The 72089-nt window shown below is 36.6% G+C and overlaps 3 protein-coding genes across 5 annotated transcripts; all 3 read right to left on the bottom strand.

Moving 5' to 3' along the window:
• Positions 1-4275: 4275 nt before the first annotated feature.
• pla2g4f.2 (phospholipase A2, group IVF, tandem duplicate 2) lies at positions 4276-17730 on the bottom strand. Of its 2 annotated transcripts, XM_065297400.2 has the most exons (21): positions 17713-17730; positions 17443-17574; positions 16753-16822; positions 15255-15391; positions 14916-15047; positions 13832-13872; positions 13142-13184; positions 12559-12610; positions 11870-12015; positions 11133-11246; positions 10966-11000; positions 10707-10845; positions 10489-10625; positions 10180-10405; positions 9898-10015; positions 6484-6621; positions 6257-6364; positions 5951-6130; positions 5669-5838; positions 5081-5267; positions 4276-4904 (listed from the first exon to the last, which is right to left on the bottom strand). In XM_065297400.2, the coding sequence occupies exons 2-21, from the start codon at positions 17449-17451 to the stop codon at positions 4621-4623; spliced, it is 2466 nt and encodes an 821-aa protein (XP_065153472.1). In that variant the 5' UTR covers positions 17452-17574; positions 17713-17730; the 3' UTR covers positions 4276-4620. The 2 variants fall into 2 exon arrangements, with proteins under 2 accessions (XP_065153472.1, XP_073668431.1); XM_073812330.1 differs by lacking the exon at positions 17713-17730 and having other exon boundaries at positions 17443-17674.
• Positions 17731-19329: 1599 nt separating this feature from the next.
• On the bottom strand, positions 19330-31838 carry LOC135727175 (cytosolic phospholipase A2 delta-like). The gene is made up of 20 exons (XM_065244923.2): positions 31776-31838; positions 30900-30969; positions 30592-30728; positions 30130-30261; positions 27538-27578; positions 27293-27335; positions 26575-26626; positions 25450-25568; positions 25193-25306; positions 25052-25086; positions 24787-24925; positions 24565-24701; positions 24205-24427; positions 23297-23414; positions 22909-23046; positions 22651-22758; positions 22306-22485; positions 22029-22198; positions 20380-20566; positions 19330-19705 (listed from the first exon to the last, which is right to left on the bottom strand). Exons 1-20 carry the CDS (start codon positions 31782-31784, stop codon positions 19500-19502), a joined length of 2358 nt encoding a protein of 785 aa, XP_065100995.2. The 5' UTR covers positions 31785-31838; the 3' UTR covers positions 19330-19499.
• Positions 31839-34166: 2328 nt separating this feature from the next.
• Positions 34167-56093, bottom strand: LOC135787449 (cytosolic phospholipase A2 zeta-like). Of its 2 annotated transcripts, none has more exons than XM_073812331.1 (21): positions 56017-56093; positions 49146-49186; positions 48932-49004; positions 48047-48183; positions 47263-47394; positions 45849-45889; positions 45675-45717; positions 42862-42919; positions 42520-42659; positions 41675-41785; positions 41547-41581; positions 41307-41445; positions 40603-40739; positions 40198-40420; positions 39873-39990; positions 39300-39437; positions 39011-39118; positions 38070-38249; positions 36618-36787; positions 36316-36502; positions 34167-36206 (listed from the first exon to the last, which is right to left on the bottom strand). In XM_073812331.1, exons 2-21 carry the CDS (start codon positions 49152-49154, stop codon positions 35998-36000), a joined length of 2388 nt encoding a protein of 795 aa, XP_073668432.1. In that variant the 5' UTR covers positions 49155-49186; positions 56017-56093; the 3' UTR covers positions 34167-35997. The 2 variants fall into 2 exon arrangements, with proteins under 2 accessions (XP_073668432.1, XP_065153471.1); XM_065297399.2 differs by lacking the exon at positions 56017-56093 and adding an exon at positions 55459-55510.
• Between the last annotated feature and the right edge of the window lie 15996 nt (positions 56094-72089).

Genomic DNA, 72089 nt, shown 5'->3' with positions numbered 1-72089 from the left:
GGCTCTTAGGTTTTTAAACTTCTTGCACCATGGGGGTGAGAGCCTATTCTGCAGAATATATAAAATTCAGACAAAGAAAATTCTGTCGACAGTGTGTCTGTGTGATCCTTGACTTTGACTCTTAGTGAGTATTATTTGATGCGGCTAAAATTCCACGACAATACCTTGTTAGATATTCTTGAATTTGGCTGCGCAGTTTTGAGTGGCTCCCCAACGTGTCAGACTCCTTCTAATACATAAAAGAAGTAAGGACCAAGAACTTGTGGGGAAAAGAGTTTTAAAGAGGGGTTTTGGACATTTTGACTTAATTATAAGCGTATGTGACCATCAAAGCCTAAAAGATCACAGCTCTGCATGTTCATGTTTGTTCCCGCTGAGATATTATGGACAGCAGACTTTCTTTTGTGTCCCAGGAACTTATTTTAAGGACTACAAAAAATTAATTGTAATACATTATGATATTGCAGATCCTTGCATATGAGACAGCAGGTGCACCAAGCAGGTTTCACGAGGACTTTTCATGTGTGTATCGTCTTGAAAATAATGCATTATAACTTACCATTAAACTTAGTAGAGATAATGGTTTTATGTGTACTCAGAAGATGTGATTCACTGTTATCTGTGGGGTGCAGGGCTGTTATGATAACGGGATACAGCGGGATACAGCTATGAGAGGGATTGTTCATTCCTGTTAGTAAATTAAAACCAAAAATATTCACCAAGTTGTCTACTCTATTTATAATAACAAAGATATTACATTTAAAGGAATAGTCTACCCTTTTGCCATATTAAACTATGTTATTACCTCAAACTAGATAAATTAATACATACCTATCTTTTTTCAATGCGTGCACTGTACAGCGCGTCGTGAATGTGTTAGCATTTAGCCTAGCCCCGTTCATTCCTATGGTACCAAAAAAAAGTTTTATTTTGTGGCACCATACTTACTGGGATAACTCCTCATGTAACAGTCTTTAAATAGGGAAAACCAGTAGCGTAACAAGCCAACACCGGGCCCCTAAGCAGGATTATCAAGGCGGGCCCTTTACAACAGCACGTGATGACGCAATGTCCACAAGCAGGCTACAATGAATGGGACAGGACAGGATCATAGAGACATGAGATGACTGACAAAATCAGAAATATCCTACGCGCACCACAACAAAAACATAACATCGGTGACAGCGCACCATAACACATAAAAAAAACACTGCTGGTGACAGCACACTATAACATTTTCTTACTCATTGCTATGACTACACACACATACACCTAGGTCTAAATACATATAAAAGATGCTCACTTACATTATAGGCTATAGCGTTACATTATAACCACATTATAATTTGTAGAGACATTTTCCGGGCTTTAGTTCTGGATGGGATGCACACAGCAGCTCTAAACTTCAGGCAAAACACAGCTCAATCATTACATACGTAGGATCGATCCATACTGTTTAAAATCATGTGTTTACTTACTGCTGCACTTTGTGCTTTGCTTTAGGTGTCTGGTGTAGTGTTTGGGTATTTAAAGCGTTATCGTTTCTTGTCTGTGCTAAGAAACAAAAAGAAACAAACCAGCCGATTTCAAATGTGCACAGAAACTCCGGGCTGTGATTGGTTGGGCTCTATCGCTAGCGGTGATTTCATTGGGCGATGACTTGTTCGACTTCATGCGCTGCAAGAATTGATAGCCGGGTTACGTCAAACTACTGCGAGAGTGATTCGCGAAACCATACGGAGGAGTTTGCTTTTAAATCGCTCTCGCGGAACGTCATCCGGCTGCCTAGTGAAAACCCGTGAGAAAGCCTGGGAACAGCGGATAGCAACAAAGATGTGATAGGGCCCGCCGACTGTCAATCAAATTCTTCCAGTCGGGCGGGCCCCTGATTGGTCCGGGCCCGTAAGCAACGCTTACCCTGCTTACCGATAGTTACGCCCCTGGGGAAAACACGGAAGTGTTTGGTGGCTTCCCTGTTTGGTACCATAGGAATGAATGGGTCTTTGCTAACACATTCAGTACACGCTGCAGTGCACGCATTGAAAAAAGATAGATATGTATTAATTCGTCTAAGTTGAGGTAATAACATAGTTTAATATGGCAAAAGGGTAGACTATTCCTTTAATGTGTTTTTATGAGACATTTTTCATTTCTGGAAATATTTAATACAGAATATGACAAATAATGCAGGATACCAACAATTCGACATTTTGTTGATTTTACGCTCTTCCGCGATCGCGAACAACTGGAGGGACTGACTGGCAGGCGACATCTAACTCCACATTGTAAAATCAGTATTTTGTCTCTGGTAATCACTCAATTTAACTAATAAATGTGACCATTTAGTGCATTAGATATGCTGTAGTCACTGCCAAGACGGACACAAATATGGTGGCGGGCATGGCGGAAGTGACGTCTTTGGTACCCATGAATACAGAAGATTAGTCTACCTGAGGAATAGTGCTTCTTCACACTGATCAGTTTCTATGGACCATACATCTGTATGTGGCATTTGGTTCACACATTCAATGTATCTTTACGGGAGCGATCCCAGAACATTTATAGGATGTGTTTGTGTTCACACAGAATCCGGTCTGCCAATTTTACAGAAATTTTCTGGGTGCTGTTTGAACGAGGTTTTTGATTACACATGAAAGAAATATACACAAAATCCTTCAACCTCAATCTAATTCTGATCTATTTTTAAACTAAAAACTGTGTCTTGGTTTAGTAGCTAAGGACCGCTTTGGTCCTACATTAGAATCAAACATTAGAATGCATTTCAATTACACAGTCACATACTGTACAGTAAGCCACAAACCGGTAACAAAAAAAACTTTTTAACACTGTGCTTGTCTGTGTTACAGTAAGTAATATAGCAGAAGTTCTAGATATTTTGCAAAGCTAACAGTAAGATGAGGATTGAAAGTTCATGTAAATCCATTCATCTTCTCCAACGCTATCTCACAAGAATTCGTATGTATTTTACAAGTTGGACAATTCGTATTAATTCATACGACCACATTCATAAGTTTTTGTACAATTTGCTTTGACCCCTCCGGGGTTGGGGTTAGGTGCGGGGTTAGGTTTTGTTGTTGTTCTTTTTATAAGAATCGTACGTTTTTGCATGATTAACTTTATTAGAATTAGTAGACCCGTACAAAATGTACAAATTCTCATGAGATCAGGCTGGTCTCTCACAAAAAGTTGATTTGATGTTCTGATCTGCTTGCAAAACTTTGATTTTGTTGTTGTTTTTCTCAACAAACTATTTGCTTTTTTTATATTTTGTCACATTTATTTTGAAATAGTTTATTTTCTTGTTTAAAGGCTCTTTCGTATGTGAGATATCCAAAATCTGCTTGTTCAAAGCTTCTTTGATCTACATTTCTCACAGCAAATGAAGCTCTTGGCTTTACTGTGTAGTTTGTTTTGTCCCAAGTTGTTTGTTGAAAGAAATGTCTGTTTTGTTTGTCTTTTTTGCTGTATTTGATTTGAATAAAGCTAACGGATTACAGACGGATTACACAAAATACTGTTTTTTCTAAGACTTGTCATTTTTGTATTGCAATATTTCCCAGTAAACTAGCAAGTCACTTTGTGGGGGAGGTTTTTATGAAAGAATGGTTGTGAAAATAGAAAATCCCCACCTTCTTCGTGTTTCTTTGTTATCTGTCCAAAAATAGCTCAGCTGGAAAAGAGTTGCAAAAAATGGATCATGCTTATGATGAAGCACGGTATTTTCATCCTAAATCATCAGTCTGGCTTTACATGAGAGCTCTGTTTTGTCAACCAAATCTTTTCGAAATGGCAGAACGGTAACCGACATTCTCAAAGAATTAATCATTCAACTTAAGTCAAAATGTGTGTAATAGAAACCTAATGACTCACAAGAGCTTCCAGTGTACAGTATATTTCAAGAAACAAATTGAATGATTTAGTTATAATGTTGATACTGGAGTTGTTTGTGTGTTTGTGTGGGTTTGCAAATGTGGTTTACGGGGACATGAATAGTGTATAATGACATGTTAACTATGCTATTACCATGGTTTATGGGGACACAGGAAGAACATACTAAATGGTAGTTTTTCATAGATTAAAGACTGGCAACAGGTTTTTGTGACATTGGGGTTAGGGATTGGGGTAAGAGGTTAGGGGAATAGAATATAACAGTTTGGACAGTATAAAATGCATTGCGTCTATGGAAAGTCCTCATAAACCATGTATGGCTGACTGTGTGTGCATGCATGTGTGTAATAAAACATTCAAATACAGTACATTGGAGAAAGCGGTCACACAAAGTGACCATCTATAAAAGATACAAAACACATGGATTTGGTGACTTACACACACAATTCAGAAATTGAAAAAAAAACCATATGAGAAAGAAACTTTCGTGTCTGCTAAGCACTCTTTGTCCAATGCATGCATCAGAACTTTTCACAAGTTTATAGCAGATCGTCTTCTGACAGTGAGAGAAAAAGATAAAAACACAGATTGTTTGGCCCTGTGTAACTAAATAGCTGTTACAATTTACCCTGCGTTACAGTAGTTTGTGTCCCGCTCACCCCTACAGTATGAATTACCATAAGCATCCCAGCCCCTATATATAAAAGGTTTTTAACACTTAGCTGCAGATCTTCCCTTAATGAAGCTGGCATCACAAGACTGTGTCATTTGTGTCTGTACAGGAGTTCCCTCCATGTTTTTCTTAACTACTTTGTTTAATGTGTTCATAATTATATCTTTGTTGTTTAAAATGTTGTAAGTGGTGAGGTTGGACAACTTCTGAAAGTCTTCAGGTGAGTAAGTCAGTCTGGGCGTAGCAAATGGACAAGTGAGGCTGGTATAGTCAATATCAAAATCACCTTCCTTCATCTCGATCTTTCCTTCTCTCTTCACACCTATCACACAAATAGAGACAAAGAAACGTTTTGTTTTGATGTCGAAAGAGATTCCCCCTTGTATTTTTATTTAATTGAGTCTATTTTAGGTCTTCATGCTAATAAAAAAAAAGTTACTGTGAAAAATAATATTGTGAAAATACAGTAGGTGTGTCCAAAGTGTCGGCAGTGCTTACCAGGAGCCTTGAACTGTTTGAATGTGATGTTGATCAAGGGAAAGTGAATCACTATTGGAGCCTCTGGATTTTCTTTATCCTCAAACACATAAACTTCCTTCATCGGCTCTGACTCCAACTTTTTGAAATTGATTTTCGGAAACGGAATCTTGCGGTCAATGCAGTACTCATGAGTTTGTTTCAGTGGCTATTGGACACATAGAGCACACAAACATTACAACACATGATTCATTCACAGAAATATATAGTTCCTGATGATGCATCACTTTTTAAGAGGAACCAAATCTTTCCCTGCATATGAGTACTAGTTAGGTAGAGTATTGCGTTTGCTGTGCAAAATGTCATGGGTTTGATTCCAGGAAACACATCCTGATGCAATGTATACATTGTAATTCACTGTAAGTTGCTTTGAATAAAGCATCTGCCAAATGCATAAATATAAATGTAAAGCAAAATAGAAATTAAAACTAAACTCAAACTAATAATTGCTGAACTTGTAAAAATGTAAATAAATAAAAAATACTTTTCATATTTTCATTTTAGCCTGTACATTTCTTAATATCTAATAGTCCATCAGATCTTCCTCACCTTGAAGTGGTTCACATCCCAAGCGTAGTTCAAAGACAGAATAACATCTGCACGTCTCTTAGGGCGTAGTACAGGAGGAAATCCTGACTTGATCACAACAGCAGAGTCTATCAGTTCAAGTTTAGAGTCTGCTGGTGTCAGAGAATTCGGGAAAGCATCTGGATGGTCTTCTGTAGACCCCGTACAGAGTTCACATTATAAAAATGCTATTTACAGTTTTCCAACGCTATATTTCGCACATGGCAATACTATTTATACAAAAAACATAAATCATGCTCTGACCATTCCATGTGTTGAAGTCACTGTTCTCAGTGTAGTTCTTGTGCAGGTAGAAACCTCTCAGAAAGTTGTACGCTTGGCTAATAATGGGGCGGCTGGTAAGAAAGTTGCTTACTCTTTTTGCCAGTTCAGTCATAGGACTGACGTAACGCGTATCCAGCGTTGATGCTTTATCGTCTATGTCTAAAGTTGAATGAATAGTAAATAGTAACATGAAACAGATAATCTTCCATCATACAATTGTAATCGTGTTTGAGCAAAAATGTGTGGAGGTTCAGCTAACTTATCTACGCTCATTGTTTCCCTCACCTGTGTTTGTCACTTCTTCTCCAAGTTGGTCGGCCCAGGATGGAGTGACTCCAGTGGCACAAGTCCATATCTGAGTCAGACTCAGAGAGAAAACACTGCTCCATATTCCTGCAAACAAACACCCATGTCAAATCCATCATACTGAGCTTCAATCATTACTCTTGGCTTCAAATAAACATTAAAGTAATTTGGTGTTTAAAACCATTAGAGACTTGAAATCTATATACCCAATAGAGAGTAGATCCCAGTTTCAGGCAGTTTCCTGACCAGGTGACCAAGATAATATTCACTCCCAAAGTTCTGTGCAGGTATGAAGGCACCATACTTCAGAAATCCAACCTCGTATGGAGTAAATTCACACCATTCTGAAAACGACAGAAAAGACGGTCATCTTGAGTTGTTCTTAATGTCTTAAAGCCTGACCAAAGATTTGACCTGTGCTGTACTTTCATTCTTTATTCTACATCCTTAACGGTATAGCTTTCTTGACAGAAATGCATATACAAAACTATATTATTATCAGTGGTGTATGAAGACTTAAACAGTATAATGAACGACATTGTTTTATTATCTTACAATGAGCCGTTTTTATCTACATACACAGCGGGTCTCCTAACATGAAGGGTGCTCATCAGCGCCCCCTTTGCACCCTTCGGCAAAGCCCGCACTGCTGCAGGCTTCACACACTTTACCAACCCAGAAGTCCTTGCGAAAGATCAATCAGACAAATCAAACAATTGGTGGGAAGAGTTCATACTGAAGGGCAACTTTTCTCCCTATTTCTGGCATGATGCTCGAGTTTGGCCCGGTCCCAAATGGCGCACTTAATGTGGACTTTCGGTCTTTTGGCCTTAAATTGCGCATGCTCGCTTAGTCTACGATTCTGTCGGGTGTCCCATCTGTAATTTTTATGCTCTGAAGTGTGCTCATCAGCGCCCCCTTTGCACCCTTGATGCGGTCTTTGGCGACGCCCGCACTGCTGCAGACTTCATGTACCTTACAACACAGACTACGTTTACATGCTGTAAATATTCGGGTTATGGTCAGGTTAAGGTCGGGTTTCGGGTTTCTGAAACATTCGGAATAACCCGTTTACATGCGTGAGCAGAGAGAGTTACCCCTGTATACATGGAATTAGCAATATCCCGATGTAAACTGTGATTAAAAGGTAAATGCGGTGATTTTGCGTGGCTCACTATTGCGCAATGCGGTTTTACCGCCTTCATTTACTAAAATAAAATTATTATTTAAATCCAGAACAAGCTGCACCGATGTAGAAGCAGGGTAAGCTAAGTTACATGTCTTTCCTTTTATGAGAAAAAGATTAACAAGCTATACTAGCCTTCAGCTAAATATATTTTTGAAAAACAAAAATTAATTGAAGAACGATTTTCTAACAAGAAGGTTTTTTAAGTGCATATTTACAGAGCATCGGTAAATACAGAACACAACAGTGTCTTAAAGAAATTAAAATTAGACAGTATTCATGCACCTGTAAATGTACAAAACGAATGCAATAGCTTACAAAAGGCAATGAATATTTATTTATGGCATTTTCAATAATATATTAGTAGATAAATTAACATCTATAAAGTATGAAAACGAATAAATCATTATTTTGGCTAAATTAAGCTGGATGGATAATTTTTATAATTGTCATCCTTTCAGAACAAGCTTATATGCTATCTATAATAACTTACATTATATCCTGAGTGTTACTTGGCCGAAAATATGTAGAAATGCATGCAAGTAAAAAAGTACAGAACAAAAATGTTTACCTCACGCGGATAGAACGAAAAGCCGTTAATTAAGCGGACTGAGAACGTGCAGAAACAGTCGAGTCGGCAGATGATCACCAATGTTTATAATGTTTCACGCAGGTACTGTTGATGATAAACTTTCATATCTAAATGTCAGGTATAAGTATTCAGTCAGTTAATAATAAAGCCACCGGCGTTATTGCAACATCCTATCCACGGAGCGGACGCTGTATACAAAGAAAAAACCTAAGGTTTTTATTTTAAGTGGTTTTAATGCTGGTAAGCAATCAGTTATATGCCGCTTTGTATTTGTGTTGATCAGTTAAATTAAAGTAATTTTAATCTTAGAAACTGCATCAAGATGCAGACGACGCTACAGTTATTCTGTCATCTTTAACTTTTTCACACATTCACTGTATTTAACGAAATATGAATAGCATAGTATTACATTTTGAATTCAAATTCACACAAAAAAAAAACAAGTTACTCTAATAACTATTGACAATCTATTTGGCCTTTATTATACATGTATGCTTTGAAAAACAAGAATAGCTATATATTAATTTAACGTGAAAAACGCGGATGTTGCAACTGGTTTCCTCCTCGCTCTAAAAGTGTGGCGCATCTCTCTCACCATGCTTAGCCTACTGTACCTCTATTCCCTGCGGGGTTTTTGGCGCATACAAGAAGTTCCTCTACTCAAAAGACCAAGATTCCTTGCGAATAGAACATGCGCAGTACACAAATCAATGTTCCTTTTGATGGGAATATCCCGATGCGCGTTTACATGCCCAAAATTTCAGGTTAGAAAAGAGGTAACCCAGGGGTAATATTCGGGATTTTAAAAACAGGAATATGAGCATATTCGGGTTTTTGCCGGTGTTTACATGGACGTGCGCGACCGGGTTATTGCTAATATTCCGGATTTGAACGGGTTATTGGCTGCATGTAAACGCAGTCACAGAAGTCCTTGCGAAAGAGCAATCAGACCAATCAGACAACAGAAGGGAGGAGTTCACACTAATGGGAAATTCTCTTCCTATTTCCGGCGTGATGCTTGAATCTGTCCCAAAATACAACTCCGGTGTGCCCTCGTGGACACGCGTCAAGGGTCCCTAATGTCTGCACTACATAATGTCATCAAAGTGTGTACACTGAGGAAGGTCACTATTCCGGAGTGTGCCATTTGGGACAGAGCCATTGTCTCAGACGACAACATGTTTGCCCTGTGATGGCTACCGTAACTTCTCATTGCATTCTGAATTTGAGGTTGGTTGCAATTCGCAATCTGACCACTAGATGCTGCTAAAACCCACACTGTACGTTTAAAGGGATAGTTCACACACACAAAAAAAGAAAATTCTGACATGATTTACTAGCCCTTAAATTGTTTCCAACTTGTAAACATTTTTTTTGTTCTGCTGAACAGAAAGGAAGCTATTTGTAATCAAGCAGGAAGCAGGAACACCACTGACTTCCGTAGTAAGAAAAATATTATGGAAGTCTAAACTGTTTGGTTTCAAACATTGCTCAAATATCTTCCTTTGTGTTGAGCAGAAAAATAGAAATATATGCAAGTTTAAAACAACTTAAGGGTGAGTAAATGATAACAGAATTTTCAATTTTTTGTGTGTGAACTTTAGGATCGGCAGGCGACAAATTAACCCAACCAATCAAAATTCTGTATCACAGTTTAATATAAATGCCTTTATAGAAATGTTAGTGTTTGAGCGTGGTATACTTGTTAAATTGCTCATAAAAATTGGGTATATTTTACAATAACACTTAGAATAATGTAACACTTACAAAATCGTATAACACAAACGCTTTGCATGCTCTTTCAGTTTTTAAAGACTCTGTTCTCAAGACATTAGTATTTACCAGACTCTACTGTACTTCCTGTCTTGCCATTCTTCATGTTGATAGCAGTATAGATTGGAAGAGGGTTCTGGCCCTTTAATAGTGCCATCTGCTGTTCAGAGAGTGTAGCCATTTTTTTCTGAATAAGAAATAAATTATCATTTCATTAATAATAATTTTATCATCTTAAAAAGACATATTTTATGGAGATAATGCTGCTTTATGTATAGCCTATTACAAATGTTCTCAGTGTTATCTATGAAATAGATGCAAATCTGAAAGCCAAAACTTTGTCTTCATTACCTTCCCATGTATGAGGTACTCTACAGCCAGACCGCACAGATCAATGAGAGAGACGAGATGTCCTTGCTTTTCTTTCTCTTCCATCTTTTCTTTGTAGTGCCGCAGCTGCTCCATGGAAAATAAACTAGACATGCTTTTTGTGATTTCCTTTTTAACCGACTCCATTGGGACATTCAAGTCACTGCTTGACCAGTTAGCATCATCACCATAAAGACAGGACAAAGTCCTACGAGAGAATTCAAATTATTACTGCTCAACATTATTGGTCTGATCAAATTGGAGTCAAATTGTAGGACCCCTTTTGCTCACCAGGTGGAGCCAGAAGACCCTGTGATGTAGCTGATAGCATCAAGGAGTTGGAGCTTCTGTAGACCTCTAAGAGCCCCAAATGTGCCCGTCATTGCCCGAGACCCGCCTCCAGAACACACCACGGCTATCACTGGCACCTGTGGAGTCAAACAAAATTTGTTTTCAATAGATCTCTGTGTTTGTTGACACTGTTTTTTAGGCTAGTAATGTTTTCCTGCCTTGCTGGGTTCAGGTGGAGAGGTGAGTTTCAAAGCTCTCTGTAGTGCTTGTGACACGACTTTCCTCCTCTTCATCAGAAAATTCTTCTCTTCCATCGGGATATCAAAACCCAGTCGTAAATTCATGTCTTCACTAGAGCTTTAAAATACACAGACAATATTATTATATATAAGAATTCAACATATTGACATTTTGGTATTAACAGACCAATGAAGCTGTTTTTGCACTGGTTATGAATAAAAATGTCAAACTGTTTACCGGTCATCTGTCTTAACTTGCAGATCTAATGCGCCCTATAAAATAAAATGTATTTTAGTTTTAGTACGTTTTTCTTTATATATTTAAATACTGTATATAATAATATACTTTATTTGCATTAAACTCACAAAAAATAAATGAATGTATAAAAAGTTGCTAGTACTCACTTTTCCAACAGGCATAGAGAGTTTGATTTGTTTGTTAGCTGATGTTGTTCTTAATGGGACAGAGGACAAGGGGCTTATAGTGGATCCATCAACTCTATCCTCTTTCTTCACATCCTGGACAAATATTAAATATAAAATGGTCAGATCATGATATTTCATTTAAACATACCTGTATCACATTGAACCTTATTCGTATACCTTGAAAGCAACAAAATAACTGAAGTAAAAACATCCATGAAATACCAAGCTACCACTATACAGCAACATCACATACAATATTTAACACTAAAATGTAGTGACTTAATTAAAGTTCAAAATATTCAGAATTGCTATGGACATTGTGCCGGTTGATGGTTTTGCTACACTTAAAGCAACACTAAAGAGTTTTTGCTCTTTGCTCCCCCTACAGGTTGGAAGCGGAATTGTCCATTACCACTGTCGTAAATAATTTAGCCTACTGAAGCAAAGCTGGCTCTGATTGGATTGTAGGTCTGCCGTAAAGCAAGTTTTTGTAGTTTTCACTCGAACTACAGGACCGCGACCTGACGGTTGGAAACTTTTTTAGTGCGGAATTGGGCGATAGAGGGCTGCAAAGTGAATGTGAAAGTGCCGAGTGAACGACTGAAACTTTTTTTGGAAACGTTATTTTAAGGTAAAAAAAAAACCTCTTTGGTGTTGCTTTAATAAGGTTCAAACCCAAATAGGTAAAAATCTCAAATATCAATGTGAGGACACACCTGTGATGGCATAAGACTAAATTCGGTCTCCAAGTCTCGATTGATGTAGTAGCGCATAGTTTGTGAGAAGCTGGGATTTTCCACAGAGCCTGAGAGGATAAAGTCTTCCTTAAACGCACCCCTCAGTTTTAACAGTAGGCTTTTCACTAAGGTAAAGACAAACAAAAAAAACACATGCAGTTGTTTTGACTTGTTTGTCCAAACTAAAATGTACATTTATCCAAAATAAAATGTACGTTGTAACGCTATACTGGTATAAACATATAAAAAAATTATAAATGGATAGGCAATGTTTACATTTAACTTTCTATTATGAAATCAACTACTATCATACTTTATTGAATGAGAAAATTAGTATGCAAAATGTAGCATGAAACTGCAGTTAGGTAGGCTTAATTCAAGTCTAAGTCTAAAATGTATTCCTTGTGGTTGTACTTGTTTGTCAACACATGAGTGAATAATTTTCACAGTTGTTATTATTGCATCATAGCTAAATGGAGCACACAAGTCAGAGGATAATGAAGTTGTTCTGGTTACACCCTTATTTATAACAATATAGCAATTTTAGAGTCTCAGCACTCATTCACTTTTATTGTATGGATTGGAGCTGATCAGGATATTCTTTGAGGAAATTTTAAATTAGTTTTGAAACTCTGAACCAAGATATGATCTGAGTCTCCTCTGTTTACCATCAGTCCGTAATTTTTCTGCCGTCACGTCTAGTGCACAGAATGGAGCAGCCTAGAAAAAAAGTGGTTTTAGTATTGTGCATTCAGATTTACTGAATCATAAAACTGTGTTGGGGGAGTCTATTTTAATATCTTCATTTAAGTTCAGGGCTCCAGAATAACTTTTTTCACTAGGAGCACAGTGGCCCCCAACTGAAAATTTTAGGGGCGCAATGAGAAAATTTAGGGGCACACACCGTAAATCAACATGCTTACCAAATATTCACCTTTCTACTAAGTAATACACTGTATTACTAATAAATACTTTGATGATAGATGCAGAAAGTACAATGTGCTGTTTTAAATTCAGTGTCACATCACAAAAAAGGTCAAATTTACTGGTCGCACATGTGCGACTAGATGTAAAATTCAGTGGCACACTCTCAAATTTTGGTGGCAAAATGAGACCATTTGGTAGCAGTCTGGAGCCCTGAAGTTCAAATGGATAAAATGTTTCATATCATAATTTTCTTAAGAAAATACTTCTCAGATAAGTATTGTAACCTGCTCTTTTGTGTAACCAAACTGAATTAAAGGATCTTACCATCAACACCCCATTAGATAGGTAAGGCTCTGGGCTGTCAGGGCTTTAATACAGAAGAAATATATGAAAATGTATCAGTTAAATACAATAATAATTAATTGTACTGTAGAATTATATATTATATACATACATACATATATATACACATACATAAATACATACATATATATACATGTCTATCCATATTTATTTTTCAATTTTATTAAGATACAAAACAGAAAATACAGGAAATATGTACACAAAATAAAATTAAAAACTATTTCAGAACTAAATGTCTTCTTTAGGCATCATTCAGTATTTAGTGTGACCTCTCTTTTTTGAGGAGATTGAAGTCCTGAAGTCATTGTATTAGAATGAGAATTAGGATTTTATTTAATTTAGGCTCAAGTGGAAGGGGAGTTTACCCTAAATACTTGACACTTCAGCTTATTGTTTTATACTGCTTTTAATACATACACATTTTCTGTATTTTCTGGTTGTATTCTAATAAAAACCCTGAGAAAATAATTATATATGATCACTATACAATTACAAAAACCACAAATCTAATTATGGTATGGTGGCCTAAGACTTTTGCACAGTACTGTATATAAAGCCATTGCATAATTGGTTAACAATTTCAAATATTCAAAACAGTATTATTGTGGTTGCAGATATTTTCTCAAATTATTTCCAGTTTTTATTACTCACCTCTCTGTCATATTAAACTCCACCCACAGCTCATTCTGTTTCTAGAAAAATCATATACATAATTATTAGACTAAAGGATCAGACAACACCTAAAAACGTTTCTAACATCTGATTTTTACCCTCAGATTAAGGAATGGACAACAAACATTTCTACTCACAGCATTATAAATAATCTTTAAACCACGCAGATACAATGATGACTAAATGCAACAAAAAACACCACCGTTTTTCAATATTTTACTATGTTCCTACCTCAACTTAGATGAATGAATACATACCTATCCTTTTTCAATGCATGCACTTTTAATCTTTGTACAACACTTCTTGAATGTGTTAGCATTTAGTCCAGCCTCATTCATTCCTATGGCTCCAAACATAATTTGTGCCACCATACAGTACTTACTCATGCAACTACTCCTGAGCATCTGACCTTTTCTGTGTTTAAGTGGTATAATAGGATTCCCTGTGCTTATTTTAAAAAGAAAATGTAAAAAACAACCCAGTAACTTAGTTTTAGTAAACCATTATCTGCAAGCATGTAAAAAACTAGGTCATTAAAATTTGGCTCCCGTTGTGATGTCAGAAGAGGATACCCCCCCCCCCCCCCTAATCTGCACTATCAAACCACGGCACTGCCATTTAGTGCAGAGATCAGCTCATTTGCATTTAACAGCACACACCCAAAATTACACATTTTTGCTCACACCTACAGAGGGGCAATTTTAACATGCTATAATAAATTATCTATATAATATTTTGAGCTTAAACTTCACATATGTACTCTGGAGACACCAAAGATTTATTCGACACATTAAAAAGTCTTGTGAAATGTCCCTTTTAAATAGGGAAAACATGGAAGTGTTAGTTTGTCTAAGTTGAGGTAAGAACATGGTAAAATATAAAAAAGGTGGTGTTTCCTTTAAGGTCTATAAAGGCATGTGGAGTAATATTTGCTATTGTTTATTGATTATAAAATGTGGAAATGTATCAACCATACAGTATATACACAAAACCACATGTGTCACATTATTAATTGCTACTCAATGCATTACTAACGCATGTCAGAATTTTACAGAGAACTGACCTCATCATCCGTAATGAAGCATTTTTTCAGCTTTTTTCCAAGTGTGAGGTTACTGATATCAAAGAGGATAGAGGAACAGCAGTCATCTTTTGTAATTAAGTCAGCATCATATATGTGGAGTTCCAGGATGTTCTGGGGAATCAAGAAGACAGTGTTGAGGTCATCTGAAAGCACCCAGAAAAGGGTTCAGGTTTCACATCTTTGTTACATTTTCTTTCTTTCTTATATGTTATTCAGATGCTCTCTTTTTTAGTTAGGAACAGTGAGGGTGTGGTTAAAATTGCTGTTGAAGTTTGGTTGCTTAGTTTTAAGCTTGACAAACTGAATTATGTACAGTACCTTGACACCACTGTGTACTCTGAAACGAAAGTTTTCATTCCATTCTGGTGCATTGCTGTTTGTGATGGTTTTGGTGCGATGACAGCAGGCGCAGGCCGTGGGTAATTTTAAGAGGATGTAGCAGTCAGATTTAGAAACTGAAGCGAGAAAACAGTAAGGTTAAGAGAAAAGAATGCAACAAATCAAGCTAATAAGACTCAAATAACTCATAACAAATACAATGCTGGTGCCTCATACATTATTTCCAGAGAAGGTCCATCCTTAAAGGAATAGTCAATTTTCTAAAAAGAAAAATTCAGATAATTTACTCACCACCATGTCATCCAAAATGTTGATGTCTTTCTTTGTTCAGTCGAGAAGAGATGATGTTTTTTGAAGAAAACATTGCAGGATTTTTCTCATTTTAATGGACTTTAATAGAGCCCAACATTTAATACTTAACTCAACACTTAACAGTTTTTTTCAACGGAGTTTCAAAGGAGTATAAACTATCCCAAACGAGGCATAAGGGTGTTATCTAGCGAAACGATTGTCATTTTTGACAAGAAAAAATAAAAAATATGCACTTTTAAACCACAACTTCTCGTCTAGATCTGGTCGTGATGCGGCAGCGTGACCCCACGCAATACGTCATGACGTCAAGAGGTCACAGAGGACGAACGCGATACTCCGCCCCAGTGTTTACAAGTGTGTTAAAAGAGGACCGTTCCTACGTTGTTGTATGTCAACTGATACTAATTTATGTCTTTGTGTCAGTTAATTGTTTACAATGGTCCGCAAATGTGCGTTTTATATATGTAACACGTGACCTCCCTACGTCACTACGCATTTACGTTAGGTCGCGCTGGACCAGACCTAGACGTAAAGTTGTGGTTTAAAAGAGCATATTTTTTATTTTTCTTGTCAAAAATGACAATCGTTTCGCTAGATAAGACCCTTATGCCTCGTTTGGGATCGTTTATAGTCCTTTGAAACTCAGCTGAAAAAAAACTGTTAAGTGTTGAGTTAAGTATATAAATGTTGGGCTCTATTAAAGTCCATTAAAATGAGAAAAATCCTGCAATGTTTTCCTCAAAAAACATAATTTCTTCTCAACTGAACAAAGAAAGACATCAACATTTTGGATGACATGGTGGTGAGTAAATTATCTGGATTTTTCTTTTAAGAAAATGGAATATTCCTTTAATGTTATTTATGGCATATCGTGGAATTGTTCACAAAAAAATCTGTAATGATTTACTAAAAATGCTAAACGATGGTAAGCACACAGTTTACGGTACCCATTGACTTCTAAAGTATTTGTTTAAGCTATTATGGAAGTCAGTGCCATACAGTATGTGCTTACCATCGTTTATTAAAATGTCTTCTATTGTGTTGATCAGAGGAAAAAAAACTCATACAATTTAAAACAACATAAAGGTGTGAGTAAATCATTACAGAATAGTCATTTGTTTTTGAACTATCCCTTTAAATACAACAAAGGAAGGTGTTGACTCACATAAGTCACGTGACTGACTTAATTTCGCTCTCAACACTGTGACGGTGAGATTCCAATATGGCATTAACTCCTGTAAAACAAAATTCAGGTAGGAATCTGTCAACAGAACACTTTAAACAGATAAATGTGTATAACATGACACAGAAGCTGTGAATTAAAATACAGAGAGATTATAAAAATAGTCTAGAAATCAATATTTTGTATGCTTATGTAACATAAGCCTAGCACTGATTTACAGTCAACAGCAACATTTTTAAAGTTTGACAATGGCAATCATTCTTTCAAGTGGCACCTTACATCATGTCAAGATAAAAGTAAACAAACAAAAGCACGCTTTTCACAACAACTACTATTTTCGGCTCAGAGTTGCACTCCGCCCAGAGTGTAAAATGCACACATGCTGATTCAAATGCATAGCGCTGTAAGTTGCTTTACTTAAACATTTCTGCATAAATGTAATAAACACAATAATCATTTTGCTCTTGTTTCATTACAAGGCTCATTGATCAGTATACTGTAACACTTTCATGCTTTTGTTAAACTTTATTTCTGCCTTTAGCTCTTTTTCCTGCATGTGATGCAGGAAAAGTTTGCATTATGCTGAAGCAAATCAAGTCAATATGGTCTAGTATGTTAGTAAGGTTATAAGCTTAATTCATCATAGTCAAATATTTGTGAAGAAAAGTTTACCTTCTGCATGTTTGTGTTCTCAGCAAGACCACAGTGAACACTTGAAGGCAAAAGAAGAAATGCCAATCTCACTCGTCTGTGTATTTAACACTGAAAACCTGAAGAACTTGTTAGTCTCTAGCCCTCTGCGCCCTGAAAAAAAATTAAATAGAGTTTTTTGGTTTCGTCCTAATTTATTTCCTTTAAAGCCTTGAGATCATGCTATTGTTTTAAGTTTCCATGAGTAACAGTTTTCAGTTTTTCTTGTGTTATTTGCAATTTCATTCTTACAGTTAAGGTGCATGTAGCCCATCCAGTTTCAGCCAAGCCCTCTTATTTAAATAAACTGGGAACGTTTATTTGCCTCAGGCAAAATCATTACATCAATCTAATTCAAATCTGATCATTTTTATATAATACTGGTATTTACTGTTCAATTAAGCTTCTTCATAAGATTATGTACAAAAGCAAAGCAAAGCTGAGAAGAGCAAAGCAAACATGTGAGTTATTAAGTGAAACTTTACTGGTAAGTGAATGCTTATGAATTATTTATTTACAGACATAATGCATACAGTACACGATAATGCATACATACAGTTTTTCTATAAGTCAAGCCTAGTGCACAACACATTTATCACTTGCTCTCTGTACTTGTATCAACTTGTTACCAAAGTAATTTCTCAGAAAAGGCTTAAGGCTTGTTATAACCTGATGTTTTTGGAATTATTAACATAGGCTTTCTTTGTCCTTGACATGGGAAAGTATAGTCCCACACAAGGTTTCTCTCATGTGTACAGCATGAAAGGCTGTGGTGCTGTTTTGAATGTAGTTACGTCTGAATATCATTGTAAGACATGACATGAAGCAGAGACATCTTTCTGTTAGATAAGGCCTGACATATAAACAGTAACAGTACGTTGCTATGATGAAAGTTTCAAAAAGGGTGTTGATACTAATTTGTACAGCATGTTTTCATTGGTGTGGTCGGTATTTAAAGTTCACACAGTTATGAAAGAAGTGCATCATTCATACACCCAGATGGGAAACAATACAGTAAATGGCAGAATTAAAAAATAATTAAGGCAGCTTAATAAGCCACACAAAGCTTCTTAAAGGAAAACACCACAGTTTTTTTATATTTTACTATGTACTTGCCTCAACTTAGACAAATTAATACATACCTTTCTTTTTTTCAATGCGTGCACTTAATCTTTGTACAGCGCGTTGTGAATGTGTTAGCATTTAGCCTAGCCCCATTCATTCCTTAGGATCCAAACAGGGATGAATTTAGAAGCCACAAAACACTTCCATGTTTTTCCTATTTAAAGACTGTTACATGAGTAGTTACACGAGTAAGTATGGTTGCACAAAATAAAACTTGGTGATTTTTTTAAGCAGATAAAAAATGAGAACTATATTGTACGGTGGAAGAGCACTTAGTTTGCAGCACTTTGACCTCACCACGCAGTAACCCTCATTCCTCTCGCAATAATATTACTGCACCCCAGGTCGAAGTGCTGCAAACTAAGTGATCTTCCTTCATACAATATAGTTCTCATTTTTTATCCGCTTAAAAGAAAATTGCGACCATACTTGTGTAACTACTCATGTAACAGTCTTTAAATAGGGAAAACATGGAAGTGTTTGATGGGTTCTGAATTCATCCGTTTGTAATGAATGGGGCTAGGCTTAATGATAACACATTCATGACACGAAAGATTATGTGTACACATTGAAAAAGATGGGTATGTATTCTTTTGTCTTAGTTGATGTACTGTAAGTACATAGTAAAATATTGAAAAATATAAATATAATTGAATTCAATAATCAGGTTTTATTTGGTGATAAATTGTCCTCAGTTAGGTTTTCTGACTATATATATATATATATTATCACATCACATCATGATATGTAGGATTTTTTTAATCAAAATTCAAATAAATACATTCAGTTGATTCACACTATCAACTACAATGAAAAGGTAAAATACAATATTTAACACAACATATTTTAAAATCTAGGAAGCAAATCTAGGAATCAAATCTACAAAGGTGGGTAACAGCTTGCAACTTATGGGTTCACTTCATGTTTTTCTTAAGTGCTTTGTTAAGGGTGTTTAGAATTATGTCTTTGTTGTTTACAATATTGTAGGTGGTGAGGTCGGACAACTTCTTAAAGTCCTCAGGTCCATAAGTAAAGTTATGTGTAGCAAATGGACAAGAGTTACTAAAGTCGATATCAAAATCACCTTCCTTCATCTCGATCTTACCCTCTCTCTTCACTCCTACAATGCAAGTACACAAACAGAAACATTTTTGTTATTGTTGAATAAGATTTCCTTAAAATTTTAAGGCATTCAACACAATTTTAACGGTAAGCAATATTTGTATAATACAGTAGGGCAGGGGGCGTAGTTGGCATCTCAAAAGTGGGGTGACAGGGGTCAGTTGATATAGGCTATAAGGAGCTAAACACTACCTCCGTCAACAATGAGATAATGATATTAACATGCCTTCGGAGGAAGCATTCCAAGACAGGAAGCCATCAAGGCACGTCCGAACCAATGTTTTGTTTACTTCCTGTCTCCTAAGATACCTTCATCATCTTGTCCAACAATTATAAGCATGAGCATGCAGGAATTGTGAATTTGTTAACCCTTTAATTTGCCTTTCTAGCGAGAAATTAGTATTGTAGTTTTCAAATATGTGATTAGTAATCACAAAGGCGATCTCTGTTTATATTTTAAGCAGAATTATGTTACGCTGCCTATGATGGCTATCTGAATGAAGTAATTGCCTCAAGAGGCAGCAAGGCAACAAGTCAGCTGGCTAAGCTTTTGGACGCAGCCTAAGTAACAATCAAAAAACATGTGTGGCCGGGAATAGTGGCGGCAAGTTAAAAAAGTGTGGGAGACATGTCCCCCGTGTTTCTACGCAAGGTATCTAAAGCAGTGCTTACCAGGAGCTTTAAACTGTTTGAATGTGATGTTGACCAAAGGAAAGTAAAGCACTACAGGAGCCTCTGGATTTTCTTGATCCTCAAACACATGAACTTCCTTAATCGGCTCCGAATCCAGCTTTTTTAAATCAATCCTTGGAAATGGAATCTTGTGATCAATGCAGTACTCATAAGTTTGCTTCAGGGCCTATTAGACACATTAAAACATTATGTAAACATAATTAACATACATTATTCCAGTCATTTTACTTCATTTTTTTTCTGTTTTAACACATTATAAAATAATTTTCATTAAATCAAATGTATTTGATTTTAATTATTTTAAATTCTTGGGTGTATTTGTTTATCATTGCGATTTTAAATCTCTTATATCAACAGTTTTTGATTTCCTAGATTTTTTTGTCTTTGAAATAATTAAGATAAAGCAACTTGAACTGCCTCTTGTGTATGACCCGTGCTCTATCTCTCTATCTTACTATCTCTCTTTCTATCTCTCTCTCTCTCTGTCTCCCCTGCACATTTGCATTTGACGGATTTATTGCATTATATCTATTAGTGATGCACCGATGTATCGGCCGCCGATATTTATCGGCCGATTTTTATCGGCCGATTTTTGATGAATTTGAAACCATCTGCATATCGGCAATAGCATGAGAAAGGCCGAAACCGATTGTTTATTAATTAACTGCATAAAGAAATCCATTATATGTAAAAAAAAAATGAGTTAATGTTGTTAATAAAATAAATGCTGAATAGCAAAAAACACCTTTTAAGGTTGTCATGCTGTCTTATTATATTTGTTTTAGCTTAATTTGTGCCTCTCTTATTATGTTGGTCAGTTAAATGTTAATACGATCCAATCCATGTTCAGTAAAAATAATTTGATGCAGAAATAAACTAGCTAATAGACCAACTGTATAGTATTGTATACAAGTGTTTAATATCGGTATCGGCATTGGCCATAAGTTGTCTGTTTAAATCGGTATCGGCCCAAAAAAATCCTATCGGTGCATCCCTAATATATATATATATATATATATATATATATATATATATATATATATATATATATATATATATATATATATATATATATATATATACACTGTAAAAAAATTCCGTAGAAATTGCAGCTGGGTTGACGGTTTTACCGTAGATTTACATTTATGTTATTTACTGGCAAGAGTTTGTTCAAAGTTAAATGAACATTAAACATTTACAAGTCTTTGTCTTTACAGAGTAAAACTAAAAAAACAGCATCAAGCAAAACATTCTGGAAAAACAAAATCTGAAGCAAAAAACAGAAAAAGGTTGATGATGATTTCTGGTTCCCAGAATGCTTAGCATGAGGCTGTTATTGTATAGTTTTATTCTGTAAAGATAAAGAGTTGTTAATATTTAAAATTTATTTAACTTTGAACAAACTCTTGCTAGTAAATAACATAAACGTAAATCTACGGTAAATTTCCGGCAACCCAGCTGCAATAACATTTTAATTTCTACTGAATTTTTTTACAGTGTATATATATATATATATATATATATATATATATCCAACTATGGGTTAAAAACAACCCATATTTTTTATAATATTTGGAGGTTAAATAACAAACATACAGTAACCCTTCAGGCCTTAAGGTCTTCCTCACCTTGAAGTGGTCCACATTCCAAGAGTAGTTCAGAGACAAAATAACATCTGCACGTCTCTTGGGGCGTAGTACAGGAGGAAATGCTAGATTGAGCATAAAACCAGAGTCTACAAGGCCAAGTGCGGAGTCTGCCGGTGTGAGAGAGTTTGGGAAAGCATCTGGGTGGTTTTCTGCAGACACATTAGAGAGATTACATTATAATAATGCTATTCTTAATTGAATACAGTTGACTGTTAGGTCACAATACTAATTATACCAAAATAAATCATTTTCTGACCCTTCCATGCGATGAAGTCACTGTTTTCAGTGTAGTTTTTGTGCAGGTGGAAACCTCTCAGAAAATTGTACGCTTGGCTGATAATGGGGCGACTGGTAAGAAAGTCGCTTAGTCTTTTTGCCAGTTCAGTGATGGGACCGACATGGACCGTGTCCAGCGTTGATGCTTTACCATCTGTGTCTGCAGTTAAAGGATATATGAGAAGTTTTCAAATAAAATAAATTAGGCAAAATACAATATCATATAAAATTATTCCCAGGATCTTCGTAGGGAACTCACTATTGGCAGGTGTGGCAAACATGTGTGAACCCTACTTCAATTGTAGTTTTATCCATTTTCTCTCACCTGTGTGTGTGACGCCTTCTCCTATCTTGTTGGCCCAGAATGGAGTAACTCCAGTGACAAAACACCAAATATCAGTCAGATTTAAAGAGAAAACACTGCTCCATATTCCTGCAAACACAAACATTGTAAAATGCATCATTAATTGTGTAAAATGTATCAAGTACATTAAACATAAGGAATCATAAATTATTTTGACTTCAAAAACATATTAGTAAGTTAATTTGCTGCCTTGTCACTATACAGTTTACATTTATTTACCCAATAGTGAGGACATCCCAATTTCAGGCAGTTTCTTGACCAGGTGACCCAGATAATATTCACTGCCAAAGTTTTGTGCAGGTATAAACGCCCCATACCTGAGAAATCCAACTTCATATGGAGTGAATTCACACCATTCTAAATATAGACAGCAGAGAATAACACAGAATGTATATTATACAATACCTAGCAGGTTATGTCAACATATGTTTTTATGTTACTTTTTAACTTTTCTACCCAAATTTTATCAAGTTTTATTATTATAAAAAAATGAATAACTAATTTGATTAAACATTTCCTTTTTTAAATATTTTCTACTGGAATTTTCCCTTTCTATTAGCCCACCAGGAATACTAGTTAAACTATGCAACAAGACATCAGTATTTACCAGCCTCTGTTGTATTTCCTTTCTTGCCATTCTTTATGTTTATAGCTGTATAGATTGGAAGAGGGTTCTGTCCCTTTAACAGCGCCGTTTGCTGGTCAGACAGATTAACCATTTTTTTCTGAATTCAAAGAATTTATGGATTACTACAGCATTTCTGATGAACACAATGATATGCTTTTTTTACGTAGCTTAAAATAAATTGAGCATCTGTGTAATCTTCACATTAAAATTCAACATATCTGATTCTATGGTATATTTTTATATATGTATGGTTCGCTTTCATATATTCATTGAATGTTCATGTATTTACTGATACTCATATATTACAATTTTGAGAAGACATGTGCACAGAATAACCTAATTATTATTAATAACCTGATTTTGTGTCCAGTTGTGCTCTCACCACAGTTAAAGGCGGGGTGCATGATCTCTGAAAAGGCAGTGTTAATATTTGAAATCACCTAAACAAACACGCCCCTACCCCAATAGAATCTGGACCTTCTTTTGATAGACCCACCCCACACATACACAACCCAGGCAACGATGTCGGTTAGTAGACACGCCCCTTATTGCTGATTGGCTACAAGTGTGTTTTGGTACTCGTCCGACTCCCTTTCCCAAAGTGTTTTTCAAAAATCGTGCACCTTGCCTTTAAAGTATAATGGAAAAATAATAATTAATGACAGAGAGAGAGCCTGCAAAGTAATAAGGGAGTGGGAGTCACCTGAATGAGATCATGGTTTGATGCGTATAAATTAGGGAATTAGACATTGATTGGCTTTGTGATTTTTAAACAATAAATACTGAAATTTTTTGGCATCTGGAACCCTTGTCTGAGAGATTTACTGCATAAAGAGATCAATTTTGCACAATAATTCTGAAATAGATCCCAAACTAACATTCATTACCTTCCCATGTATGAGGTACTCTATAGCCAGCCCCCACATGTCAATGAGAGAGACAGAATGTCCTTGTTTTGCTTTCTCTTCCATTTTTTCTTTGTAGTGCCGCAGCTGCTCGGGAGAAAACAAACTTAAGACATTTTTAGAGAGCTCTTTTTTAAGAGACTCTATAGTCACGTTCATATCACATCTTGACCAGTCAGCATCACCATAAAGAGAGGCCAACGCCCTATGAGACGAGAAGAAAAATAAGAGGAAAGCATTGAGTTTGTATTGTTTGTCTATTTTATCTTATAAAGTACTGTAGAGGATACCAAGACATAAATAGATGGTTAAATAGGAGCCTGTGGTTTTGCTTTTGCTCACCAGGTGGAGCCAGAAACTCCTGTGATGTAGCTGACAGCATCAAGGAGTTGAAGCTTCTGTAGACCTCGAAGGCTTCCATGTGTGGCCGTCATTGCACGAGACCCACCTCCAGAACACAACACAGCCACCACTGGGACCTGAAAAGTTATAAAAACAAAACAAATAAATAAATGATATTCTTGTTGATAAATCTCTGACTGTATTTATTGTACTGTTTCTTGCCTTGCTGGGTTCTGGTGGTGAGGTGAGTTTCAGAGCTCTCTGTAGCGCTTGTGACACCACTTTCCTCCTCATCACCATAAAATTCTTTTCTTCGTTTGGGATATCAAAATCCAGGCGTACATTCATGTCTTCACTAGAGCTTCAAAACACACACATATAAACACAATATTAACATATTTGTGTAAGGAATACCACATGTTTTAGACATTTAGGTCCTCACAAATCTATATAAATTCATTATTAATAAATGATTCAATCGGTTTACCGGTGTTCTGTCTTTACTTGCAGGTGTACTGAACCCTGTGAAGATGTAAAAGGTTGTTATGTTAAGTATTAAACACTACTGTGATAGTACTTAACATACAATTTTTATAAAGGGATGAGGAAAAACATTTTTAGTACTCACCTCTCCAACAGGCAAAGAGAGTTTGATCTTTTTTTTAGTTGGTACAGGTTTTATTGCGACAGTGGACAGCGGGTTTACATGGTTGACAGATCCACCATCTACTTCTGTTACATTCTGGACAATGGACAGATGATAAAACAATTGTTAAGATTGATGTGATCCACTACTTATTTTCACACCTTTACAGCAGCAATAAACTTACAAGCTTCATTGTAAACTGCATTAAAAATGTCAGTCTACAGTAAGTGAGCACACACCTGTGATGGCATGAGACTAAATTCAGTTTCCAGGTCTTGATTGATGTAGTAGGACATAGAGTCTGACAGCATACAGTCTTCTTTAAATGCACCTCTCAGTTTTAATAGAAGGTTGTTTACTGAAATAAACAAAGACAAATGTACAAGCAATATATAAATACATATAGAAAACCTATATGGGGTGGTTTCCAGGACATGCCTTGTCCTAATCCCAGACAAAAATGCATGTTTGAGCTGCCCTAATTTAATATCTTGCACTGACATACAGTATCTTAAAAGGAAACTACACCATTTTTTTATATTTTATTATGTTCTTACCTCAACTTAGATGAATTAATACATACCTATGTTTTTTTCCAATGGTGCACTTTTAATCTTTGTACAGCACCTTGTGAATGTATTAGCATTTAGCCTAGCCCCATTCATTCCTGTGGCTCCAAACAGGGATGAATTTAGAAGCCACCAAACACTTCCATGTTTTCCCTATTTAAAGACTGTTAAGTAAGTAAGTTAAGTACGAGTAAGTATGGTGGCACAAAATAAAACTTTTATTTGGAGCCATAGGAATGAATGGGGCTAGGCTAAATGCTAACACATTCACAACGCGCTGTACAAAGATTAAAAGTGCAAGCATTGAAAAAAGATAGGTATGTATTAATTCATCTAAGTTGAGGTACTGTATGAACATAGTAAAATATTGAAAAACAGTGTAGTTTTCTTTTAAAGGAGTAGTCCACTTTAAAGATGGGGTCCATTGACTTTTTATAGTAGGAAAAAAATACTATGGTAAGTCAATGGGCCCCATCTATAAAGTGGACTACTCCTTTAACATACAGTTTGTCAGTGCCATTGTTTTATCTCAAGATGCACTCCAGTATGTTTTGTGTAAAAAACACTCTAGTCTAGGTCTAGTCCTGGATTAATTTAAACCCTGTCTGGGAAACTGCTCCAGTATCTATTTCTACTGGTCATAAAATTAATCAAAATGTTGTATTAGCTTTAGTAAAGTTTATTTTAGTATTTAAGATTCTCTTATTTATTTATTTCTTGAGTACTGTCAGAGATAGTGCATAAATTAGTTTTAAATGTCTGAACTGAAAAGTGATCTGATTCCCCTTTGTTTACCATTAGTCCTTAGTGAATCTGCTTTCACTTCGAGTGCACACAACGGAGCTGCCTGAAATGAAATATAAAGTGACTTTAATCAAAATCAAATCAAAATGTATTTATAAAACACAATTAAATCAACATTAGTTGACCACTGTACTGTACAAACCTTGCTTAAGAGACATAAAATAAAACCATAAATACACTAAGGAGGAAAAATAAAATAAATGATAGATAAAAGATCCTTATACTCTAGGACAATAATAAGCCTTGAAAAAAAAGTTACATTTTTAACGTGGATTTAAATTCAGATAACTCAGGTATTCAGGAGTCATTTCACTTAAAGCGTTAAAAAAACTACATTATGATTTTAAACTCGATTCTAGACCGGGAACCAATGCAAAGAACATAATACGAGGGAGAAATGATCAAATCTACTGTTTTTTTTTAACCATTTGGAGTCGATTTATGTTTGATTGACTTATTCCCATATCAAGGGAATTACAATAATCGAGCCGTGAGGACACAATGCAATGCAAGTCACAGAGTAATAAAACTGTGGTGGAAAAGCTGTTTATAAATGTATGCCAGTGCATGTATGTTTAAGAACATAATCTAAATTTACTCAATAAGAAAATATTTTTTTATATCATAATTTTGAAAATATATACAGTACATTTCAGACATTTTAACCAGTTTATAGTGAGTGTAGCACAACAGTAATGAATGTTCTTACCATCAACACTCCATTAGAGAGGTACTGCACAGGACTCTCAGGGCTTTAATACAGTACATAAGGAAAGGAAAAGATGGTATTAGTAACAAATAAAACTGTTAGATGTGTAATAGTGTAAAAACCTACAGTACAATACCATATTCAATACCATATTTCCATATTACAGTAACAAGTTTGTACTGCATAACTGGACACTATTACTGTTTTGCAAATGTTTTACCAAACGTTTAACAATTTTTACCTACCTTGGTGTCACATTAAACTCCACCCACAACTCATTATTTTTCTGAAAGGGAACAATGAAAACAATCAGGCTAATTACACCAGATTAATTTAAAAGAATTCAAATTTTAAGTCGGAAACAACAAAAATAACTTTTTCCAATACAGAATTTAGATGAAAAAAAACTATAAAATGCAATCATAAATGCGATTATTGGGCCTGTAGAGAAATATTTTCATTGTGGTTTTCCAGAAATCTGTAAAACCCAATCATGTAAAGACTTATAGCAGCAATGCAAATATATTTATTGCTATTGTGCACGCCTGTGCTAGGATTCTAGGATTTTCATTTTAGGGGGGGGGGGGCTTTACTTTACGGGGTCCCATGAAAGAAAACAGTCAGGAATTGGACACAGAGAGAACCCAAATGCAGACACGGATACAAAAAAATATAATAATTTATTGAATACAAAACAGAAAACAAAACCCACGAGGGGGCAAACAAACAGATCAAACACTAATCTACACAGAACTACACTAAACATAACATATTAACTAAACTTAAACTAAAACACACTACACTTAACTTGAACAGGAACACACTGGAAACAACAACTGACAAGAACACCGTAGAAATACAGACAAACCCGTACTAAACAACACACACAAGGGGCCCTATTTTAACGATCTGAAACGCAAGTGCGAAGCCAACACGCAAGTGAGTTTTTGGGTGGATCTTGGGCGCTGTTGCTATTTTCCCGGCGTGAGAAATAACTCTTGCGCCGGGCGCAAATCAATAAGGGGTTGGTCTGAAGTAGGTTCATTATTCATAGGTGTGGTTTGGGCGTAACGTCAAATAAACCAATCAGAACGCCATCCAACATTTCCTTTAAACGCAAGGGCGCAAGTTCCATGGCGGGTTGCTATTATTATGACGGATTTACCAGGCGCACGCCAGGAGCGGTTCACAGCCGAGGAGACCGACGTTCTTGTAAGAGCAGTCAAAGACAGAGAAGTTGTTTTGTATGGGGATAGGAGAAACCCGCCCAAATCAGCGTAGGTTAAACAGGCGTGAGAGGAAATAGCCACAATTGTCTCATCACCTGGCATCCCCATCGTTGCGCCAAGCGCTAAAATTATGTCAGAAGACGGGGAATCCCAAGCTTGCCAGCATAAATCGGGCACGCCGTGTAACGGGAGGTGGATCTGCCTCTACACAGATCTGCGTCCACCCTCACCGCTGAAAGGGTTTGGGGGCTTTGAAATCGGACCCAAGAAACGCAAGCAAGGTCCAACCCCAAAATACACTAACAAATCAAGTTCATATACATTAAGGTTTCTTATGAAGACATTTTAATTATTATTTACATAAAATAAACGTAATACAGCCACACAACAAAATATGAAAATATTTTAATCGTTATTTGCATGAGAATTTTTTAACGCAGCCACACAAAATAAATAAAAACTATCACCACAATGCTCACCACTATGATTCCCCTTATCTCGTGTATTAATATTTTTAAGTGTAACAATTTATGATTTGCAAAAATAACTGTTGCATCTGTGTAGATTAGATAAACAAAGTGTATGCGCGTTGTGCACGCTATGGTCAAGCATGCGCCCTTAAAATAGCATAATGAACAACGCGCAACTGACTTTAAACTTTTTTTTTCTGGTCAGTGGCGCAATTGTTTTATTGAAACTGCAAAATAGCATCAGGGATGGTTTGCGCCGGAACACGCCTCTTTTTTTGCGCTGAACCGCCCAGGGAGCGCAAGTTCATTCCCTAGTTTGCCGACGTGCGTCTGTGGAGGGAAAAACCCGCTGTGCGCCGGTGCAAAATACGAATGATACATGCGTCACTGACAAAGTCAATTGCGCTGGGTGCAAGATAGGGCCCAAGGACTCTTAAATAGGGACAAAATAATTACATACACCTGAAAAGAATCACAAGTAAGGGATCAGGGAAAAAGTGACGATACCCGGGAAACGCGTGGTCAGAATAAACCAATACTAAAACCATGGATCTCCCACATAGAACATTGTACTGTCAGAACCGTGCCATGTTGACTAGATCTGAAAACAAACAAGAATCTGGCAGGATCCCGACAAAAACTATGTGCAAAAAGCATCACAAAAGCATAAATGAATCTCATGACTGCTGATTACTTCATATTACCCCACATTAGATAAATTTTCCTATAGGCTAGTCGCTAGTGCAATGGATTACTGGCATGTAAACAATGTATGGCTAAATTTTAAACTTTTCAATTTCTCACATCTGATTAATAAAACAAAATATCTCATGTTAACTGCAGTAACTTTTGAAAAACCTAACTCCACGATACACCTTAAACTAAACAGTTTTGGCAAAAAAGTAATTGAGCCATATTAAAGATAAATTTGGATTTATCTTTGTAATAGTTAGACAGATTTTCTCTTCTTGTTTTCTTATTTAGTTAACTTTAATGACAGAGACTTCAACAGGTATAGGCCTATGCCTGTAAATCAGTACAAAGAGAAAAAGAGAAAAAGAAATCCCAAACTAAAGCCCCCCTAAAAATGGCCTGACAACGCCCCTGGTGCACGCATGTCAGAATTTACAGAACTGACCTGATCATCTGAAATGAAGCATTTTGTCATCTTTTGTCCAAGTGTGAGGTTACTAATATCGAACAGGACGGTAGAACAGCAGTCATCTTTTGTAATGGTGTCAGCATCATAGATGTAGAGTTCCAGAATGTTCTGAGAAAACAAGAACATCCATGGTAACAGAGTAAGGTCAATGGATGAGCTACAAAAGGATCAGGTTTGAAATATTTCGCAGTCTCATGATCAAAGCAAAAATACAATAAGTATCTCTGGGAAGGTATGGTGATGGTTAAAGGCCAAAATAACAACCTGCATGTTTGTACACTGTTTCATCATTACTTAACTGGCATTAATAATGGCTTTATATGTCAATATTTCTCATACAACAATGCAACTAAAATAAAATCTATTAATAATTAATAATTCGTTACATTTATATATAATGGGTAACTGTTGTTGGATGAGCCAAACTGAATTATTTACCTTGACACCACTGTGTAATCTGAATCGGAAGGTTTCGTTCCATTCTGGTGCATTGCTGTTTGTGATGGTCTTGGTGCGATGAGAGCAGGTGCAGGCCGTGGGTAATTTTAAGACAACATAGCAGTCAGAATCCGTCACTGAAGAGAAAGATAAAAAAGTTTTTTTAATATGCTATATGTTGTATATAACAATCAAGTCCAGTTTATACAGTACACATTATTTAAATTAATTACTGCTTAGTGCCTCTACAAAATTTGATATTTGATCACACATTTTTGGTATCTAAGAAAGGAAGTTGATTGGCTCACATAGGTCATGTGACTGATTGAATTTTGCTCTCAACACTGTGACAGTGAGGTTCCAATATGGCATGAACTCCTGTAAACATGACAAAATTGCATCAGTCTTTATATCTGAGACACACAAAATTCTGTTGCAATCACAGGTAAAACAACAGAGATGTTACTAAACCAGTTTAATGTGGTGGTTTGTCTTTTCATCATCATTTAAATGACAAGAGACTTAGATTAGTTGCTCTACAGAAAGCCATGTTAAGTCATTTGTTTTATTAACTTCTTTCTTTCTTCACAGTGCTTTAGCACGTACTAGTTCAGATGAATGTGCATGGGTCATTGCTTTTTTATTTTATTATTAACCTACTTAACTACAAGAGCATGCATCATATGCGTAGGTATATATACTTGCCAAAACTTAATATACTGTATCTAAAGAAATTGATTTCATAAACATATTAAATAGCAATTTCTGTTTTTTTATACTATAAAAATTGTGTGAATTAGTAATCTGAAGATAATAAATGTCGGTCCGTAGTGTTGCATTGCCAAATTCATCATAAAATCACACAAACATATTAATAAATTATCAGTTATGTCGGTTTTGTATGGGCTGAGAATTTAATAGCTGTCAAAAGTGATTGTGAAATGTTCCACCAGTAAAATACATCTATGATAGGATTGTACTTAAAAGTACAAGGAATTTTCTTCGGTACTTGAAGCTTCCAGGACAGACATAAAACAACAGCAAGTCACATAAAGTTAAATTAATGAGTAAAATTTAAAATGTAAAAATATATAAAATAATAAAGTATACATATAGTACTTCATAATAAGCAGGTTGTTTCATCATAGTCTAAATATAAATATATGTAAGCAAATGTTTACTACCTTCTGCATGATTGCCTTCTCAGTAGGACTACACTAATGTGTCAAAGCCAACATATACAAGAACACTTTGTCTTACTAGTAGTCTAATATAATACAGAAAACCTGTGGAACTTGTTTGTTCACAGTGTTACGCGCCCTGATAACATTTTTGATAATGTTTTGGGTTTGCCTTCATTTTTATCTTATCCACATGCCACGTTTATGAAAGTTTCTATTTTCTCGAATATGTCAATTTTTTTGTTTAATCAACTCAGATTTACAGGTCATATCAACTTATTATTTATCATCACCAGAGATGAGTTGTTACAACGGTTACACTTTATTTTGAGCCATCTTAGACTCCTCTGTATTCAGGAGAGAGTATTAGCGTAGTGTACGCACTTTTCTTAGTGACGTATAACAAATTCGGAGGGCGGGGGCACAGAGCAGCAGCAGAGTAGCCTCCGTAGGCTGCGTAAGCTCTCATTCTGAATGCGGACGCGACTAAGATGGCGGCGCTATCGGAAGGTAGTTAATTACGTTAATAAAACTTTAAATATGGATATTTCTACAACAACAACAACGCACAAATTACCCTCAGAAGACCTTTGTTTATCATTCTGGAGCCGTTTGGATTTAATTTGTGAAGGATGGACGCACTTTTTTTGAACTTGAAGGTCGTGGACTATGGGTGGACCCCGTAACAGTACATTTAATCAACTGAAAGATCTAAAATATTTTCTAAAATATCCGAAAATGTGTTTGTCTGAAAAATGATGGACATATGCATCTCGGACAGCTTGGGGTTGAGTAAATCATGGGTTTAATATCGTTTTTGGCCGAACTATCCCTTTAAACAAAATGATATGCTTTTTCATTTGTTGTTCGCTTTGAATAGAAGTTGTCTTTGATCCAGCAACACGTACTTCACAGTGACATATTCTTCACTTTTAGCCAGTGGCGGCTTGTGACTGCTCATCCGAGGGGGCGCTAATTCAAAATAAGTGTTCGGAGTGTCGTGTGGTTCCTTTTTTTAAAATATGTGTTCTGCGCATTGAGAGATCCTGTGTGCATCACCTGCTCATGCTTCAAAACCGTTTTATCATAAACCCTTTAGACGCATCTGCAGCAGGCACTTATTTTGACAAGATATGTCATGCACACTGGATCTCTCCATGCGCAGAACACATATTTTGAAAAAAGGAACCACACACATGATGTCTACATATATGTTGTGACGAACTTTGCATCGAGCGCCCTCGAAAAAAAGTCGTCACCGGCCGCCACTGCTTTTAGCAGAACTAAAAATGAAATTAAAGTCACAGTATAATGAAGCGTCTGTCTTATTTTCCCTGCTTTAATGTATAGAGTAAAATGGCTTCTTGAAGAAAAGGTAGGGCTGGATTTGAATTTGTCCATCTAAATTGCTTGGATTGTTGGAAGTTGGGCTGTGACTTCTTTTCAAGCTCATTACAACATGTATGTAGCCCTGTCATATGTGTGGCTCGTCATGTTTACTGTACTTGCGTTTGCCAGATACCCACTTAATCTCATGTGTAATTAGAGTAGGGTCAAGTGAGTGTCTTGTGAACATGAGTGTCTCTTTAACCATAAATCCTTTCGATGCATGTGCAGCTATTTTGAAAAGAGCATGATGCACACGGTTCATATGACGCAACACATATTTTGAAATAACCCTTCCCTGTCCACACATTCAAGTTTATCATCAAACTGACATCATTATAATCCTTCATTATAAGCCATTTCAAACAAATAATAGTGTGATTTACTCTTTATGAAGCTGTGATTATTATTAGGCATGGCACAGTGTCATCCCTTTGTTTGAGCATACAGTTAAAAATAACATAACTATATCATTATGCAACAAAAAATAATTGGCATACTAAAATAGCTCAGTAAAGAGCCACTAACCAATCAGCATTAAGACCTAGAGCTATTTATTGTAAAAATGTATTTGTTTAGTAACATTTCCTAAAGATTGCTGAACTGGCAAAAATGCATTTATACCAGAATCGCCTTAAAAGAATGACTACCCAACCCTCCACTGGGAAACAATGTTTGCTAATTTAAATTATAATAATACTTTTCAGTTGCAGTTAATAAAAGAGTGAGGTGTTGATGCCAATGTTGTTAATATAGGTGTGTTGAGGTGACAGTTGGTGCAAATCCTGCTTCTACAGTAATTCAGAAAGATACTGTAAGGATTATTAGAGTTAGTGAAACTATTCACTTATGTCATAAGAATAAGACTGTTTGTCACACCCAAACAACACTAGAAAAACAATGGAAAAAATGACAATGTAAATGCATTCAGTTGTCAGCTATGCTAAATTACCAACAAACGATGAAAAATAAACATGAGAAATGGTACTTTTTTCTCCATTTTAATTAAGGTCTTATAACAATGCCATACATTGAACATAAGTATAATGTATATTCATACACTGTCATACTGCAAAAATATATTTAATACATTTAAAGGCGGGGTGCATGGTCTCTGAAAGCTATTGAAATCACCTAAACAAACACGCCCCAACAGAATCTGGACCTTCTTTTGATAGACTCGTCGCACACATACGCAACCCTGGTAGTAGACATGCCCCTTACTGCTGATTGGCTATGCGTGTGTTTTGGTACTCGGCTTGACTCCCTTCCGAAAGTGTTTTTAAAAATCATGCACCCTGCCTTTAAGGCTATGTCCACACGAAGCTGGTGCATTCCCTATCCGATAATTTTTTTCCTTGCTCTAAAAAAATAATCCGTAAACACGAAACCACTGAAACCGACTGAAAGCGGTGTAGTAGATATGCCGGACCAGTATGGGGCGCTGTAATTCTGCCACAGATATACACTATACACGGAGAAGAAGACTTTGAGCATTATCGCTTGTTGGTCACCACAATTGCATAGAAGCAATAGATTTTGCTGTAATAAAGCTAGTAGGCTTTAGTAGCTTCTGTAACACGAACACAATCACGTAGTCCGCCGTTATTGTTGTTGCTGTTATGTGTGACGCTTCCGACACGTGATGTGATGACGTTTTCGCTTCACAAAATATACGGATTGGCTGTACAGACGAAACTGCAAGGGTGTCGGTTTCAGATTTATCCTCTTTAGGACCCGGTTTCAAAAATAGCGGATTCAGTCTCCCAAAACGCCGGATCCGTGTGGATGAAACGCCAATACGATAACAAATTTATACGTATACAGTGATACGCGTCTCCGTGTGGACAGCCCCTAAATGGCACTGACATTGCAAGGGATTAAATTACTTTTCTGGACGGACATTTAAAAGCAAATATAAAGATCACTTTTCCTACAACTTTTGTGCTTTTGTTAGCAAGCTTTTTTTAACAACACGACTGATCCAACTATGGCTACGTCCAAAATTGTTAGATAGCACAGATCCGACTTAAGATTTAGCTCACTAGATCTTCCATGTCAGGGAAAGATGACTCAGTCCATAACTGAAAATAGTTAACTCTGTTGTGAGTTAAGCCACAATGCAGGGATGAATGAGAAAACTACAGGCTGGAAACAAAGTGTTGTAATAATAAAATAGAGAGGATTTATTGAATAATCTTATTTGCTTTCTCGGTGGTCTGACTAAGCTCGGACTAAGAGCAGATTTAGGTATTATAACAAACAAAGAAAGTGGAACATTGGAGACTCATATCAGCATTAAAAGGCAATACAGTCCCAACATAAGATAAAACAAAATTTAAAAAAGTAATGTAGAATAGAATAAATACACTCTTAAAACAAACAGTGCTAAATTGCACTAAACTAAAAGTTGTTCTTGGCTCGTAATCATTGAGGAACCATTTTAAGTACCAAATAGCACCGATGTAGTACCTGTGTAGCACCGGTGTAGAACCATATTGTGCTATGTAGAACCATATGTGGTGCTAAAGTTGTGCTATATGACCTCCGTATGGTTCTTCATATGTGCTTCATAGGTGCTATATATCACTAAAAATGGTTCCTCTGTGATTACGAGCCAAGAATCACTTAGTGCTAGTACCATTTGTTTTTAGAGTGTACATAAAATTACAATTAAAGTAATATAAAAGAATAATACAAATAAGAAAAAAGTAAATAATAAAATGATATAACAAATTAAAGATTTAATTGAATTAATGATGAATGAAATAATGTAATAAATGAAATAGAACACAAATGTATGTTTCTACTCAGATCTATCAGACATGAACTTGTCTTTTTATGCGGATTTTCTCTTAACTACTTGGTTCAGAGCTTCCAAAACAACATCTTTGTTGTTTACGATGTTGTAAGAAATGAGGTTAACAAACTTGTCGTAGTCCTCCGGTGTGTATGTAAGTTTGCGTGTGATGTAAGGGGAGGAGCCATCAGTGAAGTCAACATTAACAGCTCCCTCCTGTAGTTCCTTCTCGCCAACTCTTTTCACACCTGCATCAAACACATCATTGTAATATTTAGTGCAAGGGTGTGTGCAACTGCCTTACAAAAACTGGATTTTAAATCAGAATGAGTGGCCCAGAGTGTTGGCAGTGCTTACCAGGTGCCTTAAACTCTTTGAAAGTGATGTTGACCAAGGGAAAGTGAATCACTATTGGAGCCTCTGGATTTTCCTGATCCTCAAACACATAAACTTCCTTTAGCGGCTCTGACTGTGCCTTTTTGTAATCAATCTTTGGAAATGGAATCTTGCGATCCATACAGTACTCATACGTTTGCTTCAGAACCTATTGGGCACATTTAAACATTACAAAAACATTAACAACATCCAATTGTCTATAATCCTGGTAATGCATTTCCTTCTTAAACCAAACGTTTACCAATATTTCAACTATCACTTACCATAAACTGGTCTGGGTCCCAGGAGAGGTTTACAGACAGAATAACATCTGCATGTCTTTGAGAGCCTAACACAGGGATATATCCTGAATTTATGACAAATCCACCATCAACTAAGTTAAGCTGAGGATCCATTGGAGTCAGGGTGTTAGGAAAGGCATCTGGGTGCTTTTCTGCAAACAAATCAGTTATATTACGTTGAACTACTGCATGCCGACACAGAATCAGATTAGATTTAAAGCCATGATTATATTTTGCGTAATAACAGACAACATTAAATTACATCATCTCACAGACATGCTTACTGCTGCAACGTCACTGTATTATTAAAGGATAATCCCTGTATTTAACACTTTGAGTCTCATTTCTGGTTTGTTTTGGATGAACTACAGTGATGGACACTGAAATTTTGACAATGGGTCGTGTCTTGACTTTTTGACTAGTTTAGAAGCGTCTCTTGACTGCTTCAGAATGGATGTCAATGACCATGCACAAACATGTCATTAAAAAAACATTTAACATATATTTTCAAAAGTGTGCTACTCACCGAGTGGTTCGTGGTGTTCGTTGATGATTAAAAACAAATATATTGGCGCAATGTATGATTTCAATCCGTGTTATTTGCTATAGTGGAACTATTTTTTCAGATACCTCACAACCGCGTATACTTCCGCTCTATATTTGAGTCTGAAGCGTTAGCACACAACCCGACCACTTGATGGCGACAACCACTTTGCCGTACAAGGAAGCTGAACGGAACTCGGTGTCTAGCTTATAGACAGTTACAGTCGAGCTCAACTTCAAACCTAAGGCTTGTCACTGAGCCACCAAATATGGGAAACATTTCTTCTGAGAGAAACCAAGCGAAAAAACTACAACCACATGTAAACAGACCCCTTTTCCGTTTCCAGTGATATATCAGCGAGCAATGAGTCTTCCAAGAGAAGTCAATGGAATTTTACAAAATGCCAAATAAAACACGACAGAAATTGTATTTCGCTACACTACTTGTTTTTAATCAACAACGAACACCACGAACCACTCGGTGAGTAGCACAGTTTTGAAAATGAACGTTAAGTGTTGTTTTAATGACATGTTTGTGCATGGTCATTGACTTCCATTCTGAAGCAGTCAAGAGACGCTTCTAAACGAGTCAAAAAGTCAAGACACGACCCATTGTCAAAATTTTAGTGTCCATCGCTGTAGTTCATCCAAAACAAACCAGAAATGAGACTCTGAAAGTGTTAAATACCGGAATTATCCTTTAAATAATTATAGTAAGTGAGTGCTGAATTACTGGTATTTAATGACAGCTGTTTCAGGATGCCAACATAAATCGAATGATATGCAGAAGTCACTTTCCAATTAATAATACTTGATTCATCAAACCATTATTACTTTAGCACTGTAAATAGTTAGGAATGCACAAATAGTTAGGATATGTATGCTCTTGACCTTTCCATGCAACAAAGGCAGGGTTCTCGTTGTAATCTCTGTGTAGCTGCAGACCCCTCAGGAAGTTGGCCATCTGGCTTATGATTGGGCGACTGGTCATAAAACTGCTCATCAATCCTGCTAAGTCAGCCACTGGGCTCAAAACGGACGTGCCAAGTGTATTTGTCTTATTTTCAGTCTCTTTAAAAGATGCAGAGTGACAGATAGTTGATACATACTGTAATCATTAACTCATTAACATAACTGTGTATAATCATGAACACCTATTCCATAGCAAAATCTTACTTTGAGGCTGTTTATACCTTGTATTTAGATGCCTTTTGGTCAATCTGATCACAAGTAGAAGAGACGTCCGTCTCTGTTGTTCACTTTCGACTGCTTCTGTACTTATTACAAAGGGGGTGGTCTGTGGGCGACTCCGTCTGCTTTCGTTTAAATATGAGCAGGGGAAATGATGGGTGTAAATTGACGCAAACTAATTTTATGTCAGAGTCTTCTGCTTGTGTTAATAGCTGCACAGAGTTTTGTACATGTATATGTAAGAGCTTAGATATTTTAGAGCAATTGATGAAATGAGGTTGCACACCTTTCACAAAATGCAAAATGTAAAAAAATGGTGGCGAGAGGCTTAGTTTCATCAATGAAAGCCTATAGCGCCTTACACTGTGGGTTCGCGCTAAGTCATGTCCTATGTTAAAGTATTGTGCTCGATACATTATACATTAGATTAGGAGGAGAGTAGGCAGTGTTTTGCGGCTGTTCAAAAGCATTTGACCACATGTGCATCTACACCACAAAAGCAATCCGGTCTAATGCGTTTCAAACTATCTCTGAATGTGGGCGAAAGTGGACTAAGAAAGTTACACACCTCTTTAGCGACGTCCATTCGTGATCTGATCGACCAAAATGCATCTTAATACCAGGTGTAAACAAACTCTTACCTGTATTACTCGCTTCATTTGGAGTCTCAGGGCTCGATGAGGGGGCGACCCCAGTGGCAGCACCCCAGACACTTGTCAGATTCGCTGAAAAAACACTACTCCATATTCCTACATAAGCACAAATACAGTACATAAATGTATTATTCATACATAACACTATTAGATAATATACACCATAAATTATTAACTGTATATGAATTTCAGTAAATTCCATTCAAAACAAACAACTAGTGAAAACTACAAACAGAAGTATGTGTATAAGCACAGACACATAAACATTTAAACTCACCCAACAGATAGGACACACTAGTTTCAGGAAGTTTCTTGACCAGGTGACCAAGATAATATTCACTCCCAAAGTTCTGAGCAGGTACAAACCCACCATACTTAGGAATGCCAACTTCATATGGGGTGAACTCGCACCATTCTAAATGTGAAAAAAAATTGGGCATTGGGTTAAAAGATACTTCTCACCACCAGACATTTATGTCAAAATATGGGCATTTCAATTTTTTTGTCTGGTTAAAGGAAATAAGCTACCGGTCACTTATCCAAAAATGATCCCTTACACATTTGCACATAAAGAGCTCATATTAGTACCTCACAGGTTCAAAATGGGTACATTTCTGTATCTAGTGGTACATATTACCACATTTTCAAAATGTACTGCACCAGTGACAGCTTGGGACAGTTTTTTGAAAAAAATTTCTGACAGTGTATTGTGTGCTGTTTTCTGACAAAAATAAAACATGGATGTGCCCTCTAAGGCTGAGACTGCAAACAGAATAGCAATTATTTAGTATTTAGTATTACTTTGCTGATACAGTACAATGTACAGTATATAATACAGTACAGTACATACCGGCCTCTGTTGTACATTTTGAATTGCCATCCTTCATATTAACAGCTGTGAAGATGGGTAAAGGATTCTGGCCTTCTGACACTACCTTCTGCATTTCAGTCAGTGTACCGAAGGGTTTCTATGAAAGAAATGTATTAATTTATCTAGTGATTTTGACTCTTATTTATTCTTAAAGATGTAATAGGCTGCTGTTTACTATATCACTGCCACTTACACAACATTTTAGATAATGCCTCAATTCAAAAACCTTTCATTGCTTTCCAACATTATATACAACATATTTTGTTTCAACACATATACAAAATAAGCTTTCTGTATTCATTACCTGTCCTTGTATAAGATACTCTATAGCTAGACCCCACATGTCAATATAAGAGGTGGTATGCCCTTCTTTTTCTCTCTCATCCATCTTTTTTTTGTAGTATGACAGCTGCTCACGGGAAAATATACTGAATTTACTTTTGGAGATCTCTTTCTTCGAAGACTCTATAAACGTATTGATGTCACTTTTAGACCAGTTGGGGTCGCAGTAAAGAGAAGATAAAGTCCTGAAAAACAGAAAAAAGGCTCTTAAAGAGGACATATCATGAAAATCTGACTTTTTTAATGTTTAAGTGCTATTCTATACATAATCTATTGTTTTATCAAGCAGGTTCTTATAATGTTTTTTGTTGTTGTTGTTGTTTACACTGGCTCACACAAGTGTTGTGCCTGTAGCTTTTTTGCTTACCAGGTGGAGCCAGAAAGCCCTGTGATGTAGCTGACAGCATCAAGGAGTTGGATCTCCTGCAGCCCTTTAATAGCTCCATAGGTGCCCGTCATTGCCCGAGTCCCACCTCCTGAAGACACCACAGCTATCACTGGAACCTGAGGAGTCAAACAAAAACATTAATCACATCAGACGTATCAGACAAAATGTGCAATAGATTAGATTAGATTCAACTTTATTGTCATTGCACATGTGAGGTACAGGGCAATGAAATGCAGTTAGCATCTAACCACAAGTGCAATAAGCAGTAAGTACAGAATATATAAGGTCTTCAATATGTTACAAATGTACAATAAATTTATAAACAGACCCGAGATGAGTAGGAAAAATCGATAAAATTGCACAAACTGGGAAGACGCCGAGCCTCGAGATGTATACGCACCGCCATCTTGGTCTCTAAAATTGAGCCTTCCAAGTAAATGGGGCTTTCAATGCCATGGGATTGAGTAAACATGGGAATGCTGCACTTTACACCTTTATACATTTTATAGCCATCTAAATTAATGCATTTGACATGAATCTTTTATTCAAAGCAGCTTACAATAGTATTGGGTATACTTTTTCTTAATCAGTCCATGAGTTTCCAATGGCATTTTTCACTTTATGCTCTAGCTCATTTCTAACTGCTCTAGTATGTACAATACAAAAAAAAGTGCTGAGTGTACCTTGCTGGGTTCAGGTGGAGTGCTGAGATTCAGAAATTTCTGAAGTGCCTCTGATACAACTTTACTCCTCTTTTCCAGAAATTGTTTTTCTTCCTTTGACATATTAAAAGCCAAACGTACATCGAGCTCTTCAGTAGCACTAAATTAAAAGTACAAATAAACGTAATTAAATGAGTCTAGTAACACACTGTTTTACACCTAAACAGTATTATTAATTAAGATTAATGTTAGGTTGGTTACCGATCATCCGTTTTCAGCTCCACGTCAACTTTTTCCTTTAAAAATATTTTAGAAAGGTTTGTTTACATACAATGCAAATAAATATACATATGTACACACACATATACAATGATCTTGCCAGTACACACCTGTCCCAGGGGCAAAGACACTGTAATTTGGTGTTGGGCTGGTAGTGGTTTCAAAGGGATACAAGTCCCAGTGTCTTGAGTCTTTTGACTTGCAACTTGATATCCCTCAGACTGGACAAACAACACAGCAAATGAACAAAACATTAAAGTTGGAACTTAAAAATACTTTAAAAATCTGTTCACATACGGAGTCTTGCAAACTGATTCCTGGCCACTAAGGAATAATTGAAGATGGGCCGTTGAATTATTCAAAAATAATGCACACACAAGGTGGTAATGCAACACGGAGTAAATTATTCCGCTTATACCACACTCTTAGAAAGTATTTGTTAATTTTTTACACATCTTTTTATGTAAAGCTTTTAACACATTATGTGTAATTTTAACACATTATGTGTCATTTTGCGTTGATTTTGTGTTTAAATAAAACACAAGTTGTGTTAAAAGTAACACAAAATGTGTTGTTTCAATAATAACACATACTGTAGAAGGCATTTAGTGTGTTGTCCCAGAATCAACACTAATGTGTTGTTTTTAACACATCCGTTCTAGGAGTGCACAGTTACCACAAAACATTGCTCTGTTGGTTATTTTAAGACATTTGAGAGGTTACGTGAGTTTTATAAATAATCAACCCCATTATTACATTTCTCAATGAATCAGCATGAAGCATTCAACAGACCCGTAGTATAAAAGCAAAACTATGTAAATAATACATTTTTGTTGGTAATAAAGAAAAAAATTTATAGCAGCAAAAATGAAAAATACACGTGGGGACTTCCACAAATGTGACGTGCGTGAACAATGCCTATTGGATGTACATTTTTACTGAAGATTATACTTACAGAGGTGAGATTTAGTTCAGTTTCCATGTTTCGGTTGATGTAATAACATAATGTGTCTAAGAATGTCTGATTCTTCTCTTGTGAGATGACATGATCCTCTTTATATGCCCCTTTTAGGTTCAACACCATATTAGAAATTGCTAAAGGATACAAAACAAATATTCACTTAAATCATATTATTTATCATTTTTAAAGTGAAAATGTTCACCTCAGCACTTTTTTTCCATTTTTATTTAATGAGAATGCATGCTGTGAATATAATTTATTTAATAGATCTCAATACTTGTTTTCTATTTACATTTTCTTTAGACTAACAAATATCTAGTCAATATCTGCATTTACCTCCAGAGTTCTTAAGAAGGTTGTCTACCCCCACCGTCAGCTCACAAAAAGGACTTGCCTGGTTTCACAGGAAAATGCTTATCTGAAAAGATGATCTAATACACCTTCTTTTGCTATTTGAACAGGTTAGTGGTGTGAGAGCTTGTTGCCTATAGTGAAACTACAAGTATTTAATCTAATGTCACAAACAGGCTGCATTCACATGGCAACATTTCAAGAGTGACTTCCACATACTTATGTGCCGCCACAAACCGCAAGCCTGGAAAACTGGTATGGTGTTGCTGATTCTCAACCTGTAGATGTGTTTTACTGCTAAAAGGGATTTTGGGAACTTACAAAAAAGCACAAAATGACAACAGGCTTGCTCGACAACGCACACACACACATCTTGCGTTTAGCATGACGCTGGTAGTGACGATTCTCTTAGACCAATCAGTGATCTACAATGTTTTCACGTCACATTTTAGTATCAGCTCAGCTCACTTGGAACCCCAACCGAGGTGGTACTAAAAAAAGTATTGGGTACTAAGTACTGTATCCAGTGGAAAAGCCCCCAAACGTAGTCAGACCCGACCCAAACCGTGGGGTACTATGCAATGGAAAAGCTTATAAGTGAAGCTACCCAACGCTGAAACTCTCATAAATGTCTGTCTAGGGGAACGACTAGTTCCATCAGTCCCAATTAGCAATGTCTGAAACATGGCCAAACATTGAGTACATTGTTCCACTTTCTTTTGACAGAAAAGCTCTGTCCAGTGATCGCTCCAGATATGTTATCTACTGTGTGGGAATTACTAATGACCTGCTTGTGCACACAACCATATTTGACAACCGTATTGTAGTGCCAATTGAACAAAGTCTATGGGGCTGTTTACACTTGGAATTAAGATGAGTTTTCGTCCATCGGATCACAAGTGGAGGAGAGAGAGACATTACGTTTACACCTGGTATGTAAATCCGTCTCTTTTGTCCACTTTCAACCACTTCTCTCCTGAATACTGTGACGGGGTGGTCTGTCGAGAAGGTGGGTCTCTCCGCTGTCATTTAAACGCGAGCGGGAGTAATGACGAGTTTATATGGACGCAAACTAATATTATGTCGGAGTCCACTGCTCGTGTTGTAAGTAAACATGCTGCACAGTGTTTACATGAATATGTTAGAGCTTTCATTTGATGAAATAAGATCGGGCAACTTTCACATGCTTGCAAAATGAAACTGCGGAGATCAGCCGCTTAAGTTTTATCAATGCACTGCAAAAAATGACTTTATTACTTAGTATTTTTGTCTTGTTTTCTGTAGAAATATCTAAGAATTCTCAAGATGTATTATCTTGATGAGCAAATGACCCAAGAAAATTTGTCTAGTTTTAAGACAAAACCAGCCTGATCTCACAAAATACGTGAAATAGTCACGCATTATTTTCCTCAGTTTTGCGTGACATTGTCACGTATTTCCACCATATTACGTGCCCCTGCCACGACTTCCTTTTCTGTGACAGTTCCACGTATTGGTTACTCAACTGTTTTTCCTATTTTCTTACAATTGTCACTTTGTTTTTGGGGTTAGAACAACTTTCTGTTACATAAAATGACATCCTTACCCAAACCCAACTCTAACCCTAACGTCAGGCGACGATGGTTTAAAAAGCATACGAAAAAATTTGATAAACCAATACTTAAGTGACATCCTAACGCAAACAGTGAATCTAACCCCAAACCGAAGCGACAATTGTTTAAAAATAGGAAAAACAGTTGATTAACCAATATGTGAAACTGTTACGGAAAAGAAAGTTGTGGCAGGGCCACGTAATATGGTGGAAATACGTGACAATGTCACGCAAAACTGAGCAAAATAATGCGTGACTATTTCATGGAAATTTGTGAGATCAGGTTGGACAAAACATATTAAATGTAAGGGAATTTGTGCTTAAAACAAGCAAATAAATCAGCCAATGTAATAAGACATTTCTGCTGAATTGTTCTTGTATTAAGTAAATTCAAGAAAAAAAATTCTTATATCATTGGCAGATTTTTTTTGCTTGTTTTAAGCACAAATTCACTTAAATTTGATATGTTTTGTCTAAAAAATAGAGTTGATTTAAAACAAGACACAATACTACGTAAGAAAGTCATTTTTTGCAGTGTGAAAGGCTAAAAACAGCGCTGTTCACCGTGTGTTCGCACCAGAAATCAGAAAAGAAACATTGTGTTCAGTTCCTCAGATTAGATAAATGGGAGGAGAGAAGGTGGTTGCGTTTGGCTGTTCAAAAACATTCAACCACATGTGCGTTTACTACAAAAGCAATCCGATTGATAGTGTTTTCGACTACTTCTGAATGTGGTTGAAAGTGGTCGAAAGTGGACAAGCTCAAAACGTTTTCAACATCATTTACACCTGGCATTAATGTCGTCCACTTGTGATCCGATCTACGAAAACGCATGTTAATGCCAAGTGTAAACAGTCTCAAAACGGAGAGCAATGATGTGACAGACAACTAGTCCAGTACAATTTAATTCACACATCAGAGCTTCTCTGTAAATGTAGTTGTGAGACATGACAACTAATTAATAGGTGTGAGTTCAGTTGTAGAATGCGGTTTTTCACACCCACAAAAAAAAAGTTCTGTCTGTCACGCAACCGTATGGACTCAAATACATGTTTGACCACCATATTCTGGTGCCATGTGAACGTAGCCAAAGGACACATTTACTGTAGCACATTTTTGACATTAAATGAGACATAATATACATTGTCTTATAAAAGCACTATATTATTGTAAGGACTAGTAATAAAGATGCAGTAAGTGTTCTTACCACCAACACCCCATTAGAAACACATGGGCTCGGCACCTCAGAGCTGCAACGTGCAGACACAAGCAAGACCACTGCTTAGTTCATATTTATCAGGACACTGCTCCAAACATGAACTATGCAAGCTATAAAACATCACTCATTTTGCAAATGACCATAAAATCAGGCAGTCCTTACCTCGGTGTCATCTCAAACTCCACCCACAGCTCATCTTTTGTCTGTGAAAAAAGGTGACACATATCAAGGGCGTAGGTTTGATTCTGGCATTGGTGGGGACATAAATAAAATGGTTGCATTGCAAAAACTGTTTATCACCGTTTACTTGACACAAACAACAGACAACTCAGTATGCACTTTACTCAGTAACATCTGACTCGCCACCCCCGGCCATCCCAAATTTATAATAAACAATTCGTTATGTCCTAGAGCCTAATAAACAGTAACTGTTTAAGTCTTTGTCAAAAAAAAAAAAGAAAATCACATTGTAAGATATAACCATATTTACTTTATAACATTGAAGAATATGCAATTAATATTTAATTCTTATTTTAAATTTGCCAAAAAAGTCCCAGTGTTGGAGATGGTATGTATATCATGCTGTTTCCTGAACAACGTTTATTAACGTTTCTGTAGTTCACATTAAATCTTCTTTTCATTAACAGACAGTTAATCAGTGTGAAAAAAAATAATTTTAAGTTTAAAATGCAACCTTACATTATGTCTACATCTGTGCAAGTAATGACCACAGTGCAGTAATGTAAAGTATTCAGCAATCATGACATGAATTCATGTTTTTACCATGTTGGGGATGTTTCAGGGATTAGGGACCCCCTAAAAACCTTGCTACCCCATTTATAAAAGGTTGACAAAAGTTTGCAACTCCTCAGGTTAACATGGGATTGTCGTGTATTGGTGAAAATACTTTCCTTGAATCATTATGTGACACAACTTGTTCCGTATTTTGTGAATGAAACAGTTACAGTGGGTATAATAATACTTTCTTCCTCACTTACCTGTCGCCCGAATAATCACGCGCGTCTTGAGTGAACTTTGGCGCGTTGTACAAAGTGAAACCATCCTATAACACGTAGCGAGTAAAGACAAGCCCATAAAGTGATGTGAATTAGAGAGGCGGGACTCAAGAAATGCTAATCCAATCATATTAGCAATAAGATTAGAGAGGCGGGACTCAAGAAATGCAAAGCCAATCATATTAGCGATGTGAGTTACGGAGGCGGGCATTGCAGAGAACGAAAGCTGTTAACCGTTTGTGTACCACATAGAGCGTCATTTTTACAGAACGGGATTGCAAAAGATTTCTAGTCTCATTTAAATGATTCCTGAAAAAAAATATAATAAGTAAAAAATAGAAAACACAAGAATAAGAAGGACATTAGTGGTTATATATAAATACAGATTAATTGTTTGGTCGAAATTATTGCTAGGGACAATTCAGTCTTCCCTGAATATTGCTAGGGACATGTCCCTAGCGTCCCACCCTAAATCTACGCCCATGACACATATACACATGTTAAACATCATTGAAGCCTTCTTTATCTGGTATTCCATTATGTCTCTGCATAGCACTGACCGTATCATTTAAAATGAAACATTTCTCCTCCTTCTTTTCTGGTGTGAGGTTATTAATGTCAAACAGGACAGTGGCAATATGATCATCTCTCATATACGGGTCATTGTCATAGACCTGGAACTCCAGAACATTCTGCGTAGTGGAGAAGAGAGTTGACATTAAACTCAAGAACTCAAGGTGCATCTTAAAGAGAAATGTACTTTTAAAAATAAACATGCTTCACGATGCCACAGAAGACCCTGAATTTTACTTTAAATGTGACACAGAATGATTGAACGGAATATTTATCCTTGTTCTGTGATGTGAAATTTAGACAAATAATATTTTGTTTGGGTCTGTAAGGCCTTAGAAGCTTCCTAAAAACCTCTCTCAGATAGCTCTATTAGGCTGGGGGATTTTAAACAAGTGGTTTTGCACCTATTTGGCTCCCCCTACTGGCTTAACTTGCAATCTCATTACTGATTGGCTGACTTTGCTTCCACTCAAAAAATGTAGCCAATTATTTTAAAGTGGAGGGGCAGTGAGATGCCTGTGATGTCATAAGCATCAGTTTTTCAGATTTGGCTGTTTTCTGGCTGACATTTCTAAAAGAGGAATTTCTATGAGACTGAGATGTTTAGCATGTCTAGCACTTTTTGTATGTTTGTGAATGCGGGTAGACTACCATTATTCAGCAAAGACAAGGTAAAAATGGTTTTTCATTCTCTGTCCCCTTTAACCAACATAACATACCACCAGACTCAACATAAGAAAATGTACAGACACATCTGCCCTGAAAGTTTACCTTGACATTGCTCTGCAACCTGAAGTGGAAGGTTTCATTCCATACAGGTGTGTTGATATTTGAGATCGTCTTGGTGCGATATGTACGGGCAGATGCAGTTGGTAAGTTCAAGATAACATAGCAGTCAGCTTCAGAAACTAAGAAAAAAATTGGGATAGGCTTAAAAATGGTAGGGTGATTTAAACCCTTACATTTTCATTTAAATGACCCAATGTACATAAACAAAACCTGAAATTTGTTGAAGCTGCATAATCGGTATTTTTTAAAAGTGAAATTGAAGAAGCAACATAAAGCACTTTCTTACAAACTGTAAGGGTTTTGTCATGTGTTCTGTTTGTTTGGTTGTCAGGGCTTTTATTTTGATATCATGTTCTGTTTCCTGTCTTTTATTTTGAAATCATGTCATGCTTCACATTCCACTTCCTGTTTGTTACTATAAAACTGGTTCAAACTCATATCACTCGGCGAAGTATTGTATGTGTTTCCTGCTGCATTACCAAGTGTATCATGGTTTTTTGTCCTGTTCCTGTTCTGTATTCCTGTTCTTGTTCTTGTTTTTGGATATTCTGGATTTTGATCTACGCTTGTTAATTTGGATTACGCTATTTGGATTGCCCAATTTGGATTTGTTTGCCTGCCTGTGTGGATTTACTATTTATAATAAACCTCCTGCACATGGATTCGTCTCACTCTCGCTTTGTGTAAGCAGCCAACGTTACACAAACACAGAGCAAGTCTGAAAGACAACACAGCTGAAAACTGTAAACACACATGTTTGAACTTGCTTTAATAGCATATTTTTTTTATCCTTTAGAAAGTGAAGGCTACAAAAATTAAGTTAGTATTTTATAATTTGGATGCTGATAAAATGGACTTCTGTCTTACAGTAGTCGTATGATTTTTTGATATTCCCACGTAAAACTTTGACTGAGAGATCCCAGTAAGGCTTGACTTCTGTCTGTAGAACAAATACAGAGTTTAGAAATTAGTAGGTTTGAGATCTTTTTCATTACACAATTTGAATCCCATTTTACCCATTATGAGTTGGTATGGTTACCACAAAAAAATGGTTTGGCTACAAAAATTAAGATATGCTTACCTTAAGCATTGTTGCGTGCAGATATCTCTGGAAGCAGCAGCCTGTAAAATAGAAATAAAAATGCTACATTGCAAGTGATAGGTTGTCTGTACACACACAGCTTGAAATACTTTACTTTTCTCTCAGTATATACATCAGTAACCTGATAAGACATTTTTTTTAGTAGTAGTAATATTTCTGCATTGCAAATGATTTACTTTCAAATTTAGTAGTGTAATAAAAAAACAATAGACCTAATGGTAATGATATCCACACTACCTGTTCTGAGTAATTGAGTCATTCTTTGAAAGTGTGAAGTTTAAATAGAAAATTTCTTAATTTTGTGAAAAACACATATTCACTTTTGGTTCTTTATTAAGAAAGAGGGGAAGCAAATGTTTCACCATTTGAAAAATGTTTCATGTTTTTAAAATGGCAACAAAACACCAAAGAAACATGAAATAACTAAAACAGATGGAAGAATTGTCATGATGGCAAAGATTCAGCCATTCAACACCTCTAGAAAGAACAAGGATGATCAAAAATCAACAGTACATCAGGCGACCCCTTGGTACTGAATGCAAGTCACCGTACACTGTGAAGTTAAGCATGTTGATGCAAAAATCATGCTATGGGGATGTTTTTATACTACGGTGTTGGGCCTATTTAGCGTATACAAGTGAACATGGATTAGTTTGAACACATCAGAATTCTTGAAGAACTTATGTAGCCTTTTGCCAAAGAGGAAATGCCCTAACATGGCATTGAAAACTTGTGGGGTGACATTAAAAATACAGTTGAAATAAAACCTAAAAATTCACTGTGGATCCAAATACTCTAGAAGCTGAGTTAATGCTGGTGTACCACATGGTTAAACACAATCAGCTATAAGAGTGCTGACTGCGTTCACAAGCTCAACCAAAAAGAAAACCGTCTGCGCTTTTACTTGCTTACTATTATCATACCTGTGTTTATGCCAACCACTAGAGAAGTCTGTTGAGTCGGTTGGTTGACTCGATGTAACACTGATGCCCAGCAGTTATGAACAATAGTGGTTATGCAACTAAATATTCTAACTAAAGTTATTTTTTAAGTTTCGAAGAGTCTAAAGAGAAAATTTTGACACAGCTATAATATTCACTTTCTTTGCTTCCTTTAACCCTTAAACAGGCAATGTGCACCACGGGATACGCTCTCTTCAGTGTCTTGTTTGGGGCATAAAAAAGATTTTTCAATCAAATCCTTATATCACTTATCAAACCTTGGTCTGTCTTGAATATGTGGGTAACATTATTTGCTTCAAGTTTTTTTTTATCAATTGGTCAGCCTGACCTAAATCCAACATGGCCACCGGTTTTGCAGGACAGTCAGATTTTGTGGTAAGTAAATGAATATTAATCTTACTTTTCTTCTTTAAAAAAAATATTAATACTGCTAATATTAATTGTGAACATTGTCTTGAGGTGCTAAAGAAGAAAATTTGGTTATATGTTGTTTATTTTGTTATTTAGCGCATTTTGAAATATACGTATCCCCTGAGATACATTGCCTGATTAGGGTATAAAAAAGGGATTAACCACAATATTGCCTATCTTTGTATTTTGAGTTGAAAAATGTAATAAATGATCAAATTTGCAGGTTAAACTGATATTCGTATATTTAGGTGACTGCATCATAGCATTTTAACTGGATATTTTCTTTCACGGCTTCACAACAGCTAATTTTATGGTATAAGGAATGAAAGGGAATATGAGTTATAGAGCTGATACCAATGAATTCTTCAGATTTTGAGAAAAGTGATAAAGATGAATTTTTTTGTGACAGTGCAGTGGTGTATTAGAACCAAGAAATTTTGGTAATTTTCCTCATACCAGGCATGCATTCCTCTAAATTGCAGCCAATAAGAGGCCTCTGATTGAAACACATATAGACCCATATAGTTTACATTGAGGGGTAGGTCAGGTAGTATGCAAAATTAATCAATTCTTAAATAATTTACCAAACTATTATTATCTAAAAAAAATTATTTTTTGCAGATGGAGCAGAAAAAGCACCAACGAAGCCAATGAAGACATTCAAAAACTGCTCATTCTTAGTTAGGCCTACTTACATTTAGTTGTGTTATTTACATGCATTGTTACTAGTAAACCTGTTGTTTACACTTTTTAAAATCGATGAAAAAATATGTATGGCATGTTTTAGAGCAAGAGAGGAAGTCAGAATCACATAATTTTTGCTGCAAATAAAAAATAAATTTTGATGACTTAATCCTTTTTTTATACCTTAATAGGGCAATGTATCCTGGGAGATACAACTCATAAAATCCTGAATATATCAAATATTTAAAAAATTCCAATGAATATCTTTTACATAAGTCCAGATGATACAAAAAATGTCATGAAATGATTTTTTGCTCAACGTTTTCCACTCTTGCCTGTTTAAGGGTTAAGAACAAGACTGACATCATACGTTAATGCTTTGTTTAGAATGCAATGTGTAATGTTTTAAATACATTTTAAATGAGAAAATAAAATCTATTTATAACATTTCCAACTTTTTTTCACTTTTATTAGTACACAGCTATTGTCTGTACATTTCTGGAATTAGCCTAGAGTAGACTCATGTCTTAGAAAGCCAATTACAAAAACGGCTCTTTCACATACAGTAGTTATATCTTTAAATTACCATGAAATCATAGGTGTCATTTACACGGTGGACGCTGGGGACATGTCCCCACCACTTTTTGAAATGGATGATTTTGTCCCCACCACTTTTTGAAAGCTTTGGTTAAAATGTTCTAAAAAATCAAGCAATAAATATGCGACTTAACACTGGAAAAATGACTTTCTTACTTATTTTCTTAGGTCATTTTGCTCATCAAGAAAAAGCATCTTGATTTAAGAATTTTTAGATATTTCTACTGAAAACAAGACACAAATACTAAGTAAGAAAGTCAGATTTTCAAGAAAAAAATCCTTAGTATTTTTGTCTTGTTTTCAGTAAAAATATCTAAAAATTCTTAAATTAAGATGTTTTTTTATTAGCAAAAATTTACTTTTTAGACCAAAAATATAAAATTTAAGTGATGTTGTGCATAAAACAAGCAAGAAAATCTGCCAATGGGGTAAGTAATTTTTTCTTGAATTTTTCTTGAATTTATTGTTTAAGAAAAATGTTCAAGATTTTTTGCTTACCCTATTGGCAGATTTTTTGCTTGTTTATGCACAAAATCACTTACATTTGGTATTTTTGGTCTAAAAACTAGACTTATTTTCTTAAGTCATTTTGCTCATCAAGAAAAAAGCTACTTAATTTAAGAATTTTTAGATACTTTTACTGAAAATATATATATTAAGAATTTTTTTTCTTGAAAATCATTTTTTGCAGTGTACAACTGGTTTTGTGGTCCAGGGTCACATATGTTGCGTTGTGTGCTTATAGTGTGTTTTCTTTTACATAATGAATTTCATTGTAATCATTGACTTAACGTGCTGCTGTTTTCTACAGTATGGTGCTTTGGCACTGTTCGGTTGAGCTGGTGTTGCAGGGACTGTTACATGGGCAGTCGACATTGTTGAGGGTTTTATGCTGACTATTTTTGTGTTGTTGACCGGCCTACGCTATGACCATTTTTGATGTGCCGTTATTAAATTGTTTTCCTTTCCTGCTGTAATATTTTTTTATCTTATCTTTTGTCCCCACCACTTTTCAACATAAACTGACACCCCTGCATGAAATTACCAGAATTAGTTTACCAGTAAATACACAAATGTGTAGTTCACAAAAGCAATGACATTTCGTCTTTTTACCAGTAAGATATCATTCACCAGTGGCGGTTCTAGACAAATTTCACTAGGGGGGCCAAGGAGGGGCCAGTGTTTTACCAGAGGGGCACATAAAAAAATGGCAAGACATTATATTTAAAGATTATAGGGGTGGTTACAGTAATTAGTTTAAGACAGGACTAGGCCTTAGTTTAATTAGGAAATATAACTAGTTTTAACAAACATGCCTTACTAAATACATTACTTGTGTGCATTTTGAAGCAAAACAAAGGGCACTGGTGTATTTTAAGATATGGCATTGCAAGTTGTTTTGAGTTTGGACAGCTCTTACATTTATTTTAGTCTAGGACTAGTCTAATCCCTTTCCGGGAAACTGCCCCGTAAACTTTATTTTACTTTACAATCATATAAATATTTATTTAATACAAGAGTGAGTGCAGGTGCAAAGGGGAGCTGGGCTCTTTTCTAAAGCCCCCTAATCGAAAATCATGCGAGCCTACTCAATAAACTTTATGAAATGCAAACCTTTATAAAGACAAAAGTTTTTTTTTTAGTTTACATATAAACACACATTGCTAGACAGTTAGGGACCACAATCTAATCAGTATTTAAAATAATATTTATTTTAAATTATAAAATTTTTTATATGTAACATTTAATTATATTCCTACACGTATATGTAAGAGCATAATTACAGCGCTTTTTGCAATGTGTAAACTTTAAAAAGTTAGCGAGATATTGATTTTGCAGGTGTTGTTGATGAGTAAAAGCTGTGAATGATCACAACGCGCTTACAGGAGAACAAGTGAACAGTGTCCCAATGTCAAGTCAGCTAGAGTCCTTACTAGTGCCCAAACCTGCATACACATTCTCAACATCGGGAGCTTGAACGAATTGAGACACTCACCGAGCAGCACCCGGAGGCGGCTACAGTGATTGGGTGCGCCGCTCTAATTTGCCCGTGTAGAACGTTGCGTCGCAGTTCCGCTTTTGGCGCTCGCGTGTAAAATCAGAATAAATTTATACTTTTTTTATTTGGTCAGCACGGGGTGGCCACAGGGGTGGCCAGGGAAATGTCTACAGAGGCACGGGCCACCCTTGGCCTCCGTGTAGAACCGCCACTGTCATTCACACATCAGTACCAAAATACCAGTAAAAAGGGGCACATTTCAATCTGAAGGGATCATCCCTATATGCCACATTTTCCTCAAAGATCAAAGCTCTTGATGCGTAAATTTTGCAGGGATTTGCATGATTGTATATAGTGTGGCCATTAAAATACACTTGGGAAATAGAGCAATGAAAACTTAATTTTCTCTTTATTTGGAGTGACTGTTTATAGCGTCCTTTTCTCGAAGTCCCCTACAAGTGCGCAAAAACACTGTTTGGGATTCACCCTAAATGTGGAAGCTATGGCCAATGGTTACAGTCATGCAGTTTAATGCAAAAGAGACTTTCTTACTTAGTTTTTGTCTTGAATTCTGTAGAAATATCTAAAAATTAAATCAAGATGCATTTTCTTGATGATGAGATAAATGATTTAAGAAAATAAGTCTAGTTTTTAGACAAAAAAAATCAAATTTAAGTGAACTTATGCTTAAAACAAGCAATTTTAAAGATTTTTTCTTGCATGTTTCTTGGATTAAAAAAAATTTAATATTTTTTTTAACTTATTTCAAGATTTTATTTTTGTTTTGCTTGTGTTATGCACAAGTTCACTTAAATTTTATATTTTTGTCTAAAAACTAGACTTATTTTCTTAGGGCATTTTGCTCATCAAGAAAATGTATCTTGATTTACGAATTTTCAAATATTTGAACTGAAAACAAGACAGAAAGGCTAATAAAGTAAATTTTTGCAGTGTTGCTGTTAGTTCACTTATGAAAATTTGATGTGTTTTTTACCGAGCCCCTAAGGGGACATGGAGCAAAAATTAAATAAAGTTTAGTTTCATGTGCTCACGCGAAACTTTCATGTGCTCACGCGAAACTTTCATGTGCTCACGCGAAACTTTCATGTGCTCACGCGAAACCTTCATGTGCAGAATTTTTTTTTAAAGTTTAGTTTCGCGTGCTCACGTGAAGCTATCGCGCGAGCATGTAAAACGATCGCGTGCTCAGCTGAAACTATCGCGAGGACGCGAAACTAAACTTTACAAAAAAATCTGCACATGAAGGTTTTGCGTGAGCAAATTAAAGTTTCACGTGAGCACATGAAAGTTTCACGTGAGCACATGAAACTAAACTTTAGATTTTTTTACTCCAATGTCACCTCGGTAGACATTGGAGTAGTAACTAGTTTTGTAGTAACTATGGTTAATTTTCAGCAGAACAAGAGACAGAAAAGATCATGAAAGTAAAATATGATTAACAAAGCTGTCATTATGTAATAATATAACAAGACACATATCACAAATACAAACTTAATGAAACAAATGATCTTTCAATTTAAAGAGCAAAACAATCTTAAACCAGTTGTGTATTCCAGTCATAGGTTGCTCTTAAACACAAAAAGGTAAAAAGTAAAGGTGCTTTTTCAAGATTCCATACCCTTTCTCTCCAAATGGTTCTTTAAAGCAGTGGTTCCCAAACTTTTTCAGCGTGTGGCCCCCCTTGTGTACGGTGCATTCCTTCGCGGCCCCCCAAAGAAAATTTGTGACAAAAAAGTAGTGCATTTGGTTAGTAGTCTTATTTTTTTAGGTTTAATTACACAGAATTCATGATAAATTAATGTATTTCATAAAATATCATAAAACTGGGGCCCCCCTGGCACCATCTCGCGGCCCCCGGCCCCCAGTTTGAAAACCACTGCTTTAAAGCACCTTTAACATCGGAAGAACCTTTCTGATTCACAAAAGTTTCTTTACGGTGAAAAAGGGTTCTTAAGATTATAAAAATTCTTTGAATAACCAAAATAGGTGAAGTATCTTTATTTTTAAGAGTGAAGTGGAATATAACTTACCAAAAGTACAAATTTTTACAAATATTCATTTGTGTTATTTCTCTTAGAAAAAAAGTATAGCTGAGTGTAGCTGATTTAGTTATTTATAATAGAATTTTAGAGGATCTAATATATTTGACCAGAGATTGAGAGAATAGGCTACTCACCTTCAATAGATGCAAAGTGACAGCCCCAGTCCAAACACTGAACAGTGTACTCTGCGAATCTGTCTTGTGGTTATATACTGTATCAGTACAGTTAGCTGAATCTGATTGGACAAGAGTGTATTGGCAAAGTGTTTTGTCTTGTTTTTAATATAAATATCTACAAATTCTTCAATCAAGATGTATTTTCTAGATGAGAAAAAAATGACCTATAAAAGTCTATTTTTTAAACAAAAAAATGTAAGTGATTTGCCATTGGGGTAAGCATATTTTTCTTAAATTCGTCTTGAATTAAGTGTTTAAGATTTTTTACTTAAACCATTGGCAGATTATTATTATTATTTGCTTGTTTTATGCACATATACATTTTATATTTTTGTGTTAAAACTAGACTTATTCTCTTAGATAATTTTGCCCATCAAGAAAATGCATCTTGATTGAAGAATTTGTAGATATTTGTACTTAAAACAAGTCAAAAATACTAAGTAAGAAAGTCATTTTTTGCAGTGTAAGATATTTACACTCTGTGAGAAAGTGGAAGTTTCCTCTAATCTGTCGTGCAGCGAAACCGGTGTTGTATTTGTAAGCAATGGTGGGTTTGTTGCTTTCATTTTTGTGGCTGACAGTCGTGCAGTTGTTCTTGACTAAACAAATTTTTTTTAGATGTCTTCAAACTGTACTGTAGAGGAAAGAGTCGTTTCCTGCATCTAAAACAGCAGTAATGTTTACACATTAGAATTTTCAGATTGTGTGCGAATTTGGCAAATAAATGGTGATTTAAACAACTCTGGTAAAAAAATGTGGATGTTTACTTTAAGGGGCTTGCACACCAGGCGAATAGAGCCACGCAGGGCCGTAACCAAAACAGACATTTTTAGACAGTTTGACCTCCCAATATTTGATGTTTTAACAGCTCTCCATGTCTGTGCTTTCTGCAAAGGCCTATCACATCATTTATTGTGTTGGCGTAATAACATGAAAGTTTTAAAGAGTGATAAAATATGGACTTAAAGTGAAAATGACATGACATGAGATGACTTCTCTGTGGCAGAAACAACATGATCAAACAGTTATTATTTTTAAGCAAGCACCAATGCTAACACAACATGATCTGCCAATAAACAAGCAACTTCAACTGTGCCGGTGTGTGTACAGATATAGTTTCTTCAGCAGTATTTAACTCACTTACTTAACCAATTATTACATTGAACAGAATAATAACATAATAATATTAAACAATTTTATTTATAGTAAAAACATCCCTAAATTGCCCATATAATCCTCTTTGACTAAACTCGAGAAATAAAAATATATATAAAAATGTATAAAACAAAATGTTTTAAGACTCATTTGCACTTGTGGATGACAATTGTCAATATTGCCTTCAATATTTTTATTTTTTGTTTTAGAAGTAGTTCTGTTTGAATATGCAGTTTGGTTGTAGTATGACATATCAGCCCAGTCTTACATGTTTTTTTTTTTATTCTTTTTTTCGTGATATTGTCACGAATTTCCGTGTTTTTTCGTGATCGTATCACAAATTTCTGTTTACTTGTAATTGTCACGCAAATTTGTCCTATTTTCTTACCATTGTCGCTTCGGTTTAGGGTTAGATTTACATAAAATGACATCCTTACTCTAACCCTAACGTTAGAGCGACAATGGTTTAAAAGTCAGAAAATATAAAAAATAATTCCGATTTTTTTTATAAACCAATACTTAAAGTGACATCATAACGCAATCACAAAATCTTACCCTAAACCGAAGCGACAAGGTTTTGAAAATAGGAAAAAGCAGTTGAGTAACCAATACGTGACAATTACACGTAAACAGAAATTCGTAATACGATCCGAAAAAAGAATCAAAACGTTACATAACTATATCACGAAATTGAAAGACTGGATAGGAAATAGTAGTAGATATAAATTTTATGAAATTTAACAGCAGTATTGTAGGTTCCTTTGCGTTTCCATCTGCGCAGCTGCACGTTGCATGCAGTCTTAAATTTTTTGGCGGTTTTGTGATCATCATCAGCTCATAAAGCTTGCATTTGAGAAAATTTCATGAGCAAATGTATACATGAGTGGAAAGATGAAGCTCTAAGGAGAGACTTGCCGCTTTTTGCTATGGTAATTACACTTTAATATGGTACAGATGACGTATGTTTAATACTTTCTGGTATGTATTGATACATATAGCCCTGAATGTTTTGGTCGCACCAATGTTCAAGCTGTGGTTACAACCTTTGTGAGAGAATTTGGGAGATTCATATTGCATTTATATTCTGTATTTGTTTTATTATCATATGGTTTTATATACTGAGTGTTTTCATATTTTAAAGTTGAATATCAATGTGTCTTCTGTCACCTGAATAGAACTGTTTTGCTTTTAAGTTTTGGTTCATCAAAAGGACACTGAGTGCATTGCCCTTTTGAACTAAGTTCATTGCAAGTGCATGGTTAAGTTTCCCAGAAAGGTGCAGTTGCATTGAAACAAAAGTAACTTGCTCTGTAGCAACAAAGCAAACCTAATTGCTGATTGGTGGAAACTAAATGGTTGAAAACTAAAAACCTGACAATTGGTCTGCTCAAATTAGCAAAAGTGGCAGACACAGAATGCTATGGAAAACACAGAGTCTGGTTTTTAAAAGGTGATAAAAAACAGGAAATCTGTGCGTTGCAAGCTTGCAATGAAACTATAAGAATATGAGTTGTGGTTTTGGGGAGGAAGTTCAGCTGTCATGTCTCTCTGTTTGATTATCAGGCTGAGCCAGTATTGTGTTTATGCTGTCTAGATACAATTCTTTAATAAAACAAATTACTTTACATATCTCTCTACTGCATCCATTTTTCCATGTGGAAAATCCACGGCACCTTGGTGCCGGCATTTAACATCTTTTAGATTAGAAGAACACATTAATTACCATGAATTTACAAACACAGTTGGCGTCTGTCCGCTAGGAAAACAATACGGTAAATGGGCTTTGATTTAAATGTGCCATACAATAAAAAACTGTATTAATAGACACACCCCCACGAAATTAATCATGGTTTTATTGTGGTAAAAGTGTAGTAACCATGTTTTCTGATGTATTGATTACAATCAGCAAAACCATGGTTTTACTACACTAACCATTTGGTTTTTAAAAACCATGGTTGGCAAAACCATGGTTATTTTGCGGTTACCATGGTTTTACTACATGTAACCATGTTTTTTTTAACTGTAGTAAAACCATGGTTAATTTTCGTAAGGGTAGACGAAATCTAAGAGCTCTGTACATGGTAATGACATATAGTCAGAGGCGTCATGCCCATTCAAACTGAGGGGGCATGTGCCCCCTTGTTTTTTTTTTTGAGCCAAATGGATTTTGCATGCAATCTCAAAATCAAAGAAGTGTTCATTAATCTGTTATTTGACTTTTAAACTGTTTAATATGCACAATATTATCAATTCTGTGCTGCATCCTTGTACCTTTTCTGAGATTTCCGTCGTTTTGATAGTGTTTTGATCGGGTTACATTACTTTATTCTGGTGGCAGGCGCTGACGTCATCAGCGTCTGAGCGCACTCACAAGCTTTGCTGTTGCTGCTGCATTTTGCTATCTGAGGAATTAAAACTTGTTACGTGTATGAAACGCTCACAACATTTCCAAACCCCAGTACGGTAATGTGCAGTTAACTTCCTCGGTGTAGAAAATGTATGGTTTAAAATGTGACAGTCTCGACGTTATATAGGGAATGTGAAAGTAGATTTCTAGATTCATCTTGGTACAACGCCAAAGTTCGCCAGAGTTCACGGGAACGCGAAATATCACACATGTTCACATGAGAAAAAATTTGATGCAATAATGCGTTCTTCTAATAATGTATTAATTTATCTAATAAATCATTATTGACCATTAAAATCAATCACGTGGCTATAGATTATGTCATTTTCGTTGTTTATATAGGCTACTTTATGGATTTAAAATTATTTGTGCAAAATGCATTAATGACACAATTAAACAAGTAATTTATTAAAACTTAAATTAATAAAACATGCCGTTTCAGGTGTAAATATGATGCCCATGCCAATATGATGCCATTGTTTCGATTGAATATATGAAAGTTAGTCAACACTTTTATTTTGGTGGTTTTTGCATGAAAGCAGCGATGTTCACATTGTTAGAAATGTAAGTGCCATGGAAAAGACTGAAAGCTCTATAATATTTCGTTTGATGTTTGTGTATGCAAAATTTCTGTTAGCTGTGCACACTATGCCCCCTTAAAAAAAGTTGGTGCATGACGCCCCTGCATATAGTTAGCCTCAAACGCATTTGTTTCCCCATTTTAATGTAAAATGTACGCCCCAACATACACATTAAATTAATTAAATTTAAGTTGTTAAAATGCTAAAAAGAAACAATGCTAGAAAAACAATAGAGAAATATAGCAGCCAACACATCCATGTGGGGCCCAAAGGGTTTGCATCTGGACTTATATGTGCAGCCCCAACTGAGTCCCAGCAAATTTTGTCCTCAGTTTCCATGGTGTTCCCACATGTGTTAACCCAGATGGGTTCCATTTGGGTTGCCATATAGGGCCCATAAGGGTTAACCAGCTCCCATTTGGTGCCTAGAGGAGTTTGTCTACATGGGTTAATGATGGGACCCAGCTAAGTCTTATGTAGTCTAGATGGGCTGATGGTGGGCTCTATATTGGGCTCATATAGGTTAACCAGATAGCTCCTATTTGGTGCCTTCAGTATTCTGTCTACATGGGTTATTCATGGGTCCCAGTCCTATGTAGGTCTCTTGTGGGCCACAACAGGTATACATATGGGCTAATATATTTTTCTGTTTGAGTTCCCTTATTTTACAGTAATTCCATGAATACAACATCACATTTAATGCATAAAAATGTTAAAGATATTCAATGAACAGAAACTAGTGGTTCAAGCTTTTAGGCAAAGTTTATTTGGAATCATTTGAACATGAATATTATAGCTTGTGCATTTACAACTTTATAAAATAAATGTATCTAAAAATGTTTTAATATTAAGCTCCTGACAAACTTCACTTGCAGGCAGAGGATCTAAACACAGTTACTTAGTGTATTTATCAAAACAAGACAAAACAAAACAAAACAGAGAACATGTAATAAATAATCTACAGTATAACAACAAACACAAGAAAGCACAACACATCATCCAACAACGACTGACAAAAGAAACAACTGAAACACTAGGATAACATGGATGTACTCATGGAAAACAAGACAAACCAGGGGAAATAATCAACGGGGAACCGATGAACAATAAAACTACAAAATGACTACAAGCATGAGACAGTAAGCAGGAACTCAAATACAGACTAAAACACTATATGGGCACCGTCAGCTCCTTTGTGTCGCGCTGGCACGTCACAGGACCAGAGGAAGACGAGAAGTTGTGGTTTAAAAGTGCATATTTTTTCTTGTCAAAAATGACAGCTAGATAAGACCTTTATGCCACGTTTGGGATCGTTTAGAGTCCTTTGAAACTCCGTTGAAACTGCAATTTTAAACTGCATTAAAACTGTTACATGTTCCTCGAGGGGGGAAGAAAGGTTAGATGTCATGGTCATCATTATACAGTTATTGGATAACTGTCATGGCCCAAAAAAGTAAATTTTACAGTCACATACACAACGGTAAACATATACAGCATCTCATTGCAATGTGTACCTTATTTTATGAGGTACGTTTAAGTTCAGTCAGCTTTCACCCGTGACATTAGAGTTTCATTTGTGCTTTTTTCAGATAATCATATGTTTTAGTACCATTAAAATTGTATGAATTCATATGAAATGGTAATCCCATGTGAAAATGAGGCATGTTTGTTCCACAAGATTTGGTTGAAGAATACAAATGTTTTACTGTATATCTAGCTGACTTTGATAAAGCTCTTTCATAGCGCTCTAAAAACGAAGGCACGATACACACACTTGGCACTGGGAGCTTCCATTTTCTGTCTCACTGCAAGCTCAATAAACAACAGCAAGTTGAAAATTGTCTCGCCCACACATCTGCCTGACCTCAAAGTTCATCTCATTGTGTTGATGGGCCACACCGTGACAGCTAAAAAGCAATTTTGTCCCATTCAAGAGTGAACTCCCCACCGAGGCCAGACCCTTTGTTTCTGAAACACTTGCACACTGCAGTCCGAAGCCGCACAAACATACTTACGGGAAAGGTGGAAAACTTTCCTCCAACATCTGCTGGTATGTTGTTCCCTAGCTGAACCAGAGTTATGAAAATGCTTTTAATTCCAAAGCCCTATAAACGCCCTATATTCTATCAGAGGGTCTGCTGCTGTCCTGTCCCCACTGCACTCCAAAATAGGCAGGGAGTTAATTAATAGAGAGCCTCAATAAAGGATCTTTTCATGCTTTGTAGTCCACAGCCTACATCTTTTCACATGGAACTTTGTTTTTACAATGTGGGGGCGCACAAAACATTGTTAGTTGATTCTCGCCTCTTTATTCTCTCGCTTACTTTGGACTAAGGTGAACATATTTGGCTACATGGGACTAATCCTCCACATATGGAGGGCTATCTGTTTTGATTGAGCCCCCGTGGTGGGTTTCTCATAAGACATTGAACATTAGGCTCATTAGGTTCATTAGGTTGGATGATTGACAGGAATTCTGATTTACTGTGTTTTTTTTCAACATTCCCCTATGCAGCAGCTCTGTGTGCTTGGAAGATAAAACCATATAAGATTTCTGAAGGACAAAAATCTTAAAGATAAAAACTAAAGCTTTGTGAATTTTGATGTGCATTTAATTGGACAGGACGGCGTAGAGCAGGGGTGGGGAACCCTGGTCCTGGAGAGCCAGTGTCTGCAGAGTTTAGCTCCAACCCTTATTAAACACACCTTAAAAATCTAATCAAAGTCTTCAGGATTACTTGGAAATGAAATGCAGGTGTGTTTGATAGGGTTGGAACTAAACTAAACTTGTCATCGCTGAAGATGGCGCCGTTGTGTGTGGCTTGCCGTCTGTCACTATCATTGCTGTGTGTGTTATTGTTGTTTGTTTCGCTTTTTGCACGGAATGTCAACTCCTTACTGGTGTATGATCGCCAAACACTGCTGGATCTAAGATTTTATGCCGAAAATATTGTAAAACTGAATGATGGTGGACATGAAACTTTGCCCCCGCCTCTGGCAAAGCTCCCTGCTCACCTTTGGCGCGCCTCGGCTCCACCTTCTCGGCGTGAGCACAGACGAAAGCGCACCCGCCGCCTGGGAAAACGCAGCGGCTGGCTGGTGAGGTTGAAGGCCCGTCTGGCCTGCTGTTCTACATCTTTTAGGATTGAGTTTGGAGTCATCCCTAGCCTCGTTATTACACGACGCTCGCTGGACCCTGTTGATGCCTGGCTGATACCTGTTGTCGGACCGGATGAGGTGTTCCAGCCCCGCGGCACCTGCTCTCCTCGTCCCCGCTGGCGCGGAGTGAATCACAGCAACTTGCGGTCTCTGTGTTGGGTTTCATGGACATCCAACGTCGCGGACCCGCCGATTCCTGTCAGGTTTGGGTTGGTAAATGCTAGATCGCTAGCAAATAAGACTTTTGTCTTAAAGGACTTTTTTACATCCCGAGGATTGGATTTCCTCTGTGTAACTGAGACTTGGCTGAGTGATGGTGAGTCTAGCGCTTTCACAGAACTTTTACACCATGATTGTTGCTACTTTAACTCCCCGCGAAAATCTGGCCGAGGAGGAGGAGTAGCGACTGTATTTAAGAGTCATTATAAATGTAAGCAGATATTGCTGTCATTCGCTTTTAGTAGCTTTGAGCTGAGCTTATTTGAGATTGGTCGTTCTCATTCAGTGCTGAGTGCTGTAGTCTATCGGCCACCCAAGTACAATAAAGACCTTTTAAATGATTTTACTGCTTTTCTAGCCGAAATCATGCCTAAATATGATCGTGTTCTTATCGTTGGGGATTTTAATGTTCACGTGTGTTGTCCTGATAAGCCAATGGCAAAGGGTTTTTTTAAATCTCATTGATTCTTTTAATCTTGTGCAATCTGTGTCTGGACCCACACAAGAACATGGACACACACTTGATCTGGTGTTATCACATGGTTTACCTGTTTTTAATTTAGAGATATGTGATGCAGTGTTTTCTGACCATATGCCTGTACTATTTGAGACTAATGTTGCCTGTCATACAGTTAAACCTCGCGCTGCTGCACGGCGCTGTCGTATGATTAACCCTTCCACTGCTGCTCAGTTCTCGGTTGCTTTCAGTCAGAACTCCTTTTTTCCTGAGTCTGTATTGCACACAGAGAAGCTTAGCTCATGGTTTCACTTCCCCTGCCAAACTGTTTTAAACACTGTGGCTCCATTAAAATCCAGGCGGCCGAAAACTAAATCTGAGCCCTGGCTAAATGACATGACGCATGCTGCCAGACGTGAGTGCCGCAGAGCTGAGCGCAAGTGGAAGAAGGACAAACTGCAGGTGTCTCTTCAAATGTTAAGGGATTGTTGGCACCATTATCAAAAAACTGTTAAGGATGCTAAAAGAAAACATTTCTCAGATATTATTCTGGCAAATTGTCACAAGCCTCGTGTTTTATTTAACACCATTGACTTACTTTTAAATGCCCCGCAGAATGCTTGTATGGAGGCATCCCCTGCTATGTGTGAAAACTTCCTTGGCTTTTTTATAAATAAGGTCACTTCTATCAGGTCTCAAATTGTACCTTCAGCTTCAGACCCTTCAATTTCTGTCCCCTGCTTGGCTGTCTTTGATCATTTTGAGCCGGTGACTTTGTCCTTTTTGGAGGAGGTTGTTGGTCATTTGAGGCCCTCAGGTTCTCCAGATGATGCTGTCCCCCCTCGTTTATTTAAAGAGGTTTTCCCCACTATAGGACCATCTGTTGTGGCAGTAATAAATAGTAGTCTGACCTTGGGTATAGTCCCTGAAATTTTAAAACATGCAGTAGTACATCCTCTGATTAAAAAACCTGCTCTAGATCCGACAGTTCTAGATAATTTTAGGCCTATTTCCAAATTGCCATTCCTTTCAAAAATTTTGGAGAAGATTGTGCACAGTCAATTAATGGCCTTTTTAGCAGAACATAATATACTTGAGGTTTTTCAGTCCGGCTTTAAAGCCATGCACAGCACCGAAACTGCCCTTTTAAGAGTTTTTAATGATATATTTTTTAGCGACTGACTCTGGTGACTGTGTTATCCTTGTGCTTTTAGATCTAACTGCTGCATTTGACACAGTGGATCATGAGATATTGATTTCACGGTTAAGGCAGTGTGTGGGCATCAGGGGCATAGCACTGGAGTGGTTTAGGTCATACTTATCAGATCGAACTTTTTGTGTTAGTTTAGGAGATTCTGTATCCTCTTCTGCTCCTCTCTTGTGTGGGGTCCCACAGGGCTCAGTCCTTGGGCCTCTACTTTTTTCTTTGTATTTGCTTCCACTGGGTTCCATACTCAGAAAGTATGGCATTTCATTCCACTATTATGCAGATGACAGTCAGATTTATGTACCTCTTAAAAAGAAAAACGATAATTCTGTTGGACAACTACTCAATTGTCTCAACGACATAAAGGCCTGGATGGCTCTGAACTTTTTACATTTTAATGACAAAAAAACTGAACTGATGGTTTTTGGAGGTACCACTGGGACCCCGTCTGTAGATCTGGGTTCATTGACACCCTATATTAAATCTAATATCACAAATCTAGGAGTTAAGGTGGACCCTGAGCTTAAATTTGACAGTCAGATTACAGCTGTTGTCAAATCAATCTTCTTTCACTTGAGACAGTTGGCCAAAATAAAGCCACTTTTGTCAAAACAGCATTTTGAAACTGTAATCCATGCTTTTGTAACTACACGGCTGGACTATTGTAATTCGCTATATGTGGGGGTTAGTGGGTCCTCCATCACCCGTCTTCAGATGGTACAAAATGCAGCAGCACGTCTTTTAACGGGCACACGTAAACACGAGCACATTTCCCCAATTTTAGCTTCTTTGCACTGGCTGCCTATTCAATTTAGGATCCATTTTAAAATTTTGTTATTTGTTTTTAAATCACTAAATGGTCTTGCACCACCATACCTCTCTGAGCTCTTACATTCTTATAAATCCGCCCGCTCTCTCAGGTCAGATGATCAGCTGCTCCTGACTGTGCCCAAAATTAAGCGTAAGCTCAGAGGGGATCGTGCCTTCGCTGTGTCTGCCCCTAAGCTATGGAATGATCTGCCTTTGCATGTTAAGCAGGCCTCTTCTTTATCTGTTTTTAAAACACTTCTTAAAACTCATCTTTTCTCCTTGGCTTTTGACACCCAGTAAGTGATTTTATTGTTTTAAACCTGGTTATGTGAATGTTTACAGTGTGTGGTCTTAATTGTATATATGTATATTTCTTGTGTACAGCACTTTGGTCAACTTTGGTTGTTGTAAAGTGCTTAACAAATAAAGTTGGTATGGTATGGTATGGTAAACTCTGCAGGACAGTGGCCCTCCAGGACCCAGGGTTCCCCACCCCTGGTGTAGAGAGACAGAAAATCGGGGAGTAAAATTTTTTGGAGTAGAGATGAACTGATATATTGATATCAGCTGGTAGTCATGGCCGATGTATTCTGTCATTCAAAAGAGAAGAGGAAAATGCAATCAATTTGAGTTTCACAAGTTCAAACTTACAAGTAAGTCAGATAGAGTTATTGGAATGCATATTTGGCGTGCTGTCCACGGAGAGGGCTCCGAGCTCGGTATTGGCCCGTGTCCGAAGCACTTCCTGACTAGGAGAGGGCTCCAGGCCCCAAAAGATCACAAAACTAGCATTGGACAGCAGCCGGGAATTGTGTAGGTGCCCCCCAAAACTTGTGGAACATGATGTAGGAGGTAAACGGGGCACCTATGGGAGCTTAGGAAACATCACCACTGTGGCTGTGGAGAGATTTCAAAAGGGTCTGACTCCTGCGCTTCCTGTGCAAGTGACTTAACTTGCAGGCAACACCTGCACTCTTCACAGCCTGCGATGTCAATGTGTTGATGTTATTAAATCATTTGTAGATTTAATGTTACTAAATACTTTTTTTACTTAATTCAGAAGTTATTTACGGGTTTGAGGTGGGAAATATCCTAAACTCTACTGCTGGAAAGCAGTATTTTTTGCAGGTCATCTGAATTGCAGGGTTGTTTTCATTATCCTTATTCAATAAAAATAAACAAAAAATGTGTTGGCTCATGTTATGTCGATATGTTTAGCATTTCAATAAGCTATGCCGGTTGTTACAGTTAATGTATAACAGCAAGGCTAATGATTATCAAGGATATTATCGAGTCTAAACAGCAACAAAAATGTATCTTCAAATTTAAAAAACAACAAGATGATCCAATAGTCTTTATTTTAAACGTGTCGGGTTGTACTTGCTGATGCTATAATAGTCTTTTAAAAATAGTTACACTACCATAAAAAAGAAAAATGAAACATTATGTATATTCTTCATCTTCAATTCTACAGCACACTTTTAGGTTCATAACATCAACAACATGTTCAATGAATACATGCATGTTTTTATATCAGTGAAAACAAAACTAAAGCGCTCCAGAGATGCAATTCTGTCCTCTGAAAATGCAGCCTTTTGTAATGTGTCCATGCATGGCCTGTAAAACATCTTGATCCTCCATGCACAGGACTGTGGGCAGCTGAACAGAATCAAGCAGCACACTTGACTGCTCTAAACACCACTCACTGGGATTTTTTAAGTCTCCTATTAATCGATTCTATAAATTAATAACACAGAGAACAGGAAAGATACAATTATAAATTTAGCTGCAAGCAGCAATACCGGGGTCAAGCCGAAAAGGGCCCAAAAGGATGTAAAATTGAGATTGGATAAGCAGACTGAAGAACCTTGGTAAACCTTACGGGTCAAAAGTTATAAGCAAAAACGTAAGTGCAACTTTGGACTGTTGGTCGCGCTAGCGGGTTTGAGATAGAGACTCCAAATTTGCTGTGGGGACACATTGGACTGTCCTTTATCAGTGTGCCAAATTTTATAACTTTCCTACGTACGGTTCTATGGGCTGCCATAGACCGCAATGGCGGAAGAAGAAGAAACGGAAGAAGAATAACTAATAATTATAATAATAAGAAGAAAACTAACAAAAACAACTAATAAATATAGCTGCAAGCAGCAATACCGGGGTCAAGCCGAAAAAGGCCCAAAAGGATGTAATATTGAGATTGGATAAGCAGACTGAACAACCTAGGTAAACCAAGTTTAATTAGTCAAAAGAGCCCACCCCCGTGTCTCTACGATGTTCTGATGCAGAGATATAGCTTTTGCAAAAACGGTTGATAAAGTTTTCTCAATGGTTGCTAGGGAGTGAATTGGCAACCACCAGTGATTATAGTCAAAGCCATGAAAGGAATAATCCATGATGACTCATGGTTTTAGAAGTGTTGTTGCAGTAGTTTTAGGCAAAAATACCATATTCTATCTCAAAACCAGTAGGTGGCGCAATGACAAAATTGTGCATGCAACATCAGGTCATTATTGTGTTACATCTAGCTAGTTTTATGACTATACACTTTAGTTTAGTGAAGAAACAGTTGTATGACCATAGGGCTGGCTTGATATCAAAGGTTTTGTTCAATTATAAGGCCAACTAGTGGTGCAAGCATACAATGTTTTTGTGTGGCCTCAGAATATGCTCATACATCAGTGTATCAAATCTGGTGAAAAAATCTATTTTCGTTGCGAAGTTATAACCATTTATGTGTAAAACACACAAATTTAAAGGTAGTTTTTCGTTATTTTGCAATTTTCGGCCATTTCTGATGAAAATTTTAATATAACGCCAATAGAACTTTTTGTTCAGAAGGTAATGCATTGTTCTTCCTATGGTGTTTTTTCGAGTCGATCGGAATAACGCTTGCGGAGTTATTTGCACGTGTATTTTAATCGCTATTTTGATGCGCAGGGTTAACCGTAAGGCCAATTCTGGCATGTTTGGTATCGTTGGACTCGGCAACTATTCAGGACTCCAAGGAAACAAGTCCCATGAAAATACGTCGATCACAGCCAAAGTTATAGGTGTGTAAAACATTCGTCTTACCACTAGGTGGCGCTGCGACGAAACTGGGCATGCACTCTCAGTTCCTGACTGGCATCACAAGTACCAAGTGTCGTGTCAATAGGCTAAAGTTTGGCGAAGATACAGCCTCACATCCGTTTTTTAACGCTCTTTTAAAAATTATTGTATCAACTGCATTTTGCAAAATGTATGTAAGTAATGACATAATTAAATTGAAAACAACCATTTCCAATCTGAAAACATATATATGAAATTAGAACATTAATTAGTACTTTGTGTAATATGTAAAGTAATGCACAACAGCCATGATCTTACAGTGGACTCCATGTCATTCTTCCAACCCAATGGTTTAGGACTGCATTTGCAAGCCGAACGATCAGCTCTTTCTCTGGTCTTTCAATATCCAGTACGTAGTTCAGCTATAAACAACAAAAATAAAGGTTACAACAATCAAAAAGGCACAGATAAATGGTAAAACAGAACTGTAGTATTAATGAATAACTGAAACTCACCAGTTCTTTTTGAGCTGGATGATTTCCCATGAAGTCCATGATGCTCGACAGGCCAAAACATTTTCACGCTTGGTGAGTGCTTCACATTAAGATCCAAGACAAAACCGTCTTAATAAAGGCAAAGAACCCTGACAGAGACAATGGGGACAAATCCACTCAACAATGTCTTGGATTAATTGGTGTGGATGCTGCCTACTGGCTTCTCTTTTACTGGCCTGTGTGGTTGAGAAAGACATGACAAGGTTACAATTAAAAAGTTAATACATTTCTATTTTTAGCAAAAAGCACCGCAGCAGATGTGTTGGCTATTAACCTAGAATTGCTTGTCCAAAGTCAGACAAGATGATATCTTCATTCCATGAGGTTTATGACCACATTGCAGCAATACTTGGAGAAGCTTCTGGTTTGTGGATGTATTTTTGAGGTGAACAATGTTGCACATCATAAAGATATGTTTTGAGGCCATGTTGTTGAGGAAATAGTTGTTCTTCTGCAAGATTGAAATAAACTGCTCTGCTGTTTGACTATTGAGCCAACGATGTAGTTCAGGCTGATTCTTCGGAGTATGTCTTTGGGGTCTTGAATTTGACTCCTTACGTTGTCATTGAAATAATGTTTGGATAGATGTTCACTTTAAGAATAATATCTGGTTTAATTGAAACCCACCACAGGGTGTCTGGTAAGAGACTTAGTCGATTGATGTCTTATTTGGGAGTAACACATTTAATTGTCACCACAACAACTCAAGCTTTGGATGAGCATCCATACACGTGTGTGTATATATATATATTTTTTTTGCATTTACGCACAAACACACATAATATTAAAGAATTGTCCTTAAAGCAACAGCAAAAGTTTGTGTCTGTATCAGCGATCTAGCTCAACTCAACACTGAGTTCTGTGGGCGGGATGCTCGCCTGCACATAGATCCTGGGCGCTGATTGGCTGCTGCGCTGGATGCTGTGCGTCAATCAATCTCAGCATGAAAAAGAGATCTTATTAGCGAACTTTCATAATAACTATATAACAAGTAACAGCCTTTTCAACAGTCATAAAGCACATAGTGCTCGGAAGATCTGGTAATAGGATGGCCTGTAGTATTTAAATTGTCTGTCTTTTCAAACAACCAAGGAAGAGATTTCTCCGCCCCGGAGCTTATTGATGTATGCAGCAATCTTTTTTTACTGAGCGGAAAAGATTAAGCCCGAGGTCCGACACGACTCATTTGCTTATATTTTTGACCCGAACACGGCCCGAATCAGCGAGTCCCGTCGGGTATGTCGGGCCAGCCCGACCCGTTTAGAACTCTAAGCTAGGTTGCACAGCAAATGGATTTTTGGTCCTGCCTGAGGCAAATGCACATTATATGGGGACATATTCCAGAAGGAAAATAATTAGATTAAATACTTAATCACACACAACTGACTACAACAAAAGCACAATTTAATAACAGGTTAAAAGAAAAGACCCTTACTGGGAATAAAATCCGCCACGTCAATTTCCCCTCTAAACTCAGATGAAGGCTCTTTGAGGTTTTTGTTTTTAACCGCTTTATTATATTGAACAAACGCTTACCTGACATGCTAAAAACATCCTTCTTGTGCATGTCCACAATGACCACAGAAGGATGGTAACCACAATTAACACACGAATACAAGTAGTCATAATCTTTCAAGGCCTTGAAATGACAGTACCCATGAAGTATGGCATCTCTGTTTGGTACAAAGGCCCTCCAATGTGTCTATAGCCCTGAAAACTGATAAATTATTCTGGAATAGACATAATGGGAATCAATTAAATTATTTAAATAGCTTGACATGAACATGTGTTAGACACTGCACTACAAAGACAAGCCTGTACACCATCTTAACTATATACAAAGTTCAAGACTCAGGAGCACATGGTTTTTAAAGTTGTGGAGACCATCCTTCCATTTCTGGTACCTGTAAAGCATGTTAGGGGCTTTTTACACCTGGTCACTTCATGCGTTTTCTCTGATCGGATAGCTATCTGATCTAGAAAAAGACAAGGTGTAAATGCCCTCTGAAACGTTTTTGAGACGGATTTAAATCCAATCGCTCAAACAGGAGGTGGTCTGGGACGCATTTTAGATGAAACTAGAGAAGTGTAAATGCATCTGGTTTATGAAACCACATATGTCAGCGCTTTACTCCTCCCAAATGTAAGCATGTCACTCGCAAGTAAGCTGGAAGAGCACCAAACAAACAAAGACGACACGCTTATTGCTTTATGGAGTGATGACAGCGGGTAAAAAAGCTTCCTAGAATCAATAAAAGAGTCTAATGACAAACTCAAATGATATTGAACAAAGAAATAAAAAACGTTAAGAGAGAGTTTTGTGAATGCTTTTACCGTCATGGACCTGTACATAAAATCACCTGTGCTGTCACTCTCCTGCTGCACTGTACTGCGAGCTTCAGCTCATGCCGAGCAAGGAGACGCGCGTCCC

The sequence above is a fragment of the Paramisgurnus dabryanus genome, chromosome 17, assembly GCF_030506205.2.
Source record: "Paramisgurnus dabryanus chromosome 17, PD_genome_1.1, whole genome shotgun sequence".
Taxonomy (NCBI): domain Eukaryota; kingdom Metazoa; phylum Chordata; class Actinopteri; order Cypriniformes; family Cobitidae; genus Paramisgurnus; species Paramisgurnus dabryanus.
Note: the sequence above shows the minus strand (reverse complement) of the source record. Positions and strands in the feature narration are given on the sequence as shown.

Excerpts from the sequence above, each read along its gene's own strand:
- LOC135787449 (XM_073812331.1), bottom strand. Across the intron at positions 41,786-42,519 it reads CTGAACTAAATCTCACCTCT|TCTGAGGGATATCAAGTTGC; the intron begins GTAAGTATAATC and ends TTGTTTGTCCAG. Across the intron at positions 40,421-40,602 it reads GGGCTTTCTGGCTCCACCTG|GACTTTATCTTCTCTTTACT; the intron begins GTAAGCAAAAAA and ends TCTGTTTTTCAG.
- LOC135727175 (XM_065244923.2), bottom strand. Across the intron at positions 27,336-27,537 it reads GAGTTTAATGTGACACCAAG|CCCTGAGAGTCCTGTGCAGT; the intron begins GTAGGTAAAAAT and ends ACTGTATTAAAG. Across the intron at positions 26,627-27,292 it reads TCTCTAATGGAGTGTTGATG|GCAGCTCCGTTGTGTGCACT; the intron begins GTAAGAACATTC and ends ATTTCATTTCAG.
- pla2g4f.2 (XM_065297400.2), bottom strand. Across the intron at positions 11,247-11,869 it reads TTAGTCTTATGCCATCACAG|GATGTGAAGAAAGAGGATAG; the intron begins GTGTGTCCTCAC and ends ATATTTGTCCAG. Across the intron at positions 5,839-5,950 it reads TGACTTCAACACATGGAATG|AAGACCATCCAGATGCTTTC; the intron begins GTCAGAGCATGA and ends CGGGGTCTACAG.